The sequence below is a fragment of the Chlorocebus sabaeus genome, chromosome 1 (assembly GCF_047675955.1).
Source record: "Chlorocebus sabaeus isolate Y175 chromosome 1, mChlSab1.0.hap1, whole genome shotgun sequence".
Classification (NCBI taxonomy): Eukaryota; Metazoa; Chordata; class Mammalia; order Primates; family Cercopithecidae; genus Chlorocebus; species Chlorocebus sabaeus.
In genome coordinates, this window is record NC_132904.1 from 124,061,659 (window position 1) to 124,133,747 (window position 72,089).

Genomic DNA, 72,089 nt, shown 5'->3' on the forward strand with positions numbered 1-72,089 from the left:
TATAGTCCAAAAAAAAAAAAGAAAAAAGAAAACCCAAAAACACCAACAGGTATTTTGTGAAATTTAAAAAGTAATCTTAAAATTCTTTTGAAAATCTAATGTCAAGAATAACAAAGCCACTCCTTAAGAAGAAATAAGATTGGCCTTCTGGATACCAAGGTACAAAGCCAGGTGTAAAACAAAATCATTAAGATAATTGGCCAAGGAACAGACGATGGAACAGAACTGCAGAACACACATATAAACACTTAAATATGACCAAAATTACATTACAGATCAGTGAGAAAGTTTGGATAATTCAATAAATGGGGCTAAGGTAATTGCTTTTTTATAAAGGAGAAAACAAAATTGGATATCTAATTGATACCATACATTAAAATAGATTCCATGTTTCTTAAAAGTTTAAATTTGAGAGTTGGAGCTTAAAATCTTTTAACATTAGAGAATACTCTTACTACTACAGGACTGAAGATAATTTTTAAGACACATAATCTGGAAATCTATATGGCAATACTAATATGTTTGTCTACATTACAATTTAAACATATTCATCAAAGAGGCCACGAGTAGAGTGGAAAGATAAGCTATAAACTTGGAAATTTTTAAAATACATATAACCAAAAAGAGACTTTTTTCCAAAATAGATTACATTGAACCATATGAAATTGCCTCCTTTGTCTATCTAAAATAATAGAATATTGCTATTTCTTATGGTTCAACCTAACAAAAGAATTTCTATGAAATATTCAGAATAAAGATAAATAGACCAATAGAAAAATAAGCAAAAGAGATAAACTAGCTCTTCTCAGAAGAAGAAATAAATAGCTAACAAATATTTTAATAGATGCTAATTTCACTAGAATCATATAATTGTAAAATAAATCATAATTACATATAATTTCACATCCACTAAATTGACAAAATGTATACAATCTGACATTGTCCAGAATCCCAATGTGTTCTAAGCATTGTCAATGATGTGGGGCAAAAAACACTGCATTCACTCTGGTTTTCCTTCTTGGAATCATGCAGGATTAAGTGCATCCTGTCACCCTCTCAGTGTCCTCTCTTTGCATTACAACAACACACAGCTGAGAGTTTTCCTGGGTAAGCTATTTACCCTTGTGAATTTGAGCCATGTCCACATTTGCACTGTAAACTTTCATCCCTGGCACTCCTCAATCCTTCATGCAAATCTGTGACTCCAGTGACTATCATTCTTCTTCAGCTGGAAGAACTTCCTTTGATATTTCTTTCAGTACAGGGCTGCTGGTGATGAATTTTCTCAACACTTTTTGTTTGTTTGTTTGAAGACACCTTTATTTGCCTTTTTTCTGAATGATAGTTTTGATTGATATGGAACTGTTACATGACAAGTTTTTTTTTTTTCTTCCAACACTCTAAATGTGGATCACTATCCTTTGGCTTGCATTATTTCTGATGAGAATTCTGCAGTCATTCTTATGGGTTTTCCCCTATAGGTAATGCGTCTTTTTCTCTGGCTTCTTTTAAAATATTCTCTTTATCATTGGTGTGTCTTTCATTCACACAAATTTTTGGTCTGTTCATTTTGTTTTTGAGCAAGCTAACATTTTACATTTTTATATTATTACTATTTATCTATCAACTCAATAATTTTGGAGCAGAAGCAGGGAATCTCAAAGTATTTACTTATTAATACTTTGAAGTATGAAGTTGTAAGTACACTTGTGTTGTCACCAATTCCATACTACTTTAAGTATTACTGCTTTATATAAATCTTAATATTTGATAGAGTTGGTGAATCTGGTTGTTCCTCTTTTTCAAAAATCTTCTTTAATTATTTTATCAAATTATTTTAAAAGAAATATTAATACAAAAAGACTTAGGCTGAATGTTTTTGGAATCATACTATATTTATAAATTAATATATGGATTTTATATGTTTGAGATATTTAATCTTGATTCCCAGAAACATGGTGAGATTCCCTGCTTCTGCTCCAAAATTATTGAGTTGATAGATAAATCATAACAACAGAAAAATGTAAAATGTTAGCTTGCTCAAAAACAAAATGAACAAACCAAAATGTTGATTCCAGGTTAATCTAGAATGGTTAAAAACACATTTATGTGGGTTCATACCCAAATGCTTTTTGTTGCTGTAGCAAACTAGATCCCATAGTAAATGTCTATGGTTGTCCAGTGGTTTGTCACAGAGCCCTTCCCACAATCTTGTTCTTTTTAATCATTTTACCAGTTTATCAAAAATCAAAAATAATTTTAGGTTTATCAAAAGACATAAAAGATGTGTGTCTGCTGAGGAATAACGAATATACCAAATTACAAATCACTTTCACAATGGTGAATATCTTGGTTTCAGGAAAAAGAGATCTGGACTTGGGCAATTCTTTTCAGTAAATGCTTGGCACCATTTAGAGGACAAAAAGGCTATTTTATCTAGTAAATACTATTTTCACTCCGAAGATTCAGCCCACCAGAGAGGTGGAGAATCAACGTTAGTCATTGCTGGGGTTTCCTTCCATCTCTTGGGTTACGCTGAGGCTCTGCGGTCTTGTTTAGGACCAGGGTGACATTAAGACCTCCTTGCGCATCCATCCACAGATTTATTCCTGAGTTCCCATTATTCCTGCAGGCATATTCCTTTTAGGTTTGTGTGCTGTAACTTCTCTGCCAACTTACGGCACTGAATGTGTATCTGGAAAGAGCTTCTTTAGTTAATTTGTGTGTCTGCTAGAATTTTATTCACCTTCATTTTTAAAGTATATTTTTGCTAAGCTGAGAATTCTGAATAGCAAAGTTTTTGTTTTTGTTTTTCCTTTCAGCACCTTAAAGGTCTTATTTTATTGTCATCTGGGTTTTATTGTTCAATTGGCATGTTCACCATTATCCTTATGCTTGTTCCTTTAAAGGTAATGCACATAATTGTAATCTGTCTGCTTTCGAAATTTTCTCTTGGTCTTTGCTTCACAGAAGTTATAATACCATGGCATAGAATATTATGAATAGGGCTTCCTGAGTTTCTTGAATCTCTTTCTTGATGCCTTTAGTCAATTTGGAAAGTTCTCTGCCAATATTTCTTCAAATATTGCTTCTGTTTCATACTCCTCCCCCTCTCCTTCTGGGACTCCGAGAGCAGATATGTCAGTCTTTTTTTTTCTTTTTCCACCGTGACTCACATATCTCTTATGCTCTTTTCTTCAGTTGCCACCCTGTCTTCTTGCTGGCATTCAAATTGTGTACTTTCTACTATTCTGTCTTCCAGTTTAAAGATCTTCTGGTTTTGCTGTGTCTAATTTTCCATCAGATCCATCTATTGAATTCTTTATTTATTATGTCTTTCAATTCTAGAATTTACATTTGATTTGTATTCATGGATTGAAGTTTTTGCTGAAATTCTCCATTTTACCGTCCTTTTATTAAACACAATCATCATAATATTTTACAGTCACTGTCTAATAAGTTCAATCCTGAATCTTTGGGAGTATATTTCTATTGCTTTAGATGGTGTTTTCTTCCTCTAAAGAGGGCTATGTTGTTTTGTTTTGTTATTGTTGTCATTTGTTTGTTGGTTTGTTTTTCTCGTAGGCAGGTAGGGTACATAGGATCACTGTAACCATTTTTATAAGGGTAGGCAAATACATTGTGAGGTGTGCAGATCAACTCAGTAGAGACGAAGCTGATTTAAGACTTCATATTAAATTTAGCAAGGCTAAGCTTATTTCTAGCTCACCTCTTTCTTATGGTGTTAATCAGGGTTTTTAACCAAGAGCTTGTGTGTTCACCAGGTCTCCTCTTCTGGTTAGATTTGTCTTTTCTCATTAGCAGAGGGGAATCCTCTTCTTTTTAGAGGTTTCTGACTTAGCTCTTTAGTGTTCCATCCCACATGGCTTTGTAATTCAGTGTCCATATCAAAGACTAGTCTAGATGTGTGTTTTAGGCACCTTAAGTCTTCCATCTTGTCACTGTAGCCCAAAGCTTCAATAATTACTCTGCCTCCAGCCATACATCACTTCCCTGACTCAAGCCTAGGGTTGCTAGGGGAAAAAATACAGAATACACAGTTAAATTTGAATTTTAGGTAAACAACAAGTTTATCTGCACCAGAATCAGAAACTACTTCCCAAAGTAGCTGAACATGATGAGCTCACCTCCCTGCAATTCCTCCTCTCCAGAACCTTCTTCTCTGACAGCTTTGTTGCATCCACCGCTCCCTACCTTTAAATGTTTTTTTATTTTAATCTGGCTTTTTAAGTTATACTTTGCCATTCATTATTCCGTCTTACTGGAAGTTAAAATTTACCCTTACATTTTTAACTTACATGCTCATATACACATTCTTTTCCTAACAAGATGTTTTTTGATGTCTCTGTCCTTCTCTGACAAGATCAGAAAAATTAGCATGCTTCATATTCTCTCTCCCCTATCACATCCTTGTTGCCTAGCAGTATGGGGTTTAAGCCCATGGAACCCCTGGGACTCCCTTCAAGAAGCAGAGTTTATATTAGCAGTTCACACACGCTGTTCCATTGTGATATGGGTGAAATTTCCAACCTAGTTCATGAGCCAGAGAGCAGCTGACAGTGACTGTCCTCCCATTCCTATGCTTAAGTCATAAACAGCAAATAGAGCTATTTTTGTTCATTCTTATTTCATAAGCTTTTTGTCCCACCCCTGCTGTTAAATCATAAGCAATGCTCTGGCATCCACAATGCACAGGGCAATCGCAATCCCCAGAACCCCAAATGAGCTTTAAAAATCCAAAGAAATGTTCCCACCCCACCCCAAGCTATCACACACAGCAGACTTCAGACTTCAGACCAGTCACTGCTCATTATTTTCTCATTGATTTCTAAACTCTCTTTATACATGTTTATTCTGCTTTCTCTCTTTCTTGTTAAGCTATTTTAATTTTATCTGTTACTGCTAAGTGTTAGCAACACAGGTTTTTCGAATTACAAAATAACACTACATCTTTTTTTTTTTTTTTTTTTGAGACAGAGTCACTCTTGTCTTCCAGGCTGGAATGCAATGGTGCAACTTTGGCTTGTTGCAACCTCTGTCACCCTGGTTGAAGTGATTCTCTTGCCTCAGCCCCTTGAGTAGCTGGGACTACAGGTGCCTGCCACCACACCTGGCTAATTTTTGTATTTTTAGTAGAGACAGGGTTTCACCATGTTGGCCAGGCTGGCCTCGAACTCCTGACCTCAGGGGATCCGCCCACCTCCACCTCCCAAAGTGGTGGTATTACAGGCATTGAGATATTGCACCCTGCCTAAAATAACACTACATCTTTTTGTTGTTGTTCTTCAGAAAAAAATATTTTATTACAGGAATAAACTATTTTAAAGAGAAAGTGGATCATTTAAACAGATACAGCTATTTATGGGCAGGGCCAAGATCAGAGCTGGGTCTTCTGACTTCTAACTCCTAGTCTATTGTACCATTGTAATAGGGCTGAAAATAACACTACATATTGACTGTAAGTTCCATAGAGTTTTCTTTACTTTCTTTTATTCCTTTACTGACTTGAAAGACAAATATTCTCCTTCTATTTTGTTGGAGTTTACATTTTTAAAATTAACAATTGGATCTTCTACTTTTACTAACAAAAATAAATTATTTTTTATCTTCCCTGTGAAGAAAGTAGTGACTTTAGAGTACATTAATGTTCCCCCTAAACCCTCTCTTTGCATCTCCTAAGCTGTATCTGTCTAATGTTTTATTTCAATCCTGATTTTAAGCAGAAACCATTATTTTTACATTCTATATGAGTTTAGATTGATTAATATGTTTTACCAATATTTTTAGGTACCATTTCTCTATGAAATCCATTTTTTCTCTTCCTAATTTACTTTCTTCTTGCTGTAGTATAACTTTAATCGTTCTTTAACTGAAACTTTATGAATTTTTAGATGTCTAAAAATTTATTCAACTTTTTCTCATTTTTAAGGCTCAATTAGGTAGGTATATAATTTTAGTTTCAAAGCTATTAACACATTAAATATATCCTTTCCTTTTTCTATCATTCAGAGTTCTTTAGGAGAAGTTTTATACTCTCCCTTTATAGGTAATATTTCTTTTCTCCATTGTAGTTTTTAATACTTTGTTTATCTTTGATATTCTTATATTTTATTGTAATGCCTACAATGTGGACTTTTAAAAATTTGTCTCTATACTTTGGGCACTTTTCAAATGTGAATATTCATGTCTTCAAATCTGGAAAATTCTCATTATTAAGGTTTTCAAATATTGCTTCTTGCCTATTCCCTGTGCACTCTTTCTGGAATATCTATGAAAGAGTGCTGGATTTTCTGTACTATATATTTCCTAACTTCTGTTTCATTTAGAAAAACTTTTTGATATGGATTTTGCATGATCTCTTCATGTCTATCATTTAACTCTCTAATTCTTTTTCAATACGTAAAAAGACTCCATTTTCTGACCCATCTATTGAGTTTTCACTTTCGATGACAACATTTTCCAACTTTAATATCTTTTTTGGTCCTTTTCTATATTTGTTTATCCCTTCTTATAATGTTCTTCTTGTTTTATGAATTATATTTCTTCCAGTATTTTTGATTTATTATAAAGTCACATATCTCTAGGTCTTTGAATGTAAATTATTCTGTTTATTGGATCAGTAGACTGTATTTTCAGGTACGGTCATTCCCTGTTATTTGTGTATTCGTCAACTCACTAAAATTTATTTGTAACTCCAGAGTCAATCAACATTAAAGGCAGTTTTGCCACGATCCATAAACATGTGCCTGTGGCAAGCAGAGAGAAATGGGAGTCGCCTGACATCTGTGCTTCCAGCTGAAGTCACAAAGGGTGTGACGCTCTGCCTTCTTGTTTGAACTTGCCTACTGCCCACAAATGTCCTTTTCACAAAGTATTTAGTTCCACGCTCTTTGCGTTTTGTGCTTCTTGTTAGTAATTACTCTGTTTTAAATGGCCCTTAGTCTGTGCTGAGGTGCTGTGCAGTGTTCCTAAGTCAAGAAAGCGGTGATGTGCCTTGTGAAGAAATATGTGGGTTAGAAAAACTTCCTTCAGGCATGAGTTAGAGTGCTATTGGCCATGTGTTTAATGTTAAAGAGTTAACAGCGTATATTAAGTAAGGTGTCTTTAAATAGAAACTTACATAAAACAAGGTTATGTATTGTTTAGTTGATAAAAAAAAAATGTGACCAGCAGCTCAGAGTAACAAATCCTGTATTTCCCCTGTGGGCAATAATTCAGTATTCAGTAATGTGGTGTTTGTGGCTACTTCATAGAAAATAACTAGCATGACAAGTAGATAAAGAAACTGTGGTATATATATATACAATGGAATACTACTCAGCCTTAAAAAGGAATGAATTCATGGCATTTGCAGCAACCTAGATGGGATTGGAGACTATTATTCTAAGTGAAGTAACTCAAGAATGAAAAACCAAACATCCTATGTTCTCACTCATAAGTGGGAGCTAAGCTATGAGGTTGTAAAGGCATAAGAATGATACAATGGGCGGGGCGCGGTGGCTCACATCTGTAAACTCAGCACTCTGGGAGGCCAAGGCGGGTGGATCACGAGGTCAGGAGATCGAGACCATCCTGGGTAACACAGTGAAACCCTGTCTCTACTAAAAATAAAAAATTAAAAAAAATTTTTTTAAAAAATCAGCCAGGTGTGGTGGCAGGCGCCTATAGTCCCAGCTACTCGGGAGGCTGAGACAGGAGAATCACTTGAACCCAGGAAGCGGAGGTTGCAGTGAGCCAAGATTGCACCACTGCACTCCAGCCTGGGTGACAGAGTGAGACTCCATCTCAAAAAACAAAAAAAAAAAAAGAATGATACAATGGACTTTGGGGACAGGGTGGAAAGGGAATGAGGGGTAAAAGACCATAAATTTGGTTCAGTGTGTACTACTCAGGTGATGAGCACACCAAAATCTCACAAATCACCACTAAAGAACTTACTCATGTAACCAAATACCACCCGTTGCCCGAAAACTTATGGAAATTAAAAATAGCTATATTTAAGACTGTAAAAAGAACATAACTAGCATGAATAAAAATAATCAACTGTGTTAGGTTTCTCTATATGCATTAAGGATTTTTGCCTAAGTGTTTATCTTCTATTGGTACCATCTGCCATAAGGGTCATGTAGAGTCCCAGATAGTGATATTCCTTAGGGGACACTTTTACAGTTTTCCTGGGCTGGGTCCTTTGTATTTCAGGAGACCTGGACCAGTATTGAGGTGAGTTTCTCAGCTCAGACTTTCCCCACCTCAATATTGTTGTGAATTGGAACCTTAAATCTTCTCGTAATACAGAAAACAGATTCTGATTTCCCATGAGTGGTTCTATTTTCATCTGTGGTCTAGAATGGGTGGCCTGCATCTTAGCTAAGGTTTCAGCTCAGTTCTTAAAGATATTTCAATCTCAGTTTATAGACAAGCCAATGTTTTACCTTCTCCTGGTTTTATTCAGAGCTCCAGATTCAGAATGCCTGCCACATGAGAGATCTGTGCTTCAGCTTTCATTCCGGATGGAGGTTTGCACTCTGGCCCTTAGTAGTATGCGGTCCGTCTGGCTTTTCCCCATGGCTGTGTAGCGCCAGCTCCTTCCCATCACTATCACAATGGATTTTTTCTTCTTAACATGGAATTGTCCATTTATGCTTATAAGGCCAGTTCCATTATCTATTTAAAACTTTAAGAAATCTGGCAATGCCATAGCTTTGGAACAGAGTCAGAGAGATTTCTGTATCTGCTTAGTCTAAAATCTTTAACAAAAGTCCTGTAAGGCACTTAAAAAATTCCGTAATCAGAGATCAATTATCTGTCTTATATATCTTCCAAAGTACCATGCCAAAAGCTCATATCCTTTCAGGTCATGATAGCTAATACTTTTGAGGGCTTATTATGTGCCAGACACCATTCTAAGCACTTTACGTTCTTATTTATCTTTACAGTAATACCATGAGGTGGACTTTACTCTTGTACTCCATTTTGTAGACGGGAAAACTGAGGCACAGAAGGTTGAAAACCTCCCCAAGCTTACATGGTTAATAAGGAGTGGTTGTAAAACAACCCAGGCTTTTAAACTGCTAAGCTATCCTGAAAATATATTTTCAGCTTATTTTTCTCTCTTTCTGTAGTATCAGTCACCCCATCTGTCCTCCTGTCTTTTACTCATCTATTGGGACCCATCTCCCTGCAGCACATGTCACATCCTCTGCAACTTAAAACAGATACTCTCTCCCTTCTCTGGATGCCATAGTTCTGTGTTCTATTCATCATTTTATACTGTTATTATCTACTTATAAGTTTGTTTTCCCCATTAAATTTTGAATTCCTCTAAGGCATGGACTTCGTTTCATCTCCTTTGATTGGCAGTGGTCATACGGTGTATGGCCACAGAGTAAGTCTTTGGCAAATCTTAATTGGACAAATAAAGTTCTAGAGAAGCAGCTTGCTCAGCCATTTTTGCAACCATATTAAATTATTTTAACAGTTCAGATACAAGTTTGTATATGGCTGTCAACATAATAATATTATATCACAGTTAAATGTGCTAGGAAACACACAGATTTTTGGAATCAGGCTGATTCCAAATTGACACATTGATTTTTGCTCCATTTCTGAGAGGCGTGGATTTGGGTAAATTAAACTCCTAACAGACTATCAGTTTCCCATCCACAACACGTGCCTTCTATGACTCCTCACGTGTGGGAGTCAATCTGTGAGGCGGTCCCCAATGGCCCCTACCTTCTGAGAGTCATACCCCAGGTACTTCCCCTCCCTTCAGTGTTGGGAGGACTTGTGACTTGCTTCTAATGAATAGACTACTGTAGCAATGATAGGAAGTCACTTCCAATATTTGTTTATAAGAAAACCATGCCTTCAATCTTAGGTTCTCTCTCAAAACTCTCTTAGATCACTTCAGTTTGGGGGAAGCCAGCTACTCGGCCCACTTGGCATGCAGTTGAGGGCTGCTAACAGCCATGTGTGTGATCTTGGAAGTGGATGCTCTCTGAGTTGAGCCTTGAAATGACTGCAACCCTGGCCAACATTTTAGTCGCAACCTTTTGACAAGACCCCATGTCCAAACGATGAGGCAAAGCCAGATTCCTGATCCAAGGAAACCTATGGAAAAGAAGTGTTTGTTGTTTTCATTCAACAGCTAAGGTAACAATCAATAACTAATAGACTATGCCAGTGGTATTCTTATTCAAAACCTATATGCTAAGCCTTTGAGAGAGAAAAAGCAAAACAAAACAGAAAGAAGCAGGCCTTGGGAAACTTACAAAATTAGAAAAGAATACAAACACCAATTTATGTCAATTTAGAAACATACTTATTACAACTTGCTCGTAGCTCATCAGTTAGTGAGGTGCCACCCCACCCTATGTGTGGGGTTTTAAGAGGAAATGGCAGATGTTTCTGTTAAGATTTCCAGGAGAGGCTGAACTAAAGAGAATGCCTAGCTTCATAGGACAGGATGGTTATCCACTCATTGAAGGACTGATTACCTCGGAGGGTTGCCCAGTAGGTCATCTGAGGTCCTTATTGAATCTCTCTTAATTTTATTTCCACTTTTAAACTTGCATGAATAGTTCTGATGATAATTACCAAATGTTGATATGTATGGAAAATCAGCATTCCACAAATATCCAACTTGGGCAGCTTTCATACACGTGTGGCTGCTTGAAATTCAGCAAATTTCATTAGAATCACATGTTTGCTTAGAGAAATAGTAGCCAAAAGCTGTGCTGGAAACACACACACAAACACACACACACAAGCAGATGCAAAAAAGAAGAAATCTTAGGTTGAACGTGTGCAAATTGCAAGCTCCAAGCTGGATCTTCTGAGGTCCCTCTCTGCCACTCTCTTAGGTTGTAAAATCTTGGATCCATCCCTTAATACTCTGCCTCCATAGTTACTGTATTAATGCTTTCACCTACTGTAAGATGTCTCACTCCCTACATTTGATTTTTTTGTGTACCTATGCTAGCAAGCACTTTGCTTAATTGCCAAAATATTGTTGTTGATATTGTTAAGGAAATATATTTAATTTCTATCAACTGCTACTATATATAGAGTCTACCTCCGTATCCCTTTCCCAATTATCCATTATCCACTAGCCTTTAGGATGTCATTAGGACATTCAACCTTTGTTCCTTGCAATTTCAATTCAAGTTTATTGTTTTAGTTTTGTGTTTTTCTTCTCAACCGGCATCCTGCCCGCATCTGTAACAACCTCAAGATATTGAACAAGAACGATCTTTATGATTCATATTGCAAGCTAAGAGTCTTTACTCTTAATACTCTGACCTTAAAATCCCTTGGCCTTCATCTATGCTCTCTTTGTGCCTAGAACCATTTTCAGGACCAGCATTTGACATCTTAATGTGGCAAAAAAGAATTCCTGATTTTCCACAATACCAATCCTCACCCACTTCAAATCCACTCTGTAGTCTTTCTCATCTCCATAAACAGGACCTGCAGTTGTTTGAGCCAAAAGTTTAGAAGTTATCCTTGATGCCTCTGTTACTTTTATCCTCCAATGCTAGAGCATTTCTTGTGATCTCTTATTACATGGTTGCCTCTATCTAGTCATTCAGGTGTTGACTTAACTGCTCTTTGAGACCTTTCTTTCCCAATTGGTATATGGTAACCCCAGCCACCTTCAGTCACATCACTCTTTTTATATCATCGTCACCACCTGATATTTCTCTACTAATTTTTTCCATATTGTCTGTTTCTTTCTGCCTCCTGTCATTGCTATAGATCACAGCTCCGTGAGGACAAGGAGCTTGCATGCCGTATTGACTATTAGGATCATGATAGTGAGGTGCAGAGTTGATGAGCAAAACTCACATGCATTCATGCTTTTGGAATTCACCTTAATCTCAGGCCTCCCGCCTTCTGATCACAATAAGTCCGCAGCAGTTTCTCTCCCTTCATTGTGATCTGTTGTCCTTCAATGAATACCTGATTTCCCATTTTCCTGCCCATTCTGGTCCTGAAGTGGCCTTGTCAATGTTTCTCTCTTTCAAACGCTGGAATCCTCATGTGCTTGGCTGTTCTTCTTTCTTCTAGTGCTATCTTCTGCCTCCTGTTTTCTCTTTTCCCACTCCCCAGCAGCCAAGAGTAGCTCAAGAAATTCATAGCATGGTGCTGATTTGATCCATAATAAGCACATGTTATCTAAGGACCCTTCTTCGTTATGCTTTGTCAGCTCTTGTTACTAACAAATGAACTATCTTCAGACCTTCCTCTCACGGTTATCCAGAAAGAGGCTATTTATGGTTCTGGCCTCAATTGTCTTACTATGAATTCATTCATTGACACCTGGCTGTTTTGTTTTATGAAAGCCCTTGACTATTTTGGGTTCCTCTAACCTTTGAGTTCTGGCTGAGTCTTGCCTGATAATTTTCTCTAATGTTCTGGTTTGAGTCCACTTTCCTTCCTTTTTTTCCCTTGGATATTGTGCTCACCCCGATGGCTTCAATTACTTTCATTTGAACAATTCCAAAATCTATATGTGTCACTCGGACTCTCATCCTTAATCTCAATACTAAGCCTACAACTCCTCATTATTTTATTAGGAATGTTCCTCGGATATCTTAAATATGTCAGACTTCACTCCAGACTTACAGTCCTTATTTCAAAGATACCTCTCCTTTTTCTTATTTTTTTTTTTGTTGTTAACGATTCCCTCAAATTCTTGTTCAACTAAGTACAAAACTTGGGAGCCGTTATTTACATCACTTTTTTTTTTTCCTTTCAGCCTCTTAATCCATCATGTTTTCAGGTAAGCCTGGAACACACAGGTTGTAAAGTGCCAGTCTTAGAATAATCTCAGACTTGTATATAATGGTTACATGTTCATAATAAAATGACAAAAATAAGACAGTGCAGTGGGTTAAACACAAAACTAAAAACTAATATATATATTAGTATATATATTAGTATGATATATATTGCCCTTTGTAGCAAGATTATGTCCTGTCTGCCTTTTCATGTGTTAACACCATCCCGTTTTCATAAAGCAGAATTGATAGTAGTGTTCATTTGTTTTAACGTCCTCATGGGACAAAATTACACAGAGTTATTTTAAAAAAGAATCAGTTAAATCTAAAAATCAGGTGAACTCTGCTGTAAATTTCTCATTCTTGGTTTCTCTCATTGGTCCTTTCTTTCCATTCCTACTGCCATCACCCAGCTCAGGCTTTTATTACCATTTTTCTTAATAATTACACAACTTCCTAACTAATATCTTGGTTTCCAGGGCTTTGCTCTTTTCCAGTATCCTGCAAATAGACCACTATCAGAAGAAACATCTAAAACATAACTTTGGTCATATTACTCTCTTTCACAACATCCACTGCCGCCACCATCAGAGCCGCCGCCACCAACGGCAATCTCTTGCCTACGACGATTCAAGGTTCAGCTAAATGCAAGAGCTGGCACTGAGAGCTCTCCATGGTCTCTGCGCTTTGTCCATCCTGACATAGTTACTCCCTGGCTCACTACCTTGTGTTAGTGTCTTCATAACATTATCGCTGTCAGGAATACTCATGTGTTAGTCGCTGTGTACCATCTGTCTCTGTTGTACACATATACCAGAATACAAGTTACTTGACAATAGGAATTTATCATTGTTCACTATTGATCTCCAAGGCCTACGCCACAATTTAGGTCTGCTATAATTGTTGAAAAATATAAACAGAAAAAAAGAAAGAATGAAATCTCTCTCACTCCCAGTACCTCTCCTTAAGTCAGTGGTTTTAAACCAGGGACAATTTTGCCCTCAGGGTAACAGAGTATATAGGTCTTCCTTTCTACTGCAGCAAAGGAAGACAGACCAATGTTTCAGGGAAATTAACACCAACATGTTCTTTGTTATGATCCACTCTAGAGAACAAAAAAGTATCATGTGCTACTATTATGCCATAGGGAAACCGCATTCTAGTCTCCCCATCAGTAGTTGTTGAAAGTTGGATAAGCTGTGAGCAGAAACATACAAAAATGGTGAATGTGAATACAGAGAAAAGGGCGGTCAGAGACGAGGCTGTTACTCTGGAAAACCAACCAGTCCTTCCGCAAAAGAACTCATAATGAATCAATTGTCAGTTTAGCTGAACTCTTTGTGAATGGAATGCTTTCTGTTGAATGAATGAATGCAGTTCTGTAATGTGCAAAGTCTGAGTCAAAATGGGCTGTGATATGAGCATGATTTAACTGATTGATGACTTCACGCATTTTCCCTCTGGTCACCCACAGTCGTTTTGGTTTTAGTCTGCAGCTCAGTAACAGCCAGGTTGTAGGAGAAATTCAGTCATTTATGATATGACTAGATAATTGTCCATTGACTATTTTCCACACTGATAAGCTCTGCTAATCAGAGGACTAGCGTCTCCAGGCCAGTGACAATCTTTTCATTTACAGTTTTCTTCCAACCAGAGAAGTGGGGCTGGATTGTAGAATCCTGTAATTGAGAAGGAATGTCTACAAAAAGTCGTTTCATTTTCTTCTGTTGTCATTTTGTGATTGTACCAAATTCACTAAGAAATAGAATGATTAGAAATATGATTACAACTTTCAAAAAGGGACACCCTTTGATTCCTCTTAGGAAGGTGTTTCTGGTCTCTCAAGTCTTATGGTCAGAAAGCTTTATGTTGTTTTGTTCTGTTTTCTTCCCAACGTTAGACTCACGAGTCCCTCTTCTAATTTGTTCTTCCTTACTCCATCCGCTTATTTAGGAAAGTGATACATAGTACAAAATTACACGCAGGTCTTGTTTAGGGAATAAGTTTTATGTAATCAAAGATATCCAGCAGTTTTACTGTAACCTTTTTTTCAAAATAGAATTTCATTCGTCAAACCTTCCAGGGATAAGACAATGAGGCAGAAAGGTTGTCCTATTATTCTTAACACACGTTTGTACCTATAAACTTAGGATTAAACCTGTCCTTACTTGTCATCAAACTAGAAGCCTAAATGTCAAGTAAAATTGAGTTATCTCAAATACCCCAGCCATTATAGAATACGGTTATTAGTCTGGGTCAAGGCAGTGTCATGTCTTCTAAAATCATGCCGCTAGAGGGAGTAAAACCCAGCAGTCTGCAAACCATCCTGGGCCAAAAGAGCAAGGTTGTCTGTTTCACCTTTCTCTTTAAACAAATGATCCTCAGCTTGGTTGCCCCAGAAAAACACCAGCATCTGGTGAGTGGTGTTTATTCTGAGGTTACTCTTTCTAAAAATAGTTTTCTGAAAACTCTCCCTGGTCGGCTAGGAAGCTCACAGGCGGAGTGGCGAGTCAGTGGGTGGGAGGCCGTCTTGCAGCGGGGGCACCTTAGAGGCTGGCTGTGTGGGCCAAGAATGCATTCGAAGAGCAGGAACAGGGTTTACAAGGGAGGCTGCCGGTGTCCACAAGAACGTGGCAGGCCAGACACACCCATCCCTGGAGAAGCAGAAAGTCGGCTAGGAGTTATGAACATCCCTGCTGAGCCCCAGACGTGAGGAGCAACAGGGCAGGAGGGAGGCCCCTATCTGGAAGCTGTTGGGCACCTACGCAGGTGGCACAGGGAGGGGTAGGGTGTTGGCTCTGAGTGAGACATTTGCTTCAGCCAGATGGCGGCCGAGGAAGGAGGCCTCAGCAACCCCTTCTGGTCTTCCAGACAGCACCACAGGAGTGTGTGTGTTGTGGGGGGGGGGGGTGGTGGGGGCTGTCTGTCCATCCACAAGCACATGCCAGAAAGAAGAGGATGGAGGAGGTCAAGATTTTGGGGGTTTCTCCTCATTTTCCTTTTCCAAGTTTCATCTTTATCCATGCTTCTAATCACATGGAGACCATTACCACTGGAGGAGTCATTTTCATTGTTCTTTAGATTCCATTTTAAAATCCCCTAAAGACCTGAAGTAAAGAACGTCAGTAGTGACATTTCTGTTCTTCTGAAGGGTATTTTAAACAGTAATTTTGGATAGCCCCAAACTGCACAAAGTAGGGAACTGCATGCCCTTCCTGCTCGGGGAGCCCAGCCCTGCCTCCAGCAGCTCCAGCTTCCTGTCCTCTCTATCATGGTGCTGCCTTATGATGAGCAAGAAGTTAGACCCGACTGGTCCTTGGTGAGCTGCGGCTTCTAAGAGAAGAGGGGCTGGGCTCCCCCACGTGAATCCTGGATAATGGCACACAGGGAACGGGAGAAGCTGATGCACAAAACATGCCATACCCCGCTGCTTTCCTCTCACTCAGACCCCACGTCAGGTCGGAAGCAGCTCTTCCAGACCTCCCCCAAGGCAAGTTGCGAGGATAAGGCTTTTATGTGTTTCCCTGATATATGTATGGGAGAATCCAGCCTCCTTGGATACTGGAGATGTCCCCTATCTGGAATTGCAGTGTTATTGCTGAAATGTGTCGTTTCTGAGCCTTTGTGTTAAGGCAGAAAAAATAGTAAACTTGTTATTGAAAGAATTCTGAGTTCTCATGCTTGCTCTATTCACAGCAAACTCTGATTTCAGACAGTTCATTGAACTCTTCCAGGCCTCAGTTTCTTTGTTTATAAAATAAAAATGTTAGACAAGACTTTCTGTGAGGGCCTTTCTGGTTCAAAATGTCCATGATCTCTGTCTGGTGAATGTACATGGGGTTTTATTGTTGTTCGTTTTTTGTTTTTTCTTTAACTATGTCTAGCCTACTACCCCACCTAAAAGTCAATAGAGAGAGCTCTGGGGTAAAGTGCATGCCAACCTCAGAGTGCATAGCCATACTGTGTAGGAGGAAGCAAATTTAGAAGGAAACAGGCTTCATTTATTCTGCCTGATATGGTTATCTCTCTGAGACTTGTGCCCATGCAAGCGAGATGAGAGTGCGGAGGAAGGCGGGGGGACACACTGTCAAATGTCAAATGTTTAGCAAAGACTTTGAACGCTGACAATTGAGTCTTCCGGTAACTTTTGTCTCTACTTTTGCAAAAATGGAGGAGAGGGGGAAAGAAAAAGAGCGAGAGGGAGAGATAGGGAGAGAGAGAACAGAAAATGGTTAAATATGAGACCATGGTCCTGTAGGTTTCTTGCAAAAATTAGGCAAATAATATCTAAATTACTCGCAAGGAATTTCAGCCTCATTTCTTTGGCTGACTTTCAGAAACTCCCTGATAATAGCTCTGAACTAACACTGAATTCCAGGCCATCATGATACTCTTCCCAGCACATAGACGTGGGGCCACCGTACCTGTCCATGTGCTGGGAGGAGGCACAAATGTCCAAACCTACTGAGAATCGTGCCACTGTAGGATGGGAACACTCCTAAAGCCTCTGCTCTTGTGGGCCCCGTATCTGTGTGAGAAAATAAAACGTGTGCATACACTAACGAACAATAAAATGGAACAGTGCAAGGTACGATATGGGGCAATGTTTTATAAAGGTCAAGTACACATAGGTAGGAAACGCACCTAGGACGTCTCATGAGCAGGGTGGGAATTAAATGTTAAGGTGGGTGTGAGTTTATATATAATACAGAAGGGGTGTATTTTGAAGAAGAAATCATGAAAAAAAAAATCACATTTAGTTGTCAGCCACTTCCTCATCTGCATGTTTTTCCAATCAAGGACATAAAATCTATCGTTCTGTGCTTCATATCTCCACATAGTAAATAGAAGACACAGAAAATCCTTATTCACTTTGAATTCTGATAATTTGGTGCAGGAAATGGGTGATGGCAAACCTGATTGTGTACGAAGAGCCCTCATTCTGTCGGTGAAGCCTGGGTATGCCCAGCTACTAATAACAAGTGGCCAGGCAGCTCTGACTGCCTTTCTATGTGAATATAATGCTAAATGTATCTAAGCGAATTTAGGACCACCTGCTCTGAATTTTTTTTTAAATCCTTCAAATACAGCATGGAGTTAGATGGCTTATCCATCAAGATTTCAATCTCAAAGGGCAATACTGTGTGGCAAAAGAAGAGTTGGCTTCTGGAGGACCTCTGGAGCCCCAGGCATGGAGCAGTGTTGGCATCAGAAAAGAGAGCCTGTCAGCAGAGGAGGCGCTGGAGGATTTCTGGAAGAAGGGGCCTCATTCGAGACCACCAAGGGACTGCTGACTGTTCTTGTTCATGATGCCTCTCTTCAAGGAAATTGGCCCTCCCAGAGTGCCTGATGGAGGAAAAGGTTCTTAACCATTTCCTCTGGAAATCACCACTGAATGGATGCCAGACAATTCTAGAATTTCCACTCTCTGGCTTTTCGGGCCTCTTGGATGGGTGAGCAGTGATGTGCAGATCTGATGGGAAAAATGGCAGGGACCACAGCTACTCTCCCAAACCCTCATCCGTTGCCCACCAGACAATTCTCCTGCTTCCGATCCTGTAAGGTCACAAGGATTTCTCATTTCAGGTAGGCCAGAAAAGAAGCCACTGATGGAATGCCACAAGTGGGGGTTTACCATGCGGTATGATTTCTGGGACCCCTTCTTCCCTGTTGAAAATATTTCACAGCCCCCCAGGACTCCCCCCCAAAAGACAAGGGCAGAAACCAAAGAAAATGTGCTGTTCCAATTTTGTCCAGGCTCCCTGTGGAATGAGGAACCCATGAGAAAGTTATTGAGACTTCAGTTTTCTATTCCTCTGCTTATCTGGCCTCATTACCTCCCCAACCGCAGAGAGAAAAAATAAATAATTTGCAAACAAAGGACGAGGGTGTGGTGGATTGAGAGCAGGTTTGCTTGGCGACAGGAGGGCTCTGTAGAGGGGTCTCTTGGGAGGTGGACAGGAGGGAGTGGCTGCTCCAGAGCCCACAGCTCCATCCAGAAAGGTGGAAGTAACACAGACACCATGAAGGCTTCCAGAGGCAGGGGATAAGCCCTCCCACCACAAGGACCACAGAAGCCAGGGCTGGACTCCTGGCCGGGGAAACTCCAGTCCCATGGACTCTATCCGACTCCTTTGTCTCTTTCTCCCTCCTGCGCCTGCCCCGCCTGCCCCTTGCTCTGTCTTCATCCTGAGGAGCCAGCTGCAGCATGTAGGAGAGAAGGGCCCTGTCACGCCTGTCTCTAGTGTGTTATTGTTAGTGTTACGTTACAAATCCCGTTTCCATGCCAGGGTCCCTCGAGGGTCATAACCAGGAGAGGCCATGACCCTGTCAATAAACAGAACCCCAATCCTTAATGTAACCATTTTGCATTCACTGGGCCGGCTTCATGGGTTTGTATACCAGATTCTGCTCCTAGGCAGGATCACTTGAGAGAGGCTCCCATGGAAGTCAAGGTAGAGGGCACGTGGAGGTAGACCAGATGCTACTCCTGCTGGCAGGTGGAAGTCAGGCATAGGTTTGGCTTGTGCTCCTCCAGAGCCCCCAGCTTTTCAGACCAAGGTGCCTTAGGGGTTCAACCATCACTCTGAAGTCTCTCTTGCTGCTTCCTTGTTGAAGTTTCTTTTCCCTTAGAAGACCCTCAGCAATAGAGGGACCTTTCTGATCTGTCAGATGTTTAGTGATGAGAATTGTAAGTAAGACCATTGAGCAAAAAGGAAGCAGGGCAGGGAATGACCTGGCACACATTACTCAACCAGGAGATGTGGTTGACTTCAGCCCACTCGCAATTTTTTTTTTTTTTTTTTTGGCAGATTAATTTGCCCAATATAGTGTGTTTTCCTTCCCAATGCAGAGCCAGCTGATGAATGATGGGTAGAACCAAGCAAAAAAAAAAAAAAAAAAAAAAAAAAAAGGAGAAGAAGAACAGAAATAGAGTCTGCTCACTCATTCAACAAATATTTCTTCAGTACACAGTTCTGCACATGGATACCAGACAAGGAAAAGAATTATAGGGCAGTTTGATTGGCGCTATGTGTTGAGAAGCAATTTCTTTTTTTTCTGTCTTGCATCTAACATCCAGGTATTTCAGAAGCTCTTGATGCCAATACTTGGCCTTCATAGCTGTGACTCTCCATAGATCCCCTCTGCTTGGCCTAAAGAGAAAATATTCCTGGGTGTCTGTTGCAGGGACTGAAATAGTCACATTTGGAAAGAGATAGTAGTGTTAGACTTTGCCCGAAAACACAGCCTCAAAGTTAGCTACCATTGCCTGGCTTTTTCTAAAACCACCAAGTGCTTATCTGAGTGTTTGCGGGGAGAATAAGAGAGTTGGGCTAAATGAGGTACTATTATTTCTGCTGAATTAATTAGACTGAATTACAGAGTTAGATGGGGCCTTGCAGCTCTAGGGACCAGTCCTTGTTTCTTAAATATGGGAGCCAAAGCCTGGAAGGAGAAAGACGTTTGTCCATAGTCACAAACACAGTTCCTGATCCTGGAAAAATGTGACCTAGGTGGAGAAAGAAACAACCAAAAACAGAAAAAAAATGGAGGCAAAAGAGAGGAGCCAGTGACCAAAGGCAAGTTTCACTTCTTTATCCTGGGTCTGCTCAGGAATCTAGCATCAGACAGTAAGAGCCAACATGGAGACAAGTCAGGCCAGTGACCTCAGAGGCATGTGACCACTAGAAAGAAGCCCCCGATGGCATGAAGCTTCCTTCTCTGACATACTCTAAGCATCTAGCACAGCACCTGCCTACAGGAGGTGCTCAGAAACTAGGGAATTAACAAAACTGCCTTGCAGATCTTTGTGGCTGAAGATGAGGAGTGAGGGAAGAGAAAGAAGACTACCTAATTAGGCCCTCAGCCCCTATTTCCAAAATAGCTCTGAGAGTGTCTGTTTCAGAGTTAGAGTTCCCACAACTGCCTTTGTTAGCAGGAGGGATCTATAAAAACTAATGGTTTGGACCAGGGGCTCCCACTATGAAAGTCTGTGACTACCAAGGGCAGTGGAGTTCTTTCACAATTCGCCTAACACTGTTGTCTTAGAAATAATACTGCTTATACAAAAGCAGCAGGACTATTTCCCAAATAAATGTAAATGAGGCTGGAATTAATAAAGATAAATTCATTTTTTTAAATTACAAAATATATAAAATCCTTTTGCTATTAAGTGTCAATGAACCATCATAAGTATAAACATTATCGTATGTTTTATGATTGTATTGATATTTGGAAGGGATTTCCCTGCTCATAATGTTTGGAAATCGCTGCTCTGGACCTGTCCCTTAATTTCATAGATAACGCCTTATAAACTTCTTCCAGAGGGGAAGAAGGATGTGGCCAAAGCCACTCAGCCCTCTAGTAGCAGAGCTGGGTATCAAATTCAGGTCATCTCTGTCCTTTCCTCTACATGACATGCCCTGCAGTGGCATTTTCTAACACCTTGATCCAAAAGGACCACTCAGTTCAACTCAATTTATTTCCAAACTGGTGATGTTGGTAGCCTAAATAGTGTGCCAGGCACTGCATCCTCTACATGCATTATTGTCACCACCCTTACATCAACTCAGTGAAGCAAATCCTATTATCATTTCTATTTTAAATGCTAAAGAAAAACAGGGGGCCTCAAAGAGTTACACAGTTTTTACCAGGCCACGTGATTAGCAAGTTGTACAGCAAAGCTCAAATTCTCTGGCTCCAAGGCCCAGGCTATCATGCACTTTACTGCATACAACTTAAGGAACACATTTATAACAATCACTGGTGTCCACTGAAATAAAATTTAAGGGCATTAAAGGCAGCCCTCGTCAGTGCCAGCGATGATCCCACAATGACTGCTGTGGGCAGGGAATGGCAGGAGGCAAGAGGTCCTAAAAAATGCCCCTTGGGAGGTCATTTCTCAATTGGAGAATGTGAACCTCAAGACCAGAATCACCTGAGTGTTTCCTGAGAATGTCATATGTTAGGTTTCATCCAGAGCAGCTCAAACAGGATCTCTTGAGTGGATCTGGAGTATCTGCAGTTACTACAAAAACGCCAGGTGCCTTTGAGCACACCCTAGTTTGAGAACGAGAGGGCTCAGAGACCCCAGGAAGGGTGTCAGTGTGAGGAGATGATGAAGCAAGAAGTAAAAGTCAACAGCACGCCCAGCTCTAGTCGCGGAGGAGCCTAGCTGAGCCTCAGACACACGCCTGATACTTCACACGGGGCCATTCCCCACAGCCTGGCTTTCTGCAGAGGGAGGAGGGGTGCCTTTCATGGTTCTGGGTGTGCAGAAGGTTTGCGTGTGTTTGTTTAGAACAAAGCCTATACTTAACTGGCACAAGTGAAACAGATTTTATAAATAGATGTGAGCATGAATGGTTTTTATGATTAGCTTGTTTTTAATCACCATGCTTGACCGGTGTCTGTGTTCAACTAAGTAAATATTTCTATGGTGATAGTATACACAATACAATGGCCATTATTTAATGTTAATACAAGTACCATATGGGAGGTCTTATCATGCGAGAGCCCCAAAGCATAATAAAAGCAGATAGGAATAGATAGGCAAGGGTGGGCCTTGCTGTACAGTCTGCTTGATAAAACATCTGCTCTTGCAAATGTTGGCCATGCAAGTATTTATGCAAGATGGTTCTCCTGGAGGATTTTGGGGACAAGATCAGAAAGCCATGGATTCCAGGTTTTTTCTGTTACTCATTTGGTGACCTTGGATAAGTCTCCATACTAATTGTCTAAACATGTGTGCCTCAATTTCTCAATTCTTAGGTCTTTGCCTGCCTCTCCAGAGACTAATGAAGATTAATTAACACCTGGCAGAATTCTTGAGTTCTATATTTAGAACAAAGAAACAGGGAAGGGTGGTGCTGAAATAGTGCCTCATTATTTTAACATCTAAAAGGGAGACAATCCAGTACATTTTTCACTTACAACTGGAAATTTGAGAAAAGTTGAAGCTTCCTGAGATTAGTAAAGCAGCCTTGTCATGAACAAAGCCTCTTAGGAAATGTACTAGGTTGCAAACTTTGCCAGCTGACTTTTCACTCAGGAGGAACAACTAAGATGATAAAGGGCATGAAACTAGAATGATTGTCTCCTGAAAAGGGGCAAATGGGAAGGTTACAGCTTTTAGTGTCCTGGAAAGGGACATTGGCCTTTTCACAAAAGTGTTACTACTCTGATTTGCCTTTCATTTTTTAACTTGATGATACTACAATATTTAGTGCAATCCAGTGCTTCTAGCCTGTTTATATATTATCTGGCATCATCTTTGGCACTTGCTATGAATAGCTAAGAGTGTTCTATTCTACGCCTTAGTTTTTTGCATCTATATGTTCCAATGAAAAATATCAACAAGAACTTTTAGTATTTGTTTTACACTTCCTGTCTGTAATATGTGTTTGCATTCATGATGTCATTATAGGAGGTGAGTACTATCACCAGCCCCAATTTAAAGCTGAAATGACCTCCAAGAGGGGATTTATCTAAGTACAGGGTTTAGTCCATTAGAACTGGAGCTCAAACCCAAGACCTGTGCTCTCTGAGCACAATGCTTAAGGAGACTCTGCTCATTTGTGAATTAGAAACTGGAATTTGGCCCCAGGAAGAGGAGCCCTCCTGGGTGGTCAGGCTTACTGTGAGGAACTCTGAATTGGATTTGAGGGTGTGGGCTAGTGCATGTCTTCCTTCTGGAAGTGCTGGCCTCTCGCAAGCACCCCATCATCTCCCTGACCACTCTGGCAAATTAACAGAGGGTTAGTTTGTTTCATTTACTATCAGGGCACAAGTTAGACATAGGTGAGAAGAGACAGTGCCTGACAAATGCTTAAGGAAAGAGATGTGAATTCCCACTGTGTTTTCTAAGGTCATAAGATTCTTTCCAGTTGATTTACTACAGTGACCATAAATCTAGAAACAATATGTTCTTAAATATATTTGGAATGGCCACTGGGGAGTGGCTGTTTGGTGTAGTGCATGGCATGTTGGCTGAGAAGGGAATTATACATATCTAGGTGGGTAGATGTCTAGGTTAACCAACTGTTCTGCCTCATTCCCTGGCTTAAATATACTAGCGAAAACTGAGAGAAGGGCAGGCAGGTGTCCACGTTCCAGGCAACATCACGGTCCAGTCCCTGTTCTGAAGGCGTGTGCCTCATGCTTAGTCCAGAGCCTGCAGTCAAGAAAATCACCCTCTCTGACCCAAGGAAACAGCTCAGCCTGGTCAGAAACAGGGACTCCTTTAAGTGGCTGTGAGAATCATGTGTGCTTGTATGTTCACATGCTTGTGGCTCGTTTAGTCCCAGAAGGAAAGAGGGGGTGGCAACACAGAGTATTAACAGGATAGGCTGAACAGCACGACCGATCTGTTGCTGATTTCTGCTCTGCTCTGCCTTCTTGACCCAACCTCCATGCATGTTTCTTATTATGCTGTGGATTTGTTTTGCACTGATGGGTGGGAAAAGACCGGTGAAGCAATAATCGTGTAAGTGAAAGCAATGACTCTCTGGTGTCCTCTACAAATTTCCCACAGTCTTTGCTAAGGCCTTGGGGCCCTTCAGGGTTTAGAATTACAGCTTTCAGTAAATCTCCTTAGACTCACACTCACATGTGCCGTCGTGAGACAGCACCAAATCTGTGCTGACAATTCTTCACAAAGCCAGAACCATGCCCTGTGTCCAAACACTGGTCGGAGCTGAGGAGTAACTGTGACAAGAGCAGCTGCCATTTATTGTGCAGGGAGTGCATGGCAGGCCCCATTCGAATCCCTTAAATGGATTCATCAGTTTAACCCTCACAACAATTTTTGGTAGTGAGTGCCATCATTATCCACCTTTGACAAATGAGGAAACTGAGGCACAGAGAGAGACAAAAGACTTGCCCAAGCTAGTTAACAGAAGAACCAGTACTCAGGCCTGGAGAGTCAGATCTCAACCTATAAGCACTACCTCTTTTCAAGGACCCACGAATGAAAAAAACAGAGTTGGGAATTATTTCACTTTAACCTTAACATCACCCATTAAGGAAATGAAACATTCATTGAATAAGAATAAGAATGTTTTCCTTTACCAATGGAGACATTTTAAAGTAAGAATTGTGCTTAGTTTCTGTTCCAATAGGGTTGCCAGCCATAGTTTATGGTGTGGTTATCATATTTCAAAAGATTTTAGTGGAAAGATCTATGGGAAAGCTGTTGAGTGGAGAAATCAGCTGTGTTTTGTCTATCAAGATGACACTATTGACCCAATGCAAGTTAGGCTTCTACGCTAAGTAATTTTTCTAGTTGTGTTGACAAGTTATCTTGAACCATCCAAGCCTCATCTTTTCTTCCCTGTTGATTAGTTGGGGATGAGAGACAGATGATCTTGGTCTTTGGAGAAGTGTTTTATTTTCTTGTATTCAAAACTAAATAACCCAAATGAGGCAGTTTTGCCTTCAACTAATTTTGTGTTTGTACCCACTGAACTGTCCTCTTGCTTTCATAGGAATGAAGGAAAAGAATAATTTTGTGATGATAGCTGGCAACCTCTCAGGTATAGAACTTGAGCAAAATGCTTCTAGGAAGCATTGGGAGACAGATAACAGCAGGTAGAATGCCAGTTAGAGGGTTCAATTATAAAGATGAAGTAACAGTTTTGATGTTTTCACCCAGCTTTTCTGTGGTCTCTTTTTTAAAAAATGAAAATACATACTTTTGAGAACCTACTTTATCTTAAGTGATAATATTCATTTAACTCTTGATGAGGTAAAGTATATCCTAGGATAATATTATTCTAACCTGATTCTAAATCTTACGTTTTTAAAAAAACGTTGTAGTGTTAATCAACTTTGCAGATCTAATCAATATAGACAGCTCTGATGAGTAGATCGCTTCCCTACATTTTTCTTATTTTTTAAGAGCAAATGTTCTTAAATTATTAGGAAGGTATGTGTCACGTTATTTTTTGTCTTTAGCCACATTTCCTTTGAAATTGAAAGGAGATAAAAGTTCCATCTATATACTGCTAGCAGAAAAAAATTGCCATGAACTTTCCCCAAAGACAATATTATGAAAAGCGTTAACAACAAGCATATGCAAGAAAACAACACACAAAAAACCTTAGAGTCAACCTAAATGTCCATTAATACATAATATGTATATAAGTAAATAAAATAAAACATTAAATAGCTGCGAAAAATAGAGAATAGTTAAATAACATAGAAACACAGCCATACTGCACTGCTCAGTGAAATAGCAACTTGCAAAGCAACAGTATGTTAGCCCACTTTTTAAAAACAAAAATATTTGCGTGTGTGTTTGTGTGATATGTGTTGTAATATGTGTAGAGAAGGACAAACTCAAAGCATACTAAAACAGTTTTTTCTTGGTTGTAAGACTATATGATTTTCAGGCTCCTTTTTGTTTTGTATTAATTTTTGACAATAAAATGTAAAGTAAATCCTTGAATATCTATATTTAGGATTTTATTTTGCAGTACTTGCACTTCACTGTAATTCTTGGTGTTGCTATAAAGCTGACTATATTTACTACCATAATTGATTCTCAACATTCTGTCCTATATTCAATTCTATGTAATATTTCTTATTCTGACCAGGCCTTTTAATAAAGATGGTAGCTATCTGGCCAGCTGTATCATTTAAGTTATAGCTTCTGCTGCTGATCATCATTAAGCTTCAAAAACCAATACTTTCATTAACATTTATAATTTTTTAAATTTTTTCAAGGTACAATAAATCATTAATTAGCCCATCTTCACAGTATGTTTTCCCATTTCCTGGACCATGTAATTTCAGTCTAGCTGCAGTGACTTCAAACTGCAACCTCCTAAAAGCAACAGAGTGATTCAACTGAACAACTATTCAACTATTACTTGACTATCCACAGGTGCAAAACATGACACCAGGGAGTGAGAATGACACCAATAAACAAAAATGAGCCGCTGGTGTCAAGGAGCTCAGTCTAGGGAGCAGGAAAAACACAGGCCTAAGTAATCCCAATGCAATGATTTGAAAAGCAGTAGACAAGCACTCATTCCAATTCCTAAATGCATTCTGCACTTCTGCCAACTTCTTACAAAATGCCCATTTGCTTTACTCTTATTAACATATTATAGATTGGAAATGTCTCAGAAAGGGAAAGCATGATATTGTACATCTTCAATAGATGTAAGTGCTCAGAAAGCAGGGACCTACTTATATTTTCCCGTGATGGTGATTTATTAACTAAAATCCAACCCACCCGTTTGGTAGCCAAATTAGGTAAGTTATCTCTTTGTGTCATCCCAGTTCACTGGTGCACCACTCTCTAGCCATATGAACACTCTGTTTTATTTTGCAGATGAGGAAATTAGAAGACAGGGGGAACCTGCAGCTTGTCCTTTTCTCCTCAAAAGCCTATTTCAAAGTCCACATTCGATTGCGGTGGACTTTAAGAGGTGGGCTTCAGATCTTCAGTTACTTATCCAACTGCAGGATCTCCTGCACTCCAGTCGGTGTTTGAGACTGGACAAGTAAAGAGTCTTAGGGCAGAGCTGACTCCACCTACTGTTACACTGCTGAGCAGATGAGAAAACCAGGCTTAATGTTTGTTACCAGTGTCTCTTCCTATTTCTTAGTGTGTGACAATGATCGGTATCTGGTTGCCTTAGAGACTGTCAGGCCTGGCATCTCTGCATATCTGCAGAACACTCAGTGGTTTCTGAAAACAGGTGTGGCCTGGTTAAGAGTAGCACAGCCACAAGTTTTTTTTGTTTTGTTTTGTTTAGGTTGCTTTGACTCTGGCGGCTTTCACCAACTTTCCAAATGTCACTCACTCTACCTCAGGGGCTATTTGTCAAAGTTATTGGTAAACTAGTTTCTTACCTGTTTTTTCTCTATATTTTAAGAGATAAAATACTAGATAGAAAAAAAAAGCTTACTGAAGCAAAAACTGGTTTTAAGTGACAATTGTGTGTTCGTTGTGGCTTGCACTTTGACAATTAGTTCTGGTCCTCTTGCTGATGGTGTGGCTTTTGAGGTAAATTGCATGAAGAAAACCAGTTTTCATTTGGTAAGCTCCAGTGGGTTGCAGAGTTGAGGGAGCTGATACTATCACCCACCACCATATATTTGGCCTCACTGGTATAGAGCTAATCACCAGTAAAGGTATTGAAAGTACATTAATATTGGGTCAGATTAGGTAGGAAAAATAGACCCTATTCAGTTATGAACATTTCTCCACAAAAAAGTACAAAAATGGGACTATTTGTAAAAAGTCTTGAAAATCAATGAATTTAGAAAAAGTTGGAGAAGCTGGGTATATTTTGACAGACAAGAGACAGTTTAAGGAAGTCAAGAGAGCTGACTTCAAATATTCGAAGAATAGCATGTGAATGCACAAATAACCATAATCTTTAAGGCCAAGAAAATGGACTGACAGCTTAAAAGGGGAAATAATTTGATTCCAAGAAGGCAATCCATTCTAACAACAAGAGCACATCTCACAGCAGTGAAATGGGTGCCTTGAGACAATGAAAATTCCCATCTCAGGAGCCAACACCAGGTGGTGATTTGTCAGGCTTGCTAGGGAAGGATTCTTGTAGTAGGAAGGAGATTGGATGAGACCTCTAAGGTCTTTCCCAAATATAAGATGTTATCTGTCTAATTAATTGCAGTCAGACTCTTAGGTATTGTCCTGGGCTCTCATCTCTGTGTCGTTGAACTATAGATTCACTTCTTCCTAACTGTGAGATAATTGAGTGGATTCACATCTTTAAGTCAGCATTCAGCAGAAGCAGTGATGGTGGTGAGATAAATTCCCAGACTTTCCATCTGATTAATTACTGTCCCAGAGCCTTGGTTTGGGAAGATCCAGGAGACCATGAGGCTCATCAGAGTTGAGAGCTAATCCCATATGAAATCAACCAGGTATCTGTTTCCACTTGCTTCCCCTGAGAAAAAAAAATAATTTCCTTTTATTTTCTGGATGTTTGGGTTCGAGGATGGGTTTGATCTTTAGTACTTCTTTGTTTTGTTTTGTTTTGTATTTGTTTATGTTTGGTTTTAGGTCTGGAGTTCCAAAATGCAACATAATAAACACTTGCATGCCCAAAGCACTTTTGTCTGTTTTGCTGGTGAGAGTTGAAAGTAGATAATCTGCAGTCAAGTTTTGGTATCAGATCAGTCCCCTGTGCAGCACGTGGTCTTGTGCATGCTGCTTTATTTTCTGGGCCACCATTTTCTCATTTCTGAAATGGTGTAAGCACCATTTTATAGGTTTATAAGAATCCAATGAGAAAATGCATGTCAAGGTACTTTCTATGCTTTGAAGCACCTTTAAAATTTTAGTTAGGGTTATTTAAGTTTTCTGAACTGTGTGTTGTGGTCAGTGAAAGATATAAAAAGCTCTCTTCACTCTTTGCATTAGACATTTTTTTTTTTCTCAGAAGCGACATTTCTTGATCTTCCCATAGGTTCTGTAGAAAAACACATGATTGATTAGAACCGTTGTTTTGAGTCTGCACTTGTAAGTAAAACAGAACATGAGTGAACACCTGGAAAATCATGACTTTCTCAAACTTTCAACTCTAAGTTAGTATAAAATGACCAAAGAGGCAAGCAGCAGGAACTATTGAGTTTCATTAGGCAAGGCTAACAACTAAGGTAACAAACCTGGAAATTCACAGGGAAAGGAGATTCTCTGGATCAAACCCAAAGCTTTAAATATTTGTGTGTATTAATGATTAGGATTTGACATCCCATAATCAGTTTTGCTCTAAAGGGAAAATGTTCATAGAGAGTCCCTCAAACACCAGGCAGCAAAAGCAAACTCCCCCAGCAGAAGATAGAAAGCATTTCACAGAATGGGCTTAGCAGACCTTCTCACATGCTTGTGGAAAATAAAATGTGTGACCACACTGTACTAATAATCTCCACAGACAGATACGTTGTTGCTTGATTCAGGCCTTGTGTGCATAACATTGTCTATATGTTTTGTTTTCTTTAAACAGAATCATAGAAGATAAGGAGCCACAAAGTTTCACTCTGTTTTCAAAGGTGCAGTCAAAATGTTACACTTCTAAATTGTGGCAACGAGACACACCCTGAAGAAAAAGAGCCTTACACCTTCACAAGAAAGCAGAGAAACCAAGATACCTTGTGATGTCTTGTACATACCAAGAAAAATATGTCCTAACCTTGAAAGCCCATGTTGGACGTGAGCAGACCCACATCATCACAAAACCGAAAAGTATCTTTCTCATCCACTATACCCCTTCTTTTCCAAATGAACACCTGAGACTTTGAGCTACTTCATACAACAGAGTTTCACACTGGGGCCTCCCACCCCTACCTGCATTTCAGGCCCAAGTATTTGCTGGCATCAGATTCATCATCAAGAACCTTTCTGTGGTCCATTTCCTGGGGCACAATTCTCTAGCAATGGGGACTAATCCCGTCAAATCATCCATTTTTGTTAGCATTAATTGCGATATCCATTCCAGGTATCTGCTTTGTGTATAAAAAGGAAATTTCTGAAGATACGGCTTTATATGAAAAGGACTGATTTTAGTTGCAGAGGTTTCATACATAATGGGAGGTCGGTCAAAAGATTATTCCTTGCTGGAAAAAACTCTGGAAAAATCACGCCATGCAGAAAGCTGTGCACATGGCCTATGCGTGGATTCAGTGTTGAGGGGGAAGGACATTCTCTTTACACTTTTACAACTTCCTGATGTAAGTGGTTCACTCACAGGAAAAGGAGCAATGCCTTGGTACTGACACTTTCACCCCAAGTTTCCAGCCTGTGGAGTGTAAGGTAAAATTAAAGGATGGGTAATCAGACCATCATGAACAAAAACAGAAAATTGTGTCTTGGCATGCAAATACTGTGAATTTCATTTCTCTCTCTCTCTCTCTTCTGTCTCTCTCTCTCTGTCTCTCTCTATCTCGCTCTCTTTCTCTGCCCCCATCCCCTAATCTTTTGAACAATTCCAGTGTTGCTAGTATATAATTATGACAACCGGACTTAATTGAATACTAAGCTAATGCATTTTGACACTCTATTATTCATTAACTAAATTTCAGTTATTTAAGCATGAGGTTAACTAACACTTTTGACCATCTACTATATACTAGACATGATGATGACTACTGGGGATATAGAGAGATAAGATGTGGTCCTTTCCCCAGGGAGCTTACAGTCTACTGGACAGACATAAATGAACAGTAAATGAAAATGCAGTTGTCCTGAACTCAGGGTACTATGGGAACTTACAGCAGAAATAGCCACCATAGTCTTACAGAGTCAGGAAAAGCTTCATGGAAGACCATGGTGTATATGTTGAATACTGAAAGAAATAGAACACGAAAACCTGCGAAGAAAGACCAAGGATTTGCATTTGTGGCAATTACCCAGCCTAAAGGTAAGAGATATCAGGGTACCTGAGGGGAACTGTGAGTTTCCAGCTTGACCAGACACAAACACAAAGAGATAAGGGAGAGTTGAAAGAGAAAGTTTGGAGAGCAACGCATGGGGAAGATTATATCAGATTTTGCATGTTTTTTGTATCATTTCCAGCCAAAGGCCTGGTTGGATAGACCTTCTCAGAGGCTATGGCTTGAATGACTAAGGTCATAGAATTATAATATTGTAAGGAATTTAGAAATAACTTAGTATTAACACCTGCCCTCTGTGCATAAGTACTCTGTACAACAACCAGACAGGTACCCAGAGCCTCTGCACTACCTTTGGAGGTAAATACCTCCAACGAGCAGGGGCACACTATTTGACAAAGCAGCATTCTCCCTCCCAGTCTAACAGCCTGTGATGTATTTGACCTTTCTTTGAGGAAAGATAATCTTGTGGTCCCTGACCTCAAGATGTTTACATTTTAATGATTGTGTGGCTTATCCATTAATCTGAAAAGAATCACAGATAAAGTAGATAATAACATAGACCAGGAAGTAGCATTACCAGGTATTTCAGATTTGGGGATTTATTTCATCTTGTTTCTGGGACTTAGGATATGACAGAGGGCCAGATACAGTCCCTGCCATCAGAACCCTTATGATATAAAGGCTGAACATATAAGTAAGCATGTAGGCCAGGTGCGGTGGCTCACACCTGTAATCCCAGCACTTTGGGAGGCCGAGGCAGGAGGATTGCCTGAGCTCAGGAGTTCATGACCAGCCTGGGCAACATGGTGAAACCCAGTCTCTACTAAAATACAAAAAAAAAAAAATTAGCCAGGCATGGCAGCGTGTGCCTGTAGTCCTAGCTACGCAGGATGCTGAGGCAGGAGAATTGGTTGAACTCAGGAGGCGGAGGTTGCAGTGAGCTGAGATTGAACCACTGCACTCCAGCTTGGGCAAGAAAGTGAGACTCCGTCTCAAAAAAAAAGAAAAAAAGTAAGCATGTAAAGACACTTTATATAATTCATGTGTGTGAACAATATGAATGCATGTGAACACTGACCCACTAAAGTAAAAGTAGTTCAGAAATCTTGGGCAGTTCCCGTTAGAGCTGCCTGAAGGGAGACTGGGAGGATAGAAAGGAGATTGAGCTACAAAACACATAAATGTGAGCTACACAGAAAAAGGGTCAATTAAACAAGTCTTGTTGACTCTGGAGTCTGGCTCTGCATCCCTTTTAAGTGAAGACCAGCGGCTTCCCACTGGGTTTAGGTTGAAGCTGGCCTGAAGGATAGCTTGTATACTGGAGGTTGTGCAATCAGATACTATTTGGAGGACCTATTAACGGGCCTCATGTGGTGTTTTTCATAAAGAAAATCACCCTCCGTTATTTAATGGAGGTCTGTAGACTTTGAGTCTGTTTTATAGTGGGGATGTTCTTTGTAGATGATAACTACAGGGATTGGAGACATTACTTTCACCCAAACACTGTGGCTGCTGGGAAAGGAAGATTTTTGGAGCAAATGGGACTTGGAGAACACATCACATCTCGCCATATAAAAAGCTGTTCATAGATTCTGTTCTGCACCTTCCTTTATTCTCACTTTGCATGTAAGTTACTTGTGGATATTCTGCTTCCGATCCATAAATTGTAAGTCAACTTCCATTTTAGGTTTCTCAGACCAAGTTTATGGGGTCAAAATGAGCATGGAGTTACAAGCTCTTAACTCTGTACTTCTGCCTCAAGGGAACATGTTTTTCTGCAGATGTTTAGAAAACTCAGCACTCAGTGTGTGCTCCACATTACAGAGCTCCCTTTTCTTCTCAGATAATCCAGTTCTTCCACCTTAGTGTTTCAGAACTACCATTATTTATACATTTCAGATTATACTGCCAGACCCTGAGGTTGTTCCAAGAGCTCTTGGCTGCACTGGACCCTTGTATTCTCTTCCTAACAGTGCTGTAAGAAATGGCCAAAAATTAGTGATTAAAACAAAATAAATTTACTATCTTCTAATTTGTAGTCAGAGGTTCTAAAAATCAATGTGTTGGTATGGCTGCATTTTCTCTCAGTGCTCTAGAGGAGAACCTGTTTTCCTTCCCTTTTTAGGTTCTTGAACCTATCTGCATTCCTTTGCATCCCTTGACTTGTGGCTTCTTCTTTCATCTTCAATGCCCACAGTGTATCATCTTCAAATTTCAAGTCTCTCTCTCTCTTCCTCATTCTCTATCACTTTTATAAGGTAAACAGTAAAAGCATATGGTCCAGCCAAAACATAATCATTCTGAAGGGCAAAATAAGGCATACAAATATTTTATATGTGGCCTCATTCTTTGACTCAATGACAGTCTTTTCTTTAACTTCAGCTTCTTCAGGCCAATTAGTGGGTATTTTAGACGTCTACAGGAAAGCTTTGGAATTCTTGTATGTTGCACAATGTTCCTAAAGATTGGTCATGCTACAGATTGTGTGGATCATTTCTGTACCAACCAGTCGGTCAGCCAACGGATAATCAAGAAATATGTATTAAGTTTCTATTATTATACCAGGTACTCTACTGCATGTAGAGGATACAGTGGTGAATAAGACAAATGTTCAAGCATTATCAACAGACAGCATCAAAAAAAGCAAGCAGAGTAGCAGAAAGTGAATTACAGCTATTTACAACGCATATCTTTAGGAGCAGAATAGCAGAATGCAAACTAACATAATGCAAAGGAGGAAAGATTGGAGTCTGTGTCTATAATAAAACTCCACTGCACTAGTTGTTCAAGAATAATAGATAAAAATTAAAAGATGTAGACCCTGCATTCAGAAAGTTTTCAGTGTAAGTGGGCAGACAGAATATTATACATAAAATGACAAAAAAGTTAGTCAATTATAAATATAAATCAAGGGCAGGAACAAGGGTACAGAAGGAAGAATTGTCTAGCAAGGTGAGGGAGCAATGAGCTCAGACCTGAAGGACTGCTGTGAACCGTCATGGAAGGAGACTGGAGGGTGCCACATGTAGTGGGAGTAAAGAAAGATTTGGACTTTCAACAAAGCATTTTCAGCGCTAAGGAATAATCACCGTTGGTAGGGCAAAATCAGTCTGCAAAGTACATCTGCACAGGTGTTGACAAATCTAGATGAAAGTTGCTGCATAGATGTCAGGTGTGGTTACAAAATCTAAGCTCCTTGATGGACGGGACTTTGCTTTATTCACCACTCTACCCATAGAACTCAAACTACTGCCTGGCACAGAGTAGGCAATCAGTAAACATTTGTTGGTGGATAAGTGAGTGAACAAATGCAGAGAAAGAGGAACGAGCAAGGAGTTGCACTTTGGACCAGGGACGGTGATAAGTAGACCCCTCTAGCTTACCTCTCCGGAATGCGATACTAATCACCCTAAGGCAGGTTATCATCACTTGCCTTTGCCTATCTGGAGAGCCAAAGAAATGAAGGCCAGACGTGGAGGGTCTTAATTCACAGACACAGCTTGTCCCTGCACAGCAGAGCAGGAGTGGAAGCTGGGAGTCTTTTTGTTACATACATCCTGTAACAGTTCTCATGGGCTTGGCTTAAAAATCCTACAAAAATAAGCATGAGTGAAAGAAGTGAGGAGTATTTCTAGGAGCTCCCTTGTTCTTCCAACACCCTATTCTTGTCTCTTTCAAGCGATCTGCTAAACGGCTGCTCCATGTGGTATAAATCCCCCACCCCAGCACTGAGAGTCACAGTGTCACTATTGCAGGAAAAACCTGAAGACGGGGGAACTGACAGAGTCAAGTGCATTAGGCTAAATCACAGCATCTAATGAGGTTCCACAGCAACGACTTGCCATGCTCTTTAGGGAAACAGTTTCCTGTCTCCTTCTTGTGGCCTCAGCAGGCCTTTCAGTATGTTACGCTGTACAGAGTCCCTGTGACATTTTCCCTCAGCCTTTCTCAGGGTGCTCCCATGCACCTTACAGTTTCTTTCAGCCAACATCACAATCAACTAGGGCTTTGAAAATGAGTTTTTGTGAATAAAGTGAATTATGTAACACTATTCCTCCATAGGACAATTTTTCATCTATCAGGCCAGGCCCTTGATGCAGGAGAAGGTGGCAGTGAAGGATCTGGAAGGGGTGTCTTTCTGTGTCTCAGCTGTTTCCTGGAAGTTTGCTCCTGGGCACCTCCAGCTTTTCTTCACCTCTACCTTCCTTCATTAGGAGAAACCAGAACGGTCCCTAACTACCTAGAGCAGGTGCCCAGCAAGGAGCAAAGAAACAAAATACAAAGTAAATAAACACTGGGACAAGAGGGCAGCAGAGTAATGATAATGCTGTGAGCATGAAAAGCACTGTGGCCTCTCACTCCACATCTGATATGTTCAGATATTTTATCCCCTCCATACTCATGTTGAGATGTGATCCCTCGTGTTGGAGGTGGGCCTGGTGGGAGGTGTTTGGGTCGTGGAGGTGGATCCCTCATGAATGGCTTGGTACCCCCTTCACGGTAATGAGTAAATTCTTGCTCTGTGAGTTCACACAATATCTGGTTGTCTAAAAGAACCTGAAACTTCCAGCTCCTTCTCTCTTGCTCACTCTCTCCCTCATGGGACATCCAGGCTCCCTTAGACTTTTCACCTTGACTGTAACCTTCCTGAGGTCCTCACAAGAAGCAGATGCTGGCACAATGCTTTGTGTGCAGCCTGCAGAACTGTGAGCCAAATAAGCTTATTTTTGTTATAAATTACCCAGCCCCACATATTCCTTTATACCAATGCAAAGGGACTAATGCACCATCCCCAGTGGCCTCCTCCCCATTCACAACCTGCTAGCCAAGCAAGGGTGGTGGAGGCAGATTTGAGGGTGAGCCCTGGGATATGAGGCAACTCTCACGTGTGACTGACTGTGGCTTTGAAGCAGCTGCAATAACTTTTGTCTCCTGGGCAGACTGAGGTTAGGAGTTCAATCCATGCTACGGGGTGAGGTCAGAACACCTTCCCTTGCTTTGATCTCATTGGGCTCCAGCCTCCCTTGTAAAGGTTCTATTAAAGGGGGCTCTAACTGTCTCTATCTTGGCCTTCCTACTCTTTGGGAATTCTCCTATAATTTTGAATTATTTCAAATCAAAATGTAGTATTTGGAATGGTTTATTGAAAACCCTTCTGAAGGAAAGGGGAAGGGCTAAGTGAGGTCTTTGGGGTTATCCTGTACTGCTACTTTCAGTGGGGCTCTTTCTGCCCAAGGCCCTTTTTCAGTAAATTGCCCTGGTTGGCTAAACCCAGTGGGTTTCTTCCTATCACTATATACTCCTACAGGAATTTCAGAAGAATTATTCATTTTTGCTTCCTGAAATGAGCATTCTATGAGCCTGTGTTTTTAAATAAAATAGCCTGGAATCATTTTCATTAAAAGATAGTTCTGAGGTACAGTGCAAACATTTAACTTATGAAAACTAACAAGCAGATGAAACAAAAAGAGTCGAGGGCTCTCAGTGAGGAATGCTCACTATAGGGGTGTTAGTCTTGAAGCAATGAAGAGAGTTTGAGAGAGTTAAGGGAGGTGCTCTAAGCACATCTGCCCTGAGCATGTACTGTTTGTATAGGATGTGAGGTTCTGGACCAAGTCTCAGCAAGGAGAGCAAGGAGCAAGGGAATGCAGTGAGGTCTCTCCTCATAGTGCCCAGTCCAGGGGCAACCTAGAAAGGAGAACTTCAGGGTCACCTTAGGACTATTTTTGAGGGGGGCACCAAGCCATTCGTGAGGGATCCACCTCCACAACCCAAACACCTTCCACCAGGACCCCCTCCAACATGGGGGATCACATCTCAACATGAGTATGGAGGGGATAAAATATCCGAACATATCAGATGCAGAGTGAGAGGCCACAGTGCTTTTCATGCTCACAGCATTATCATTACTGTGCTGCCCTCTTGTCCCAGTGTTTATTTACTTTGTATTTTGTTTCTTTGCTCCTTGTTGGGGACCTGCTCTGGGTAGTTGGGGACCATTCTGGTTTCTCCTAATGAAGGAAGGTAGAGGTGAAGAAAAGCTGGAGGTGCCCAGGAGCAAACTTCCAGGAAACAGCTGAGACACAGAAAGACACCCCTTCCAGATCCTTCACTGCCACCTTCTCCTGCATCAAGGGCCTGGCCTGATAGATGAAAAATTGTCCAGTGGAAGAATAGTGTCACATAATTCACATTATTCACAAAAATCCATTTCAAAGCCCTAGTTGATTGTGATATTGGCTAAAAGAAACTCCAAGGTGCATGGGAGCACCCTGAGAAAGGCTGAGGGAAAATTTCAGTTGCACAGGGCATCCACTCAACACCATTTTAGTTCAAAAGAGACACTTGCTTAGGAGCCTCCTTGCGAGTAACTCACCTTGGATTCACCAGAGAAAGGGAGAAAACCATTAATCTAGTAGTAAAGGGACCTGTAACACAGAAGCTTCTGTACGACACTGCCAAGGCTCAAATCCCAACTCTATACCTCATAATGTCCATGCTTTGAGGCAAGTTATCTGATGGTTCCAGGTATTCTTTTACTTCTTTATAAAATGGTAATGATAATAGTGCTGACACTGTCAATTTATTGTGAAGATTACATGTGATGACATATTTAGAATAGAGCTTAGCTGTAGTTAGAATTCAATAAATTTTGGCCATCACTACTATTAATCTTTCTAGTAATATTTCTTGTGTAAGAGGTATCCTATAATCAGGTTACTAGGAACTTGACTGCATCATTTTCTGTGTATTTTTTATTAAAGGAAAGCTTCAAGAGAGCTCTTTTAATATAAAAGCTTTTTAAACCTCCAGCATCTATCCTTTCTGTTGGACTCTAAGGAAATTATAGATTGTTCCTTATCAAGTTTTTTTTGACTGGATTAGGCTGTACCGTTGCATGTGACCTGCACAAATATAACATATAAACAACATTAAGGTTCACTTTCAAAGGACCTTAAAACGTTGGGGACCAGTCTTGCATCTTGATTTTACTAGGTGCAAAGGAATCGTTTGAGGTAGGAAAACCAGTTGATAACTGCCCTATGCACTGTACTCACTTTCAAAAAAAAAAAAAAAAGAAAGAAGTTTACAATGGTAAGAAGAATTGAAACCTGCAAAGCAAGTTAATCAAAATATAAGGTTAAAGTGTGGATTCTAAATTGTCCGGTATAATATGACACTAAGCCAAAATTTCATACCATCTTGAATGTTTTCTTCATTCGAGTTTTCTTCCATCTGTGTTTCATTAACATGTTCATTTACATTTACTGTCCTATGAAGTGATTACGTAGCCTCTTTTCTGAGGGCTCAGACCTTTAGATGGTCCCTCCTCAAGTTCACGTGAGAGTCACGCTTTCTCAAAGCCCATAGATTCCACAAGGAATTGGTTGTCTAAGCTTATGGCATACACATTCTGATCTCGAACTGAGGGCCACTGTGAGAGCCTGCCTATTGACCTCTGGCCACCCCTCCAATCCCTTCATGCACTGCAGCCACAGTGATTATTTCAAAACGAAAACCTTATCATTACCCTCTAAAATCTTAAATGTTTAAAAGAAACAAACCACCTTAAATGGCTTTCCACTTCTCTTAGGATTATCCAAACCGATCCAAATTTTGAACACGGCCTACATGTTCCAATAGACTGCAGCCTCAATTTCAACTCCATTTTCATGGAGCTCTCTCCTCATGCCAGCCAGACAAGCTGTATTTTTATTTCTTAAATACACTACTGAGTACATTTGCATATATTGTTCTTTCCTCCCAGAATGCTATTCCAATGCCTTTTTCAGTTTTGCCTCAGGTAACTCAGACATCCTTTTAGCCTAGCTCAGGTCTGGTTTGGGTTTTTGTTATATAAATTCACAGTACCTATCTTCATGTGTAGTTACATATTTATAATTTCAAATATTTAATTAATAGTCTGCCTTTAAAATACATATCCCAAGAACACAGAGCCTGTGTTTGTTTTAGCATTATCACAACCAAAATTGTTTAGCCCATGGTCAGCCTTCACACAGATATGTGAAACCATTGTTTAGACAGGGTCTCACTTTATTGCCTATGCTAAAGTACAGTGTCATGATCATGACTTAATGTGGCCTTGACCTCCCAGGCTCAAGATATCCTCCCACTTCAGCCTCCTGAGTAGCTGGGACTATGGGTGTGTGCCAAAATGCCTGGCTAATTTTTTTTTTTTTTTTGTAGAGATGGGGTCTTGCCATGTTGCCCAGGCTGGTCTTGAACTCCTGGGCTCAAGCAATCCTCCCATGTCTGCCTCCCAAAGTGCCAGGATTACAGGTGTGAGCCACCACACTTGGCCTGAAACCTTTAAATCTAAGAGAAAAACTCATCTATGCATTTCAACAATTTTTACTTAAAAATCCAAGTTACCCAAGGTCATAATTTTCATGTAATATTGCCAGAGGGTCTTTAGCCAAATGTCACCTTTTAACTAAGAAGGCCACTGGCAACTATTTCTAAAACTTAGATTCCTGTCTCAGCATTCTCTATTTCTCTTTATGGTCCTTGTTTTTGCCTTAGCACTTACCACCATTCAACCTACATTATATTAAATGTGTCTAGTTTGTTGTCTGTATCACATAGTAGAATGTTAGCTCCGTAAGGGAGTAAATTTTGACTCTTATTTACAACTATAGTCCCAGTATCTAAAACAAACCTTAGAACACATTAAGAACTTGGTGTTTGTTGTCAAATTCTATAGCTCAACTCAGCACTACTAGACCCATTGACTCAAGCTGATATTTTCTCAACAAAATCATACATGACATAAAAAAAAAAAATAGCTTGTTCTCATGTGATGGGTTTTCTAGACCAATATTAGCCACTGTCCACATGTGGCTACTCAGCACAGAAATGTGTCTAGTCCAAATTAAAATGTGAGTATAAAATACACACTGGATTTCAAATAATTCAGATAAAAAAAAGAATGGAAAATATCTCAGGAATCATTTTATATTGATTGCATATTGAAATGATAATAGTTTAGATATATTGGGTTAAATAAAATATATTATTAAAATACTTTTTACCTGTTTCTTGTTTCTTTTTTAATGATGCTACTAGAAAATTTAAAATTATATACATGTCTTACATTATATTTCTATTGGAGAGAACCTGTTCCAGAATACACTTTTCCAATGCCTGAAACACCTTTTTGAGGAAATGCTGGGATGCAGACCAAAATGTAAAGAACCTGACCTCTTAATCTTCTTTAGAGGAATTCACATCATTTGTATACAGTAGTCCCACCTTATCGGGGGAGGTTGAGCATTCTGCAGTTTCAGTTACCCAGGGTCAACTGTGGTCCAAAAAACAAGTGAGTACAGTACAATAAGATATTTTGAGAGAGAGAGAAACAACATTCATGTAAATTTTATTACAGTATATTGCTATAACTGTTCTATATTATTTTTAGTTATTGTTCATCTCTTTCTGTACCAACTTATACATTTTATCATGAGTATGTCTGTATAGGAAAAAACATAGTATATAAATAATTTGATGCTATCTGTAGCTTTAGACATCCACTGGAAGCTTTGGAACATATCCCTTTAAGATAAGGTGGAATTACTTATAAGGAATAAGGGTTGTAGAAAAAATTCCCTTTTACATGATGGTTTTAATCTGTTTCTTTCCTAAACATGAAACAAATGAATTTTGATAGAACACAGAATGAACTAGGGCTCTTAAACTCAAGTAATCATAGAAGTATTACGTATTTATCTGTTATCTGGCATATAATCATGTATTTGTCTGTTCCCACACTGCTATAATGAACTACTTGAGACTGAGTTATTAATGAATAAAAGAGGTTTAACTGGCTCACAGTTCCTCAGGATGTACAGGAAGCATGTCTGGGAGGGCTCAGGAAACTTATAGCAGAAGGCGAGGAGGAAACAAGCACCTTCTTCACATGGCTGCAGGAGAGAGAGAAAGCAAAGGAAGAAGTGCCACACACTTTTAAACCATCAGATCTCATGAGAACTTACTCACTATCATGAGAGAAACAAAGGGGAAATTCACCCCCATGATCCATCACCTTCCACCAGGCCCTTCTTCCAATTCAACATGAGATTTGGCTGGGCACACAAATCTAAACCATATTCTGCCTCTGGCCCTTCCCAAATCTCATGTCCTTCTCACATTCCAAAATACAATTATCCTTTCTCAACAGCTCCCCAGTCTTAACTTATTTTAACATTAACTCAAAAGTCGAGAGTCCAAAGTCTCATCTGAGACAAATTAAGTCCCTTCTACCTACAAGCCTGCAAAGTCAAAAGCAAGTTTGTTACTTCCAAGATACAGTGAGGGTACAGGCATTGGGTAAATGCTCCCATTTAGGAGAAATTGGCCAAAGCAAAGGGGCTACAGGCCCCATGCAAGTCCAAAACCCAGTAGGGGAGTCATTAAATCTTAAAGCTCCAAAATAATCTCCTTTTACTCCATGTCTCATATTCAGGGTATGCTGATGCAAGAAGTGGACTCCCAAGGCCCTGGGCAGCTCCACCCATGTGTCTTTTCAGGGCACAGCCCCAATGGCTGCTTTCATGAGCTGGCATTAAGTGTTTATGGCTTTTCTAGGTGCATGGAGCAAGCTGTCAATTGATCTACCATTCTGGGGTATGAAAGATGGTGGCTCTCTTTTCACAGTTCTACTAGGAAGTGCCCCAGTGAGGAATCTGCGTGGGAGCTCCAACCTCCCACACAGAGTCCTAGTAGAAGTTTACACTGCCCTAGTAGAAGTTCTCCATGAGGGCTCCACTCCTGCTGCAGACTTCTGCCTGGACATCCAGGCATTTCCATACATCCTCTGAAATCTAGGGAGAGGTTCCCAAACCTCAACTCTTGCCTTCTGCATACCTGCAGGCCCAACACCAAGTGGAAGCCACCAAGGCTTGGGACTTACACCCTCTGAAGGCACAGCCTGAGCTGTACCTTGACACCTCTTAATCATGGATAAAGCTGGGATGGCTGGGATGCAAGGTGCCATGTTCCAAGGTAAAACCATTTTTCCCTCCTAGGACTCCAGGTCTATAATGGGAGAGGATGCCATGACAGTCTCTGAAATGTTATGGAGACATTTTCCCCCATTGTCTTGGCTATTAACAAATTTCTGTATCTGGTTTGAATTTCTCCTCAGCAAATGGGTTTTTCTTTTCTACTGCATGGTCAGGCTGCAAATTTTCCAAACTTTTATGCTCTGCTTCCTTTTTTAATATAAGTTCCAGTTTCAGATCATCCCTTCATTCATGGATATGAGCATACATTTTTAAAAAGAGTCAGATTACATCTTGAATGCTTTACTCCTTAGAAATTTCTTCCACCAGATACTCTAAATATTCTCTCTCAAGTTCAAAATTCCACAGATCTATAGGGCAGAGGCAAAATGTGCCAGTCTCTTTGCTAAAGCATAGCAAGAGTGACCTTTACTTCAGTTCCCAGTATGTTCCTCATCTCCATCTGAGACCACCTCAGCCTGAACTTCATTGTCCATATCACTACCAACATTTTAGTCAAAACCATTCAACAAGTCTCTAGGATGTTCCAAACATTCCCACATCTTTATGTCTTCTTCTGAGCCCTCCAAACTGCTCTAATCTCTGCCCATAACCTAGTTCCAAAGTTGCTTCCACATTATCAGGTATCTTTATAGCAGTGCCCCACTCCCTGTACAAATTTTCTGTATTAGTGCATTCTCACACTGCTATAAATAGCTACCTGAGACTGGGTAATTTATGAAGAAAAGAGGTTTAATTGACACACAGTCCTGCAAGTGGCACAGGAAGCAGGAAGTTCCTGGGAGGCCTCAGGAAACTTACAATCATGGTGGAAGGCTAAAAGGAATCAAGCACCTTCTTCACATGATGTCAGAAGAGAGAGAGCAAAGGGGTAAGTGCCACACACTTTTAAATCATTATGTCTCATGAGAACTCATTCACTATTATGAGAATAGCAAGGGAGAAATTCACCCCCATGATCCAATTGCTTTCCACGAGACCCTTCTTCCAATTCAACATGAGATTTGAGTGAGGACACAAATCCAAACCATATCAAATCATTATTCTGATTTTCTCAAGTTTAACTGAATTCTCAAATGATACCGATAGATTTATCTTAAAGTTTATATTGTTGTCATGTCTCAAAATTATATTTCTCTTGAAACAAATAAATGTAGGTTCTTTAGAGGTGCTATCTCCATTTTAAAGTCTGTACTAAAAAACTTATTTTCTGATGGGCCACTCATCTAAAATGAGTGTGTTAAATCATAAAAGGAAACAGCTGGTCAAGCTCACCAGTAAGCATAGCATAAATGAGTGTCCATGTAACTAGAGTAATGGTGATATACTCAACACATTTGATAAATATTTTCTGCATTGATCAGTGGAATATTAAGATGATGATACGTTGAACCTATCTTCAAAGAGTCTGTAGTTTTATGAGGAAGATGACACATAAGCAGTTAATTTCAACATCATGTGGTAATTTTCTGAGAAACAGCAAAACTGGGTGCAATAGGTGAACAAAAAAAGGAACCAGACCCAACTGGTTAGTGTGCGTGTGTGTTTGCAAATGCATCATGTAGTGAGATGATGGAAGAGATAGGGAGGAACAAATGTTATATCTCCAATTAAGAATCAATATTGATTATTGAATAGTTAGACTTTTTTGTTTATCATCATCTTGATATGCTAGATTAGTTTGAAAGTGATCACTTCCTTCTTACCGGGACTTTCACTATAACTGTTCAGAGTCTTCTTGTGTTAATAAGGAGTAATGAGATCAAGTAGATAAGATAGCTGTGATGAAGATTTTCTGCATTTCTTTACTTTCTAAGAAATGCTCTGCCATCAGAGAAGGAAAGATAACTTCTTCCTTGCTGCTAATGGCATGTTTTTACTAAGTTATCTTGGCCAGGTCTGTACGATCTTGCTCAAGCGCCTTCCTGAGCATTACATCAAACCCAAGGAAGCTTCCAGAGAAAATCTCAATCCTGCCTGTAGGATTGCCCTGGGACTCGTCTTTGGAGGAGATGGAGGAGCTTATGTTTAGGTGAAAGAAGAGACCAGCCTTCTCAAATGCCAAAATATCCAAAGTGTCTCATATGCAGGTCTGGTATCAAAAACTTATGGAAATTTGTTCATTTGGGAAGCAGTTTCTGGATACTGCTGGAGACTTGAAAGTTAAGTTAGGGAATTTCAACTGCAGTCATAATCAAAATGCTTATTCATAGATAAATGAATTTGCGTTCAAGGAAAAGAAGTTCAAGGTATTCTAAATTTAGTGATTTCTATCAAACTAGACTATTAGAAAGCAACAGGCCTACTCCCCTTCTCCCAATGCAAAATGTCTTGTACCCAATATTTGATACAGTAAGAATAAAAACATAGAAAATTATTCTACATGTACAATTAAACCATTTTTAAAGGGATATTTTATTATGTGTCATTATGTGGTTCAATGACTCTTTGCACTACATAACTAATCCAAAAATTTATTTACAACTTAGAACCTGAAAAAAAAGATAGACTTAGGCCGGGCGCGGTGGCTCAAGCCTGTAATCCCAGCACTTTGGGAGGCCGAGATGGGCGGATCACGAGGTCAGGAGATCGAGACCATCCTGGCTAACACGGTGAAACCCCGTCTCTACTAAAAAAAAATACAAAAAACTAGCCGGGCGAGGTGGCGGGTGCCTGTAGTCCCAGCTACTCGGGAGGCTGAGGCAGGAGAATGGCGTAAACCCGGGAGGCGGAGCTTGCAGTGAGCTGAGATCCGGCCACTGCACTCCAGCCTGGGCGACAGAGCCAGACTGTGTCTCAAAAAAAAAAAAAAAAAAAAAAAAAAAAAGATAGACTTGCATCTGTTTATAAAACAATAGCCCATCATGTTTCTCTAATTATCTTGCCTGCCAAGAAGCACAGGCAGTGCTACTGTTCAAGCAAGCTAGTTCAGTGTTTCCCAAAGGGTGCTCTACAGAGTTCTACTGCACGATGATTTTTTTTTTTTTTTTTTTTTTTTTTTTTTTTTTTTGAGACGGAGTCTTGCTCTGTTGCCTGGGCTGGAGTGCAATGGCCGGATCTCAGCTCACTGCAACCTCTGCCTCCCGGGTTTACGCCATTCTCCTGCCTCAGCCTCCTAAGTGACTGGGACTACAGGCGCCCGCCACCTCGCCCGGCTAGTTTTTTTGTATTTTTAGTAGAGACAGGGTTTCACCGTGTTAGCCAGGTTGGTCTCGATCTCCTGACCTCGTGATCCGCCCGTCTCGGCCTCCCAAAGTGCTGGGATTACAGGCTTGAGCCACCGCGCCCAGCCTGCACGATGATTTTAAAAACATTTGTTTCATGACATAAATGTGAGAAAAGAAGTGTACAATTCCATCTGCATATTAACAATTGTAAGAGATCTAACAATAAATGTTTATATTTGTGTATTTGTTTGTTTATTTATTTATTTTTATTTCAATAGTTTTTGGGAAATAGATGGTTTTGGTTACATGGATAAAATCTTTATTGGTGATTTCTGAGATATTAGTGCACCTGTCACCTGAGCAGTGCACACTGTACCCAGTGTTAGACTTTTATTCCTCATCCTCTTCCCACCCTTCTCCCTGAGTCCCCAAAGTCCCTTATATCATTCTTATGCCTTTGTGTCCTCATAACTTAGCTTCCACTTATAAGTGAGAACATATAATGTTTTTTCCTTCTTGTGTTACTTCACTTAGAATAATGATCTCCAACTCCATCCAGGTTGCTGTGGATGCCATTATTTTGTTCCTTTTTATGGCTGAGTAGTATTCCATGGTATACACACACACACACGCACACACACACTACATTTTCTGTATCCACTCATTGGTTGGTGGGCTGGTTCCATATTTTTGCAATTGCAAATTGTGCTGCTATAAACACAAATGAGCAAGTGTCTTTTTTCACATAATGACTTCTTTTCTTCTGGGTAGATAACCAGCAGTGGGATTGCTGGATCAAATGGTAGTTCTTCCTTATCCAACTATAGACTTCTGCCTTTGCATAGTATCTGCTATTTCAAAGCTCACAAAGTTGGGAAAGGCCATTGACTGATTTATTTCCCTCTTCCTTCTAGAGGTCCATTTTGTTTTTCTCTACTTCCATGCCTATCTTCCATATATGGATTATAAGGCACAGATAATAAACTGTGAGTGGGGGCAAGTCTGTATGTATATGTATGTAAACACACACACACACAAAAGGTGTACGTTCTGCTCTGCTTCTTTCCTCCCCCCACCCCGCTTTAGCTATTGAGCTCAAGCTTGTTCCTGGCAGGACCTGCACATAACAATATAGCCTTCTAGGGAAAACCCAAAGCCCTTCAGGAAGTGGTATGCGATGATGTAGTATAGTAGCTGGTGTGTTTCCTTCTGAGTCAGGGCTGCCACAAGGGGGTCCCCAGGAATTGACACCTCTCTGAAAAGATGTTAAGATGCTAGTGCTGAGGTCATGACTGCCTCTCCCTTTGTTAAGGGCACTCTAGGGCTTTTCCCAAGACACTGAGGTTAATAGAATCCAAACCAGATTTCAGTCCAGGCCCTCCCCTCTCTTTGAATTACCGTTGCTTCCTTATTTTTTTCTTCTTCTTCTTTTTTTCTTTGAGACGGGGTCTCGCTCTGTCACCCAGGCTACAGTGCAGTGGTGTCATCTCAGCTCATTGAATCTCCGCCTGCCAGCTTCAAGCGATTCTCCTGCCTCAGCCTCCTGAGTAGCTGGGATTACAGGTGTGCGCCACCATGCCTGGCTAAGTTTTGTATTTTTAGTAGAGATGAGGTTTCACTGTGTTGGTCAGGCTTGTCTCGAACTCCTGACCTCACGATCTGCCTGCCTCGGCCTCCCAAAGTGCTGGGATTACAGACGTGAGCCACCATGCCCGGCCTGCTTCCTTGTTTTAATGCTTCCTTGGAGTATCTTTGGTCACCAGTTTACGGTTTCACAACCTTTTACCATAAAAGGCACACTTCTGTGCTGCATCCAAAGCAGTGTCATAAAAATGTTCCCGTGGGTTCATTTTGCATTTGCTCCCAAATCTTCCTCATGAGAAGACTAACTTAAAAGGGTGCCTGAAACATACCATATGCCTGGAGCAGCAGTAATGATGTCCTTTCACATATTTAGAGATCTTTAACTCTTCTTCCCTGTGCTGATCAGTGCACGTCTTCAGAGGCTCAGTTCTATAGGGCTCTGTCAGGCTGATTCCTACAGAAAAATACTCCCATGCTGCTTTATAAGGAATTAACACTACTGTGAAAGAATCCTAGAACCACTGTCATTTAGTTGAAATCTTGCTTCTTTTATGTAAAGTAATAATAATACCATTATTAAGAGAGTTCAGAAATGCTGGCCAATTTCTCTTTTGTCAGCAGCTGTCTGGAAAGCTTTTACCTACAGAACAACTTTACATACTAGAACTTCTTTTCTCTAGAAGACTCCAGATCATTCTCAAACCATTCTCTTTGAAAGATGGAGAAAACTAGGCCCAGTGGAAGGCAGTGAATCTCCACTGGCTGCTTTTGAACCTGTTCCGGATTCAGCATACAGAACCTCAGTCCGAGGTCAACTTTCTAACATACGGCACTGCTTCCTGGATCCAATCTGTCATTTAAAAAATAATGCTTATAAAACTTTGACCCGTGAACCAGAATCTCCCGCAGTGCTTATTGTAAGACTATATTTTAGTGGAAAAATTGGTGAAATCTGAATAAAGTCTGTAAATAGTAAGTGAATAGTATGTGAAAATTAAGTGAATAGTAATGTACCACAGTTGTGTATGAAGTTAACATTAGGCTTTTGGGTATTTACCCGAAGGAATTGAAAGCAGGGACTTGAACAGATATTTGCACACCCATGTTCACAGCTGCATTATTCACAATAGTCAGTAGGTAGAAACACTCCACATATCCATCAACACACAAGTGAAGAAGGAAAACGTGGTATATACATGCAATTGAATATTATTGAGCCTTACAAAGGAATGAAATTCTGACATATGCTGCAATATAAATGAACCTTGAAGACACTACGTTAAGTGAGATAAGCCAGATACAAAAGGGCAAATATTGCATGATTCCACCTATATGAGGTACCCAACAGAGTCAAATCCATAGAGACAGAAAGTCGAATGATGGCTGGCAAGAGAGAATGGGGTGTTATCATTCAATGGCTACATCGTTTCCATTTGGGAAGATAAAAGATGGATGATGGTGATGGTTGTCCAGCAATGTGAATGAATATTCTTAATGCCATCGAACTGTACACTTAAAATAAATTAAAATAGTAAATGTTATATTATGTATATTTTACTACAATTTTTAAAATTAAAATTAGGGGAAATGGAATGGAGGTGAAGGGTATACTAAATTGACAATGCTATGTGTGCAACTTTTTTTGTAACTCTAAAATGATTTTCCAAAATAGTTGATTTTTTTAAGCCACTAATGGAGTACTAGACATTCACCATCAACAACAACAAGAAAAATGTATTTCTGGCCTCCACACTAAACTATCAGAATCTCTAGAGTTGGGAGGTGGGCAAGGCACTTTATTTTTAATAAGTTTCAAAATTTAAGAACCACCTTTTCTTCAAGATATTTCTAATAATCATCTTCTTTCTCCCTACCTCTTTCATCAGTGAAGGAATGAAATCTGTGCATGAATTTCCGGGCCACCAATTTTGTAGGTAGATGTTGTTTCATGACTGTGCTCTAGTTAGGCTTCGGGCTCAGCGACGGCCACTGGGAGTGCATGTAACCCCGGAACTAATGGTGTCGCCAGGCCCCTACCCCTTGCCCAGATCCTCTCTCTGTGGCTCCTGCTTTCTTTCCACCTCCACTTCTCTACCTTAGAAAAAAGGCTCCATTCCTGAGAAACTCAGTAACCATGGATTGATCAGGTCACGCCCAAGCTTATTTGCCTCTCCTTTCTTACCCTCTCTCAATGACCCCTTTCGAAAAGGGTCAGGGGCAGATTTGTAATGGAATACAAGAACAACAGGCAAGAAAATGTGACAAGAGCATTGAGTTTTAAAGCTTTCTTGTCTCAATGTTACACTCAATAAAAAGAAAAAAACAGTGGTCATGGGCATGTCAGGCCGGGGGCTTGGAGGCCAGAAGTAAGTCCTGTTTCCTCGATGAAGCCACAGCACTTTACTTCTCAGTGATTCAGTTTCCCACTTGTAAAATGGGAGAGGTGGAAGAGAAAGACTCTAAGGGCTTCCCCAGCTTTGAAAGAGTGTGATTGAACAAAATAAGACCATCCTGAACTGAAGTAGCCACTATCCTTAGGAGCAAAACTTGCACATTTAGCAGCTCAATGATCAACATTTCTTTTCTTTTATATATATATATATATATCTTTTTTTTTTTTTTTTTTTTTTTTGAGACAGAGTTTCACTCTCTTCAGCCAGGCTGGAGTGCAGTGGCATGATCTTGGCTCACTGCAACCTCCACTTCCTAGGCTCAAGCCATTCTCCTGCCTCAGCCTCCTGAGTAGCTGGGACTACAGGCGTGCACCGCCATGTCTGGCTAATTTTTGTATTTTTAGCAGAGACAGGGTTTCACAATGTTGGCCACGTTGGTCTCAAACTCCTACCTCAAGTGATTCACCCGCCTTGGCTTCCCAAAGTGCTGGGATTACAGGCATGAGCCACCGCACCCAGCCAGCAGCTCAACATTTCTTAATAAAGATGGAACACTAAGATGATTCAAACTAAACTTCTAAATGAAGAAGATGATATCACTGAGTCAACTTTTCCAACACCTCTAAAAGAGAGAGTGTTGGGAGGAGAGAGGCACCGGTGGCCTCTGAGACACCATGAGATGACTCTGTTTTTTGGTGTGTATGTAAGTGGCTCCTGTCTTACTCTTTATTGAAGACAAAGAAACTGTGACAGGAACGAGTTTGGTGTTTAGAAGAAGAAAAGAGTGTGGGGGCTTGCTGAGGCCCCCATGCTCTCTTCTCATTTTTCTCCTCACTTGTGATTTCTGGCCAAGCAAACAGTCCCCTGGAGGATGGCATGACCTTGAGTGTGCTCGTCTAGTCTTTGGGGCTTTGGAAGCCGGGATGCTGAAGTTTGGAGACAGCATGCTTGCTGCTCTAGGTTGGAAGCTTAGGTACTTAATAAAGTCTGAAAGCTGTTGTTCCAACAGGGATAGCCAGTGCCCCAAAGCCACTCTGAGCAGCACTGAGCTGTCAACTCCAGCCGGGCCTAGAAGAAGGGAAGCAGGTCAACTGAGAGCTGACACACAGAGACCAAAGCAGTGTGGGAGAAAAGGGTGCAACACAGACAAATTGAGGTGAGAGGGCTCCCTTCTGCCAGGGTTGCCCTTCCCACATGAACCAGTGATATCTAGGCACAGCAGCTTCCTTAAGCATCCCCAGATTTGCCTTCCTGGGCTCTGGGGTATCCAAATCTTGTAAGCAGTCCCATAGGCCTGCCAGAACTTCGTCATTCCTCCTGCTGCCTTGGCTGACGCTGGGAACTGGAGGATCCTTCTGCCTGGTTTATGGACTCTTGATTTTATTCTTGCTGCCACTAAGGCTGCTATAATAGTTGTCGGAGTTCCTTGGAACTTGAAGATGGGCAGGGGGTGCTTTCATAGTTACTGACAAAGTAATCTCAGGAGCACTCATTTCCCTGACTCCAGAGATGAAAACAAACAAAAACAAAAACAATAAGCAGTTTATATTGGGCCAACCATCTGTGGCTAAGGAGAAAGGCCAAGCAATGACTACAGCTTCCCAGCCCAAACAGGCTCCAGGAAAGAGGGCTCAATTCACAGTCTGGGAACATGGACAGCCAGAAATGCTAAGGCTGATCATGAGCTTTCATGAGTCTGAGCTGGAGCCTCATCTGCCTGTTTTGCATTTCAGACAGGAGGAGGCAGTGTGGATGAGACTGTCAGACCTCGCAGCATTTCCCTTGCAACTCCACGACTTATTTGCCGAGTGACCTTGGACAAGCCCCTTAACCTCTCAGAGGCTTCAATTCTTTGCCTATAAAACAGAACTAGCAACATTTCATTAAAATTTAAGGAATCTGAAGTATAATAGCATTTCTCTATTAGAGCTTTCTCTGCTTGACCCTTGGTAATTTTTGCCTTTCAGCACCTTTCTGGAAAGAAATGAAATGAGTAGCATCTTCTTGTGAATAGGAGTCTTTTATAGAGTTATGGAAAAAATAATTCCCTTGCCCCAGCACCTTTCTTTAATTGCTAGTTGTGCCACTGACTTGTTGCATATCCCAGATCCAGTCAGTTTTCTTTTCCTTGCCACTAGACCAACACTAGATCTTATAGCAGCCCCTATATAGAAATGATTTCCACAGGATGCTCACGCTGTGGGTTCTCAGGCTCCTAATAGTGAGTGTTGAACCATCAGGCCATTCAGAGTTCACTGAATATGACTTTTGCAATAAAGATTAGATCCCAGTAATCCCTGCTCACAACACGATTACTAGCTAATCCATCTCAGTCGAGGGTTTCTTTTCTCCTTTGAGTCACAAGGAATCCTTATTACATGAAAGATGAAAACCTGAAATGCCTACCAGAAATATCACCACACGCACCAGCCCCCAGCCCAGGCCGTGGGGTCGGTCGATGAGTCTTCCCTGTGGTTTGCATGCTGACGCCTGAGTGACTCCCCTCATGAGCTCAGAAGCAGAGAGAGGGAACTGTTTTCAAAGCAGAGAGGTGGCTTAGAGGAAACAGGCACAGGCCTCGGCAAAGAACTTCACTCCATGTGAATGCTCACTCTGTGTGAAATTGTTCTTATTATAGTGATTTGTGGGGAAGAAATAACCAAGGAGGGAAATAAACAACCACACTGACAAGATAAAGGAAGAACCCTAGGCCCTAGAAAGGAGATTTTTCTAGGCTGATTTCTGTGCCTGAAATGCACCCATCGACTCTTCTGGAAACTCAGCTGTGTCTCCCACCCCTGAGGCCAGCCCCTCCCAGAGCTAACTGCAGCCCCAGCCAGCCCCCGTGGCAGGAGTGTAGCAGGGGCCTACAGCTCACCCACCTCTGCTCTCTGATCATGGCACACCGAGCCTGTCAGACCACTTGCAGCCCTGCTATTTGATCTTATCGGGCCCTGTCAGGGAGGTGAAGTGCATGCGTCAAGAAGTTCGTGGCTGTTCATCATTGTGGTTGCCCTGAAGTGGAGCAGGCAAGGTAACACTTGAAGCCATTTTTGCAGAGAATTGCACAAACAGCAGCGGGTGTCATAGACTCAGTGGTTCCATTTCAGATCGAGAAAACACCCACAGAATGGTAGAGGCTTCTAAAGAAACACCACAAAACACAGCACAAATACTCATGCACACACACCATAGCAGTGTGAACCAAAGCCCCGGGCGGGAGGACGTGCTGTGCACCAACAAAAAACAAGGGGGGAGATGCATTATTTGTTGGGGGGTAGAAAGGTTGGGAGACTGAGGCTCTGCTGCAGACGAATGGGTGCTACACTTACTTGTTGGGTGGCAGAAAAGTTGGGGGACTGGGCCCCTGCTGCAGACGGATGGGCACTATATGACTTTCTTTGAGGAAGGCGGTTCTGAGAGTGAGAAAAAAAAAGACTGATAGTTCTTGGAGCTTGAAACTGAGAGTTTCTACTTTGGAGAATTGAGAACAATTTCCTTCTGAGGGAGGTGGTAGATGGAGCAAGGGAAGTCCAAATTAGGGCGCTTTTGGAGGTGACGGATATTTTCAATCTGCTAAGCAGTGGAGTGGGCAGGAACTGACAATCGTTACAATTATTCTTGCATAAAGTAAATAAGATTTTCCTCAAAGTAGAAAGCACCTGTTGACTGGGCTAAGTTAAGCATTAGAAACACCTAAACTTGCCATTACATATTTTTCAATTTGGCAAATGCAATACAAGAGTGAATGAGACAAACCTTGACTTGTTCTCATATAATTTATTATCTAGTAGAAGGGACAGACATTAAGGAAACAGACACTGAAATACATAATTATGAATTATGATTTGTGTTTTGAAGAGAGAGTATTCAGTGTCTATGAGACAGAATATCTGTTTTTACCTAGAAGTTTGAGTGTCTATTCAATATGTATTTTAAAAGTAGTTATTCCATGTAAAATTGTAGGGATATACAGGAATTATTGATATATGATCCTTACTTTCCAAGAGCTGAAAACCTTTTAAGGGACTCAGGCATGTTGATAGATAAATAATAGTATTCAAAAGTAAAAATAAGACCGGGCGTGGTGGCTCATGCCTGTAATCCCAGCACTTTGGGAGGCCGAGGCAGGTGAATCACCTGAGGTTGGGAGTTTGAGACCAGCCTGACCAACATGAAGAAAGCCCATCTCTACTAAAAATACAAAATTAGCCGGGTGTGGTGGTGTATGCCTGTAACCCCAGATACTCCTGGGAGGCTGAGGCAGGAGAAATGCTTGAACCGAAGAGTTGGAGGTTGCAGTGAGCCGAGATTGTGCTATTGCACTTCAGCCTCCATCTCCATCTCAAAAAAACAAAAATCAGAACAAAACAAAACAAAAACAACAACAAATAAAAGTAGAAATGAGAGATTTATCACTAAGTTATTTTAAAACCTACATTTTTTTCTAGAAAAAAAAATGTGAATAGGCTTTGTGCTATATACTTGTTCCTGTTATCCAGATCTAAGTTTTTTTTTTTTAATACAATCAAGCTTAACAAACATAAAAGATATTACTATTCACCTGGTGGAAACCATCCAACTATGGACATTGTGTTTTAGAGTAGCACTTCTGAAACTTCAATGGATGTGTAATTACCTGTGGAATTTGTTATTAACAAAATGCAGATTCTGATTCAATCTGTCTGGAGTGGACCCTGGGATTTCACATTTTTTGTAACAATTTGGCAGATAACGTGGATGCTAGTGATCTACAGAGCACGGTTGGAGTAGCAAGGTCTTAAGGGAGGAATCAAATTCTACAACCTTATGTCCAATTAGCATTCTTTCACTCAACATAAATTTATTGAGTATCAGCTATGGAGTCTGGTTCTATGAAGCCTTAATCATCCCTTCCCTTACAAAAGCAATTAGAAAACAAACAAGTTTTTTACAAAAGAGTTCTGAACTCCATATTGGCTTAACTCATGGTTGTGTTGTGGTGGATGATATAAATTTGTATTGACTTATTTGTCAGAGGTAGTTCTGAAACTCAACACAACTCACAGACACTCTCGAGGGAGCAGAGACCATCCCTCTGGAGCAGAGAGCACAATGTGCCTTCCCCGGCAACTCATCACCTTCCCTCTCAACATCCTTCTGCCCAGCTGCCCCTCAGGCAGGCAGCCCCAGAGGCCACGGGCATGCTGCTGTCCCTCCCCAAAGTGACACTCATCACCAAAATGAAACCTGACCCCAGAATTGTCATGTTACTGAGAAGATGATAAAACTCATTTCACCTTTCCACTCAATAGGCTGATAATTCCCTGTCCTGATGAACATTGGTGAGGTTCACTGAAGACTCAAGTTACCAAGGGCATGCTAATGCAAGGTTTCCTTTTCACATTAGGAGTTCGCTTCCACCCAATCATTTTCAAACTTCACGGAAATGGAATTTCCATACTCAGATTTGAAGAAAGCACCTTGATTTCCTCCACCTTCACATCATGAAGACCATCAAAGCTGGGATGAATGATGAAAGGAGGTAGTATTCTAGGCACAGACAAAGCCCTTTCTCCACTGCCTTCAGGCTGTCAGGGAAGTAATTGATGTGTCTCCCAGAGCACAATCGCTTCACACTGCCAACACCTTTTTGTCCTGCTGGGAATTAAACCTGTCACTTTGTCTAATTCTCCATCGGTAAGAAGCATTCACTGCCTTGTCGCTGGGAGTGTGATTACTTGCACTGATAGCAGCTGTAATATTTAATATTCCCCAAATGAGGGACAATCCTGAGAAGATAGAAAAGAAACTGGCACATTTTGTAGAAGGAGCAGTTGTTCTTCGTTGTGTAACTTCAAGGGAATTACTGTCTACACTGTCTGAACTAACCTGATTCAAATCCAAATTTTTTAACAGAAAGAGCTAGCCAGAGATTTGAGAGACAATATGAGTAAAATGACCCTAGGTGTGTAGTTGGTCATTCATGATGCTTACGAACCCTTTCCACAGGAAGGCACTATTACAAACCCTTTCCATTGTTTTAGGGGAAAATACTTTGAAAAGGGGGAGGGTCTGCTAAGAGAAGATATAGAGAATAGGATATACATAAAGGAGAATATGATGAGGCTGTGGGTGAGGATGGTTGGACTCTACCTTGAGTTCTACCCTCAGCAGGCTGTGAGAATTTGAGCTCAACTGGTTCCCAATTACTCCATTTGTTTAATGAGGAGAACTGGATTCTTGGTAAAGCTAATGTTTTATGACTTCATTTGATTAAAACCTTCCCATCTTCTAAGAAAATTGTGTCTCTCCCAGTTCTTTATCTTGCAAGTGATTTCTGGTCTGGTACTAAACCACTCAACATAAGAAGCCCGGGGGTAATTAGCCGGGCATGGTGGCATGCGCCTGTAATCCCAGCTACTTGGGAGGCTGAGGCAAGAGAATTGCTTGAACCCAGGAGATGGAGGTTGCAGTGAGCCGAGATCGTGCCACTGCACTCCAGCCTGGGCGACAAAGCGAGACTTCATCAAAAAAAAAAAAAAAAAAAAAAAGCCCGGGAGAACATGATATGAACTTCACAACCAATAACTCATCCTATACTACCTACATATCTCAGTGGGTGTCTATGGAGGGCAAACTCTATCTGCTTTAAGAAAATAAAAACTAACAAGATAACCAAGGGGAAAATAAAATTTCATTCTCCTATTAATCTTACTGTGAATCAGTGTGGATACTCGGGATAGAGCAGCTTGAAAGAGGCACCCTGATTTCGCCCTGTGCCAGCTTTGGTTTCTGAGTTTAACAGGACAGTTGTGGAAAGAATATAGACATAGCGGAGTAGAGTTAAATGTAGATTTAAATGGCATGATGTATATAAATGTTTAACTCAGAACCTGGAGCATGGGAGATACTCAAACTTTATTCCCTTTCCATATATAAGGAGATTAGGCCCATAGCACAAAACTGAGAGATAAACATTCTCACTACAGAATGGAAAGGAAGAAAAGAGCATTGATGAAGCAGCTCAATGAACTCTTGTAAGACCTTTCTCCAAGTGAGTTATCATTGCAAGGTTCCTGTTGTTACTTTCTGAAGGGCTTTGTGCTTATGAAGCAGATAGGGACAGAAGGGTGGGCCAGACCCCACGGTCATCCGGCAGCCTTGCGTGTGTTGGGTCAGCATGCCAGCACTCGTGCCCCTGGGGGCGTGAGCACCCTTTCTGGAATCTTGAAAGGAAATGCAACCTCCCCAAACCCCACCACTCTTTCAAGGAGTCATGGGTGATGAAGATGTTTCCTGCCATTCTCTGCAGGACAGAGAGTTGCTTAAGCCTTGTTTCATTATCAGTGGAGGAGCCAACAATTGGACCCCCACCCCTTAGAGTGAGCCAGCAGCCAGAACTAGCCCTTTGGCATCCCCCTGTCTTGATTGCAAGCAAGCAAACCTGTCACCTTCCTGTTTTATCTACTCATGGTGTTTGTTTCCTTTGACGTGGATTCTTACACTTAGGGTGGGAGGGATTTCTCGAAAAACATTTGTTGTATGCCACTGATCCTGGCCCCACAACACCCCTTTCTCTTTCCTTTTCAAGGCTCCAGGAATTGCTAAATGGCACATCCTGAACACCCAGCACTCTCGGGCTAAAAATACCAGAGGGTGTGTTTATCTAGATTGGGGCTTCCTCTCTAGGGGCTTTACAGACGTTATCTCATTTATCCTTAAAAACACTCTGCAAGGCAGCATGTAGTCAAATAACTTTACCCCAGAAAGGTACGGAAGGCTTGAAGAGGAAAGGTCATCGGTGGAGGTTCTATTCTGAGGCCCAGTAGACAAGCTCAGGTCTTTAATTTCTCAGCCTAAAATTCCATTCACTCTGCATTTCCCCCTTAGAACTGTGGGAATCCTTAAAAAGCAAATACAAACCCATGACTCCTGGTACATAGAAAAAGGCCAGGTTGACATGGTCAGAACCCCCAGGCTACCTCCTCTCGGGTGTCTTCTTCATTATATCTTTACAAATCCGAGATCCCCTGGCCTTTGGTCATCTCTTCTAATTGCTCCACATACATATGCTCCCTAGAGACCTCATTTGCCATCATGGTTTAAACTCTCACCTATCTAAACTGATGGTAGACACTTTCTGTATCTCTCACACCCTCTCCATAGTTGATATAAAATAATTACCTACTAGAAGTTGTACATGAATTTGTTACATACACAGCATTTTCCCCTCATTTTGCACATCTTCCATATTCCCTATCTTAAGACTTAGAAGTAATGGCCCATACCCAAAGATCTGAGACTCCTGGCAGATTCCGTCCCCTCTCTGACTGCCACATGCAAACAGTTACCGAGTTAGCTGTCTTCCAGGTGCACCCCCAGATGAGCTTTCCCTCCCTCCAAAGGGCGTGCCTAAGGAGCCTGACTTACAGACTCCGTCTTTGCCCTCTGGCTGCTCCCTGGGGTTGGTCTTTGGTGAGCACTGACAGGAGAATGGGAGGAGGCAGGAGAGGGAGGATGCTGTATTTATTGTCCCACTCTTCTCCCTGTGGGGTTGCCATGGACCGGCTGCATCCTGGATACAAGGTCAGGTCCCATCAGGCATCCTTTTCCACACAGCTGCTTTCCTGGTGGCCATTGGGCCTGGAGGCGGTAAAAGCTGCTGCCTGCTGATGGCATCAATTCCAGGGCACCGTGCAACCCCTGCTGCATGTTTTAAACTCTACCCACACATTCTGTAAATAGTCCTTATATGACAGTTATTACAACATCCAGCTAGAGTAGGGTCCCCTCTCTTTCTGGATGCTACCCAAACTAATAGTCACCAATTTCTATATTTTACCATTCAATTCAGATGACGTTTTACATATATATGTACATATGTGTACCATATGTATGTACAATATATAAACATGTATATATGCACACACATATGTTTATATATTTACTTGTTGAATTAGAAAAGCCAAGATGGCATTATATTTTAAGCCAATACATCTGACTTTGATATATGTGTTACTTCCAAACCTCTCTCCCTATAGTCTCCTCACCATTGTTCAGATTGTCGAAGTGTCATTTCCAAAATACCTGTGAAATTACATTAATCTTGCCTAAGTTCATCAGAGGTCCCAGTATCTTTCAGCATATCATTCACTTTTACTTATATCTGTCTTTCTAGAGTAAGTCTTTTATCTCTACTTCCAGGACATCCTCACATGTTTATCGAACATGTACTATATATAATAATAGACAAATATATTATATATATAATATATATTAATTAATATATATAATATTAATATTAATATAAAATATATATTAAATATATATTGTATATATATAATAGACAAATACTGAGTGGAACTTTAGGTCTTAAATAAGTGTAGCTATTTCCTTTTACAATATTATTTTCTTTTAAACTGCCATTTCTTGTCCTACTGAATGAGTCCCCCTTACGTGGCTACAGGAATGCAAACACCTGGGCCTAATGTGACGCCTTTCTAACCGGGCAGAACTGTTACCAATGAGGGCTTAGACTGTGATGTAAAAGTAAGGGCTCTAAACTAGATTCCCTGGATTCCTGATTTCTCTACTAGTCCCGCAACCTTGGGCAACTTACTTAACATTCTCTGCCTCCATTTCCTAACCTACAAAATGAGGGTAGTAATATCATCTAACTCGTGGGTTTGCTGCAAGAATTAAAGGAGTTAACACACACACAAAACACTCAGAACAGTGCCTGGTGAAAACACAATAGAGTTAACTGTTATTTCTCAACTCATTCTTAGTTTACCACCATCATCCTCAGGCTGTTCGCCTGTAGTTTGTTTAGCTCACCTTGCGTGAAAACAGACCTCTACCTGAAAACATTCCGATATCAAAACCCACAGTTCCTGGCATTTGTGACCATGAGCGCTTCACTGGAAGTCGGTTCATGCACTTCCCTTAGCCTCTGCTGCAGGCATTCTGCATGAACACTCTCAGCAGTGCCCCCTTCAATGGCTTGTCAGAAGCCAGGGAAAAAAATTATGAGTACTTAAAATGTCTTTGTATATTATGTTTACGACCCCCCCATGAGTTTTCCCAAAACAAAAAGAAAATTTCTTTCCACATGCCTGCCCTTTTTCTTCTTCTCCCTTCCCTTTTTCACTTTTTGAAGAGATTCCCTCCCAAGTCTGCATTCCTTGCCACAATCGATAGAGTGACCTAAATTTGGAATTTCAGAACAAAACTTACCGCACCACAGTTTTACATAGTTTTTAACTAACTGATTATAAAATATAGGTTTATTATTTGAATTTTAGAGAAAGTATCAAGAAAAATGTAGAGAACTCCCATTCCAACACCCTGAAAAAATCATCACTAATGTTTTACAGTATTGTTCCCAGTGTTTTTAAATTCACATGTTTTTTATCTTTGAGAATATATCCTATACCCAATTTTTATGCTGCATTTTTTCTTTTTGTCAAATAATATCACTGATCCGAATTATATATAACAGTAATTTTAATGATGCCATTAATTTAACAGTGCTGTCATTATATTCTATCATTTGTTTTTAATTAAACATCCTGTTATTAGAAAACTTCTCTACTTTTAAAATTATTTCTATAAAGCTGTGATATGATAAACCTCTTTAGTTACAAATTGTTGTCCAGATTTTTATGAACGTTTCCAGAAATAAAATTGCTGGGTTGAAAATATGAATATTTTAAGACTTTTGATAAACCATAATAGAAGAAAATTGCTTGCTTAGAAAGTATAAGCATGAATTTCATTACCAGGTATATACCCAGAGGAATACAAATTATTCTACCATAAAGACACATGTACATGAATGTGCACTGCAGCACTATTCACAATAGAAGAGACATGGAATCAGTGTGAATGCCCGTCAGTGACAGACTGGAAAAAGAAAAGATGGTGCATATACACCATGGAATATTATGCAGCCATAAGAATAAGATCACGTCTTTTAGAGGAACATGGATGGAACTGGAAGCCATTGTCGTTAGCAAGCTAACACAGGAACAGATAAACAAATATGGCATGTTCTCATTTATAAGTGGGTGCTAAATGATGAGAACTAATGGATACAAAGAAGGGAACAACAGACCCTGGGGGCTACTTGAGAGTGGAGGGTGGGAGAAGGAAGAGGAGAAGAAAAGATAACTATTGGTACTAAGCTTAGCATCTGGGTAACAAAGTAGTCCGTACAACCAACTCCCGTGAGATGAGTTTACCTATACAGCAAACCTGCATATGTAGCCCGAACCTAAAATAAAAGTTACCAAAAAAAGTATATGTCTATTTATAGTTTCACCGGCAGCATATCGAGGTTAAAGATAGGATGCCCTTAGTAGGATCTAAATTTACATACTGGTTAATCTTTTCTCACTGGAAGTCAAAGTCTATGTATTTTAAATACATGTTTTAAACAATAAATATTAAAAGAAATATAAAGTGGCTTGCTTAACCTCCATTTGAATTTCAGATGTTTTACTTTACTAAATGGGACTTCGAATGAGACCACATTTTAATTTATTATATGTGCCAGGAGATACAGAAGGAACAGCGACTCCCATCAGAGACATCCCTGGCATGGTGAGCCCTACAGTCTTGGAGGGCACCCCAAACACACACCCGTGGTTAAACAGCCCTGGATGACTATGCTCAGACACCTGGAATACACATGCACCCCAGGTCCCAGCTTCCAGCTGGCCCCTGGCAGAGACTGAATACAAAACAGAGGCACTTAGAGAGCATTTGTTCTCCTGCTCACTCACTCAATACCTACTAAGGGCCAATTCCATGGGAGAAATTATGCTGAGCACCAGGGAAACCATATCAACAAGAGAGGCTCAGGGCCTGCCTTTGTAAAGCTTACATTTCAGAGAAAGAAATGACTGTTACATAATTGATTACCTAATTCGATTTTTAATCATATTTATGATGAAGCACTCTAAAACAGAATAATAATTGATACAAGGAACATTCAATCTAGGGAGTTCATAATTTCTGCAAAAGGTATATTTTATGTCACAAATATCTTTGTACTTGGAAATCATCCTATATCTTATAAACACCTGGTATGCTTTAACATGGCATTTGATGATAACTCTCCTCTTTTAACCTTCTTTGATATTCCCGCAATCACACATGCTCCACGAAGAAATGGAGCACGTGCTAACTCCCCTAACTCAGTCTGTGTGTCAGGGTAAAATATATATATTTCCAGTGCTGAACAGATACTGGCTGGGCAAAGATGGAAAAGAAAAATAAGTTGATCTAAACTCTTTTCATTTGTGTAAGTTTAGCGTCTCATAGATCCTCAATGACCAACCCCATGTGGTGAGGAGAAATGAAGCCTAAAGAATGTCAGTCGTCTATCTTTTGCATGGCTAATCATAGAAAGAACTGTCCCACACACAAAAAAATAATCTGGGTCCTTTAGGCAGCTTTGCAAATAGCCACTTACTCGCCTGCTTGACCAGCAAGTAATAATTCATGCTGGACAAGTAACGAAGAATCCCACTTTGGTTTATTGCCTTTCCCATAGCTCTTCAAATGTTAGATCTCATTTGCAATATTATATTCTGAACACAAAAATGCATCTCTCCCCATGGCCAGTGAAGGGTGGCATACTAATCTTCCATTCCCATCCACACACCAAGTGGATGTGGGGAGACTGAAGCAAAGTTCAGCTCTAGGGCATTGTTTGTTTCCCTGCAGATCCTCTTTCCCTTCCTTTGGTGCCTATTTGCTTACCAGGGTGAACACAAGGCAGAAAATGTAACCCCTAGCCCACTGTCACCACTGGTGAGGAATGGTGTCCTCTGAACACTCAACTAGCTTCCACCAGCTTCCGGTAAGCGAAGCAAATCAGAGACCTTTGACATGTAGAGACCAGGAAGAGGTTCCTGAAGAAACAAGGGAACATACTGTGGACTGTTTACAGACCCTGCTACCCTCTGTTGTGGCCACTGAGTCACCGGCAATTTGTATAGTTTGATTCACAACCCCCAGGCCTCCATGGACCGTCAGCGCCAGCGTCTGCTTCTGCTCCATTATTGTCACTGACGGACTCATCCTGGCCTTCCCCACCCCCCACACCCACTGCCACCATCATCATTTCCCCTATTGTTTGCCGAGCCTGGCCCTGACCCCTGGGTATTTATAAAGGCCACTTCCCACTGCATCATTGTGTGCTCCATGGCCCTCAGCTCCCCACATTTCCTGACAATGTGGGGGTGGCAGGGAAGGGCTTGTTAACAACCCGAGTCCAGCTCCCAACTTCCTCCATGTCCTGTTTACTGCACTCTGCAAGCATCTCCCTGGCCACTCCTCAAGCGGAGTCCACAGGCTCTGACTTATCCAGCACGGGCTGCAGTGAGGGAAATTCTATTTCAGCCTAGCAGTTTGCCTGCAATAAAACAAGCCAAAGACCAAAGGGCTTCTTGTGTAATGGAATGGGACTCAAAAGGTGTTTCTGTCTCTGGATTAAACCACTGGTGTTTTGAGTTCAAGCTGGAAATGTTACACATGCAACCTCTTTCCCTGTGTTTCTCAGTGTGTGGAATTGCTGACTATTGCAGTGTCCACTTTACCTCTTGGGTTCTCTGGAGCTTGGATCCTGAGGGTATACACTGCCAGGGCTATCATACATTTTGACAAAAGTCCTGCCCTGTGGGCAAACATGAGGGAAGGTAGACATGTCCTTTACAGAAATACAGCATTTCTATATTTTCTAGAATGTATTTTCTTTTTTCCTGCAGCCTTTCCTTGCTTTCCATTAGAAACGTCATCCCTTTTTGTGGAATGATGCATTAAATTATACACGTTGGTAAATGGAACGAGGAGTTGCTTTGTGCATCTGTGACTATAATCTTTCAACATTTCAGTTTTTTGTTTTCTGACTTAATTTGATAGGGAGCTCCTTTCATTTTTCCAGACCAAGATGAAAGAAACAAGGCTCACTCAGAGAGTTTAAAAACTCACTTAAGGTCATGAGCCAGTTGCAAAGCCCCTTCCCTATCTAAAAGTGCTAGAGTTTATAGCTTTGGTCATTTACTGTTTCTTCCCTCGGTGCTTTGCTGTGCCCGATCTGTCCATCCCTCCTTTCACCATTCATGTACCCTTCTGGGAGCTTGATGGGATACCTGGGGTTACATCCACCCAAAGCATGAATTCTGTTTAGAAGGATTCATGGCTGAGCCCTTGAGACTCCCAGCTGTCAGACAAGAACTTTCAAGGCTCCATCCACTGGGATGAGTTTCCCATTAAATCAGATGCCAGCCCAGGCTAGCTGTAGTGATGTGTGGCCTCTCCCACTGTGGAGCCTCTCAGCAACTGAGGTTTCGGCTGCCCCATGTTGTTTATTATTGCAGTCAGAGCTCTGGAGCTCTGCCTAGAGTGGGAAACAAGCAAAAGTTGGAGCCCCCAACGTACCCTCCAAGACCACCTTCATCCCTGGATTGTTAGGTTGGGCAAAGCCACAATCTTTTCTCAGCATCCGGGCACCAATAGCCAGACACTTCTCCATGCATTCATTTCGCCACTCTCTCTGTCCCTGATCATCCACACTTCCTTGGGCACACAGCTGAATATGGATGAGTATTTGGCCTGAGCTGCCTCATCCTCCCAGTCCGATAGTCTCCACCCCTGCCCTCTCTCTCAGCATGCTTCCTGTTTCATTCCCAGCCCAGCAGCTGTGCCAGACTGTGAGGCTCCCAGCAGGCAGCGGGCCAGTCTCAGGACCATGACAGGGTGAGTAATGCACAGGCTAACCAGCAGGTCAGAGGGCAGCTGCTCCTGGAATTGCATCTCCTTAGATGAGGAGGCCGGTAACTGTGATCACCCAGTGGAATGAGTTCCTAGAGCTGATGGGCAAGATAAAGCACATTAGCGAAATGTGTCCTCTTTGACTTTATACCACAGGGGGCAGGGCCTTGCCTGGAGGACCTGGACTCACCACTGACTCTCCCCTAAGGCTCCCGCCACTACATGATAATCTTTATCAGCACCATCATAGTCATGTAACTGTCATGTAACTCTAGAATGTCAGAGCTAGAAGGGGCCAGACAAACCCCTTTTATAAATGAGGAGACAGTGCCCCAAAGGGCTCAAGCAGACTCCTGAAACTTGCACCCCACTGTCCTGTCCATCTCGGTGACCCCTTCCCTACATTTCGCCACCATGATTGTGAGAGACCTCCCTGGGGTAAAAGGAGCAGGTTGGAAGTATGAGCTACAGAGGTGAGGATGTCCATATTTCTCAGATTAGCTTCAAAAGAAGGAAATGCCAGGAAGGAGCTCCGCACCCCACAGACATATCCTTACTTGCAGGCAGGGGGAGAGAGAGTACACTCTCTCTCCCCCTGCCAGCCCTAGAGACCAGCTTCTTCCCCATCCGTCACTCTAACCTACTCCATGTAAAGCTAAAGTCATAGAGCCACAGAGAAAAATACTAAAAACAGTAAAGAAACATGCCAAAAAAGACAGCAGTATCACCAAATAGCCTATAAATGTCCACAGACTTGTGTAATCAAGCAAACACCACTCAACTCAAACTAGGTAGGTACCAGTTTCCAATGTATAATCATATTCATTCATTCATTCATTCATCAACAAAGACATATATGAAGGTTCAGTCTACACTTATTCATATTTTATGCCAGCCACTAAATAGTTAGCAGGATAATTCATCTGTGCCATAGTTACATTGGTGCCTACAGTTTGGTAGGAGTGATAGATATAGTAAAAACAGTATAGCCTGATGTAAGAATATATCAAAAAGTACACACACACACACACACACATCCATAAAATAGAGATGTGCGCAAAGAGATTAGGCTTCATGGGGACGGATGAGGAGAACATCAGGAATGAGGAATGTCTTTGCAGAGGAGATAGTATCAGAGCCGAATTTTGAATGAAGACACACTCTGCGGAGAAGACTAGGAATTCAGCAGGCATAGCAGACAGGCAACAGCAAAGAGAAGAGGAAAGAGGGACCTTAGGCTGCTCGGAGAGCCATGCAGCATAACTGGAACAGGAGGTAATCATGGCTCTGTGGGTAGAGCTGAAATCACAAAAGGCCATATGTGCAAGAGCATGGCCTTCATGTCGAAGGTACTGGAGAGTCATTCAAAACTAGAATAAAAAGAATGGCAGTATTAGGCTTGCAATGAAGGGATACTCTGCTTCTCAAATGAAAAGTGAATTGAAGGGAGGTGAGGCTGATGGTCAGGAGGCTATGGGGCAGTCCAGGTGAGGGCTTCCATTTGTAAAGTGCCTGATCATACTAGATACTAAACTCATCAGTTTTATGGCAACAAATATTAATGAGCAGATGCTAGTTTCCAGACACTGTTCTGGGCACCACAGACACAGTGGCTGATAAGCCTGACAGAGTCCCTGACCTTGAGCAGCTTACACTCTACTAGGGGAAGATAAATACATAAGACAATCTCAAGGATGGATAAATGCTAGAAACTGAGCGTCTCATTATGTTACTTGCCCACGATTATATGGAACCAAGATTTGAGCCCAGAACTGAATCCTTAGAGTCCACATAGGATAGAAGAACAGCCTGGGCTCAGATGCGATGGGAAGAAGGTGCAGAGGAACTGGGGAGATCAGAGTCTGGAGGATCCTGACAGCAGACTCTGCACGTGTTATGACTGGCTGTGGGTCAGCTAGCTGAGTAAGTTTATAAAACAGAAGAATTTGCTATAAGTCTTAGAATTTTCTGTTAACTCATTTATTCACTCATTCACTTACTCAACTCACATTTAATGAACATTTACTCTGTTCTTGGTGCTTGATCTCTAAAAATGGAGATATACAGTCTCTCCCCTCAGTTTGTTCACGAAAAACTGGGAAATCGACCAAAAAAACAGAAACAGAGAGAAAAGCAGGATAGGTGCCCTTAAGATAGTTAATACTGTACTGAACTGAATAGTTGCCACCTGCCAGATGCGGCATTACATGAAACATGGCATGAAATATCAAAAGACACCTCTCTTTGCTACTGTTACCTTTTTTTTTTTTTTTTTTTTTTTTTTTTTGAGACGGCGTTTTGCTATCGTTGCCCAGGTTGGAATGTAATGGCGCGATCTTGGCTCACCACAACCTCCACCTCCCTGGTTCAAGCAATTTTCCTACCTCAGCCTCCCAAGTAGCTGGGATTACAGGCATGCACCACCACGCCCAGCTAATTTTGTATTTTTAGTAGAGATGGGTTTTCTCCACGTTGGTCAGGCTGGTCTCAACCTCCCGACCTCAGGTGATCCACCCCCCTCGGCCTCCCAAAGTGCTGGGATTATAGGTGTGAGCCACTGCGCCCAGCCTGTTACTGAGTCAGGCAGAGAATGGCAATCAATCCAGGAAGAATGTGGGAAGGCCAAGATATGTGTAAGACAGTGTGAGAAAACGTGTGAGGCTTGAGAAACTTGAGGAAGATGTTTAGACTCCAGAAATATCTGTCATTCCAAATGGCACTTCCACACATAGAGAAATGTAGCTTATTTCTTATACAGAGTTTTGTTTTCTAAACCAGAGATGCCAGAATAAACCAGTCACATAAGAGGTTTCCTGTTAAGGAGGTCCAGTCTGTATTTGGTTGAATCGTGTTCATATTACATAACAGAGTTCTAAACCTAATCATTTAAAATTGCTCCCAAAGTCTGAAGCATACTGTCCCAGATATCTCTTCTAGTGCTTCATTTTTATTCTTTCAAGTATAAATTTGATTTATAGAGATAGCCTAAATCTGTTAGAGCTAGGTATGAAGAATATTAAGAACAACTTTGTGGAATGAATAATGTTTGGTAAAAAAGAAGAGCAATAATTATAATCTGAAATTCACCAAGTGCTTTCTCTGGGTCCGATACTGTAGCAAGTGACTTTTGTTCTCAAAAAAATCTATGGTATGGATATAATTATTTTTATTCCTACTTTATTGGTGAGAAAAAGATCTGAGAGGTAATGAACTTGTCCCAGGTCATGTAAAGATTCTGAATCAAAATCTGTGTCTGAATCTAGAACTTGAGTTTTTAACCATTATGTCGTTCTATTCCTCTGCCATACGAGATTCTAAAATGAGGGCTTATAAGTTAGACAAGCAGCAAGACCATTTTATAAAGCTTCCTTGAACTTAACATTCTAACTTTTGGAGACCACACATCGTAATACATTACACGTATGACATATGAGTAATGTACCTATATTTTGCATAGATATGGCTTACGGATAGTCTCTTGAAATGGCCAAACTACATAAACAGGTACTCAGCTTTACTAATCTTTAGGGAAATACAAATGAAAACTACAATGAGATATCATCTCATACCTGTTAGGATAGCTGTTATTAAAAACCCGAGATAACAAGTGTTGGTGGGGATGTGGAGAAAAAGGGAAATTTTGTTCACTGTTGGTGGGAATGTAAATGGGTACAGTCACCGTGGAAAAAAGTATGGTGTTTTCTCAAAAAATTAAACATAGAATTACCCTATGACCCAGCAATCCCTCTTCTAGGTATATATCTAAAGGAAACAAAATCAGTATCTCTGAGAGATGTCTGTGCTTCCATGTTTACTGCAGGATTACTCACAATAGCCAAGACATGGAAACCACCCAAGTGGCCCTTGGTGGATGAATGAATAAAGAAATTGTGGCATATGTATACCAAGGAATATTATTCAGCCATAAAAAGGAAATCCTGACATTTACAACTACTTGAATAAAACCTGAGGGCATTATGCTAAGAAAAATAAGCATAATGAGACAGACAAATTCTATATGATAAGAGAAAGACAAATACTGTATGATCTTACTTATACATGGAATCTAAAAAAGTCAAATTCACAAAAACAGAAAGTAGAATCAGATTGGTGGTTGCCAGGGGCTGGGGGGAAAAAGAAAAGGAGAGATGTTGGTCAAAGGGTACAAACTTTCAGTTACAAGAATAGGTTCTAGAGACTTAATGTACAGCCTGGTGACTATAACAATACTATATGATATAATAGATTTTTTTTTTTTTTTTTGAGACAGAGTCTTGCTCTGTCACCAGACTAGAGTGCAGTGGCATGATCTCAGCTCACTGCAACCTCCGCCTCCCGGATTCGAGTGATTCTCCTGCCTCAGCCTCCCAAGTAGCTGGGACTACAGGCGCGCACCACCACGCCCAACCAATTTCTGTATTTTTAGTAGAGACAGGGTTTCACCATGTTGACCAGGATGGTCTTGATCTTTTGACCTCATGATCTGCCCACCTCAGCCTCCCAAAGTGCTAGGATTACAGGCGTGAACCACCACTCCTGGCCTTGAAATATTTTTAAACAGTAGATCTTAAATATTCTCACAGCACACATACACAAAAGATAACTATGAGGTTATGGATCAGTTAACTTGTTTGTGGTAATCATTTCACAACGTATACATTTATCAAAACATCATGTTGTACATGATAAATATACTCAAATTTTATTTGTCAACCATACCTCAGTAAAGTAGGGGGAAAAAGATAATCTGTGTTGAATTGCGACAGTCTCTGATAAAATTACTAATACAGTAAGTATGTATTTATTTTTATTTACAGCTGTATTTTTACGTTTTGGGACGAGTCATTCTTTTTTCTAGTCTCATATTTTGTGGAGACATTGAAAAACATGCAGATCGTAGGGGCAGCACGGCTGTAATGCCTTGCCTACAGTTTGTTTCCAAGGAAAAGCCTTAGAAAGGATCAGAATCTCACAGTTGGATTACGTTTGTAGACTCTTAAAATGAATACTGTACTTTGCCAAACAACCTTCAGTCTCCTTGCTTAAAAGCCTCAAAAGTCAGATGTGTGATATCTCTTACTCTGAGGAAATGCAGGGGCGTGTCCCTGGTGATCATCTTGGTTGAGTTTCCTGTCTTGGCTCCGTTGCCTGAAACCTCATCCAATGTCACCTTTTAGTGAATCTAAAAGCCACTCAGAAAAGAGGCAGAATCTACCCAGTACTCTGAATTATTCATGGGCAGGGCATAGTGTACCCACCTCCCAAATCACACTTCAGTTTTAGGATTTCTACACCTTACCCCCATAGGTACTTTCAGGAGCAGGGCAGCCTCTATCGGGGCTTCATTTATTTTGCTTTGGGAAGTGGAAAGAGATTTCCCTAAGCACTGGAAAGAATCTGAGATAGGAAAGAGAACACCAGAAGAGAAACAAACTTCAGACAGCAGCATGGAGGAAGGAAGTGGAAACAGAGACCCAATGAATTCCGCTCCCCCACTTTCAACCCAAAACTGCCTCCTGAGCTGCAGGGCCCCAGAGCCTCCCGGGTCCTCCAGCAGGAATCAATGTGCACATTTCCATATCAAAGAAACAAGCTCCCCGCACAGGACCTCAGTGAAAGAAGATCTGCACTGAGAAAAAAGCGAAGCTAGGCACCTCTGCAAGCATTCAGAAATAACTTTAAGCACCAGCAGCTCAGGCCTCATTTTTCTAATGCTCAGTCACAGATCACCTATTGACCAATCCATCAAACCCCCCGCCCTTGGCACTTTTCTTTCTCCCCTTTAGGAAGTACACTTCAGTGTCTTTGGCATAGTGCATGAGCACGACTAAAGTAAAACATGGCAGAAAGCATATCTTTAGTCCACCCTTCATGTCCTAAAAGGAAAACCAGTGGATTCCCAGGCTACTGGAAGGGTAACACCTGTCCTCTGCAGTTTCTGCACACGGGAAGGTAGAGGCAGAGAGAGTACCCATTCCTCAACACAGAAACATTTCGAAATCTTTCCTCGCCTGCAACCCAAGCTGAAGTCATTCTCCCCAGAAATAACAAAAGTTGGAAGAGAAGGCGGAGACAGGATAGGTGCAGGAAGCCCACACTTAGAAGGCGGCACTCAGACACCCTCTCCTGTGTGCAGGACGTGCCGAATGTTCAGGTGTAATGAGAGTGAGCCATGCTTGGCTTACGAGGGCAATCGGGCCCATCAAGTGGCCTTCGCCTCTGGGAGTAACAAAAATGCACTTCAAAATAGCCTCTGTAATCAAGCTGCATGGGTGGAGTATTCCCCAGCCAACTCCAGGAAGTTCCCTATCCAAAGCTATTCATCAGGCCGGAGCTGTGCAAATAATTAGTCTCCCACTTGCTCCATAACCCTCCACGACAGCCCAGGCATTGAGTCCAGGTGGGACCATCAAGCCGTGCTCTGGCGGCTCATGCATTATCATAGAAATGGGAGGCTTTATTTATTTTACTAAAAAGAACAAAAACAACAGACGGCTGTCCTTTAGACAATAGGATCACATCATCTGAGCCCTCCGTGCCCCAGGTGACAAGCCCAGCCCCAAGTTCTCTTTCCTCAGCCTCCCCACACATGTTCTGGAGGAGGTGGGCCCAGCAGGCTGCTCTGAGGCCTGGTTGTCTCATCCTGAGAATGTGTCACTCTGAAGTGCCCTTGCAGATGTTTCCTGGGCTAAGCCTGACAAGGCTGAGAGCAGAGACTTTGGCAGCAGGAGGCCGGGGAAAACAAGAGGCAGCCCTGAACTCAGCCTTCATGGCCCTCCCTAAAAACATGGGCCGGCCGCGGGGAAGAGAAAAATGCCTTGTAGCAAAGGAATCTAAAGCATCGTTGTTGTTCTAGCTAATAAAAGGACTTAGAGATTGAAAAGAAGTACCATCCGTATGGCTGGCAATGGACCGCATGATTTTGTTGATTGACTCTGGGGAGATCTGAGAAAACAGAACATAATATGTCCTTACCTCTGCTCCATCGTTCATGACCCAAGCTCCTGCCCTATCTTCTCAGGAAGATTCTTTCAGTAACTCCGGCTTGGAATTCCCCTTTCATATTTGAAATAACAACAGTAATAGTGACCACGAACGCTTACGAGTGTCCACTCTGTGCCAAGCATTGTGTTTTTATCGTCTTTTTTGTCAGGCACTGTACGTGCATTAATATAATTACACCCCACCACAACTCCATGAGATAAGTACTTGTACTATCCTCATTTTATGGGTGATGATACAAGAAACAGGGAGGTTCAGGAACATGCCTAAAGCCACACAGCTACTATGAGGCAAAGTCTAGGTTTGAACTCAGAAATTCTGACTTCAGAGTCACTTATCTTATTATACTTCACTTAGTATCTCCCATTAATTAATTCGTTAATTCTTCCTTTTATTTGTTAATTCACCACATATTCTGGAAAGCTACTTGGCTAGACACTGTGTGAAAAATGAGACTGGATACAAAGCAACCTCAAGCATGAACTCAACGTCCTTACAAGCTTAAGCATATATAATACATTTGCAAATAGCAGTACTGTGAGGACGGCTGATCCTCACAACGTAAGTCTTGGTGGTCACAGGAGATCTATCATAGGGTTTCATGAAGAACCTGCCACTGGAAACCAGAACTTGAGGCAAATAAAACCAAAATAGGAAGCATTGCTCACAGAAACATGTTCAAGCATAGCCCAGCAGAATGCGTGTTTATAGACAGCAGTTTTCTAGATCGGTAATTATGACATGTGCATGAGTAGCACCATGAGTGATAAGAACAAGACTGGCAGGTTATGGCCAAAAAATGAAGATTACTGAGTTGAGGTTTATTTGTAGACCAAGGGGAGCTCATGAAGGTATTTGAACAAAAGAATGATGCAATGAAATTGTGCTTTGGGAAGATTATCATGCAGTATACATCGTGACTAAGTTAGAAGGGAGAGAAGAAACAGAGGAAAATTTGGG